Source organism: Rhipicephalus microplus, chromosome 7 (assembly GCF_043290135.1).
Source record: "Rhipicephalus microplus isolate Deutch F79 chromosome 7, USDA_Rmic, whole genome shotgun sequence".
Taxonomy (NCBI): Eukaryota; Metazoa; Arthropoda; class Arachnida; order Ixodida; family Ixodidae; genus Rhipicephalus; species Rhipicephalus microplus.
In genome coordinates this window covers 108,179,732-108,251,820 of record NC_134706.1, presented here as the reverse complement: position 1 = coordinate 108,251,820, position 72,089 = coordinate 108,179,732, and the positions used below count along the sequence as shown (strand labels likewise).

The following is a 72,089-nucleotide window of genomic DNA, read 5'->3' as shown; positions in this document are numbered from 1 at the left end:
GTACTGTTCCATGTGAGTGCACGTTAAAGAACACCAGATGGCCGAAATTCCCGGCGCTTTATACTCAACGCCGTCTCATAATCATGCGCTTTGGGTGACAAAACCCCAGACATTATTATCGTCATTATATGTGTCACTTCGTGCTCCCGCTTCTTGCAGGATTCCCATGATTCCTTGCTTCTACATCCAACTGGAAGTGCGGCAGGTGTGCGTGATAGTGCTCTCCATCTTGGTTTCTTTCTCGTTCGTCGTGGTCCGGCATCACCCGTTGTCCTGGTTAATGCAGGACGCACTGGGCATCACATTCTGCATCTACATGATCAGGACTCTGCGCATGCCTAACCTTCAGGTGACACTGCGCGGCACCTAATGTTTCCGTTTATTTCTCTTTTCCTTTCCCTTGACCTCAGGCGCAGAGCTTCTTAAAATTAACTGGCTCGGACGCTGCGATCGCTCAGCTAACATGGGAATGTTGGGTAGTAGACGGATTTGCCTAGTCTTCGCGCTTGCGGACGTCAAACGTACTTGTGGCTTCATTTATAGCAGTGTTTTGGTTATCTCGCGAATGAAACAACAAACCGTTTTGAACTTCTTGACCCGTTTTGAATTCGTGAGCCTAAAAGGTTACGAAGTGCAGCTGGAGAATATTTGCTTATTCTAGTTTCATGACAAAGCAGCTTCAAGCCACGCCAAGGCAACTGGAGCTGAAAGTACGAAAATTAGACAAATCACGTACTACCCTGAATTCCCACGCTCGCTGAAGCGCCATGCGTTTCAGCTCCCATAGACACTGGCACCAGAGTATATTATGAAGTGTACCATGAAAAGACTCTATGACCTCAGGAAACAGTATTTATAAAGGATTGTGGGGTGTGTACTCCTTCAGGGCATAATGCAGTAAGAATTTCAGTAGGGAAACTTGCTGGGCTTGCTTTGGAATCATGACGGTAGGAACCACGCGAACGCAAAGGACATGGCGAAGAAGAAAGATTTACGACGACACGAGCGCTCGCGTCGTCATCGTCCTTCTTCATCCCGTGCTTTTCGTTTGCGCTGGTCCTACCCTAACTGTAAGAACAAACAAAAAAATGAAGTACGGTAGTTAGCTTCATGGCTTCAGGGATCCGCACGCTTACACACAGCGCGAAGAAAATAATCCGTTGGAATATGGCAAAACGAAACACAAGCGCTATGTTTCGTCGTAGCTTGTTGCACTGTTTTGTTAGTTCCTTCGCGCTGTGCAGAGCGGTGAAGAAGTTGAGGGAACGTTCTTATTCATTATTATGTAGTACACAAAGTTGTGGATATTGAACATGTGTGCCTTATATCAGACAAAATAATAAAGAAGCGCTTTCATAGTTCGCAGTCAAAATCGGCAAGCTCATTCCTGCTTTTATTTTATTTTGCTTCTTATCTTCACTTTTCACAAATGTAATCTGCGCATGTGCATGTTAATTCTGTGTGTGATATAATCCAATGCCGAATATTTCGGACCCGCTACGGTGGCCTAGTGGGAACGGTACTCGATTGCTGGCCTGCAGGTCGCGGTATTTCATCACGGCCGTCTCGACCGCAGTTTCTGGGTAGGCGAAAATGCTGGATGCACATGTACCTACAATTTGGAGCACGTTAAAGAGTCCTAGGGGGTGACTTCATTCGGAGCCTTACAATGAAAACCACTTTGTTCGAATCAACAACTTCAGGACAGGCGCATGTAGGACGATGTTCAACAGCAAACGTTCTTAAGACCAAAAAGCCATGAGAACGTAATATCGAGACAAATTGTGACATGAGTAACGTGTTATGACGCTTGGAGAGTGACAGAAGGCATGAGAAATACAAATGATTCCATCGCAACATCTTCTGACGCAATTACCAGTTATCTTTATTTCACTGCAGATTATCGCCATCTTGTTGGTCTTGCTCTTCTTTTATGACATATTCTTCGTCTTTGTCACGCCATTATTTCTACCGGTAAGCAAGCATCATATATTTGTTATTGTCAATTAATATTTTTAGACTATCTCAGAGCATGAATAAGCCTGTAATTGTCGCATATCTGTGATCAGATGTATTTTATTTTAACAATATATATATATATATATATATATATATATATATATATATATATATATATATATATATATATATATATATATATATATATATATATATATATATATATATATATATATATATATATATATATATATATATATATATATATATATATATAATAGTGCGTCACAAGCGTTGACAAACGACGGACGAACACGCGAAAATGAGTAATAAACGTTTTCGCACATTCATCCGTCGTTTGTCACCGCTTATGTAAAACTATATATAGCTATTACCTAAAAACATCACATCCCTCAGTTCTTAAAGCAAATGTCAACTCACTATCTCCCTTTTTTCGGCCATTGATTGAGGAATCCAGTGACGATACTTTCTTTTTTAATTTTTTTTGTTGCTGTGCCCTCTTGCGTTACAATACCGCTGTCATTCAACATCAAAAGAATTCATTCCCATTTTATAACTATGGTTTAGAATGCGAATGCAGCAGGAATGTCAATTAAGGTGATTTGTTTTTTACGTTCAGTTCATCGAGGAAATTAAGCACAACAATTATTGATTTGTTCAAACAAAATACAATACTCATTTGCATTTCTTATTCTAATCGTTTCTTACATTTTGCGCACCACGTGGTTTTTGTGTTACCAATATTTCGTGCTGTATTCTTTCTGAAAGGTTTCGGCACTGCAGTTTACTTTATATGAAGCTTTACATTGTGTTCTTCCTCTCGTAATACACTCATCTTCGGCATGCACTTGCATTTGAGGGTACTTAGAATAAATAATTGAATTGGCAACTCTATTTCTTCCTCAAATTGATCGATTCTACACACATACCAGAGGCTTTTGAATGCCTGACTTTTGGATGGTCTTCGATATTTATCTTTACGACACGAGTAACTTGATGTGTTTTTGTCCGCATGATTATGGTGTCGTGGAGCACCGTGATTTATAGTGTGTAACACGCTGTCTCGAACTACATAGGGCGAGGGATCACAAGAAAACCATCCCTATCCATATCATACTCACATGCTTACATTGTTGGTTGTGCGAAATTTTAATTGAGCAAATTTATTCATTTTGGCTTGTACGGTATTTGTTTCGCGCACGACTGTTTTATTCATGAGTGTTTCTTACCACAATACCAGGTCGTATGCCCGACATAGCTTCGGCAATAAGTCTGCCATTCGGTCATCTGCCATTCGGTCAAAAGATTTTTAGCTAAGGAAGTTTAAAAAGTAAATAGGCATATCAGAGTAACATGGAATCATAACTGTGTGCGATGCAACAAAAATGAATGTCGTAAATCTATTCGAAGAGAAGATCTGAGATGTTGAACATTTGCGAGTGAAATCCATGTTTAATACGGGCTCACTCTCAAATGGACAACGTGCGATATGTCTGCTTTTATACAGTTGCATTTTTTCCTCCACAGAAATCAAGCCCTCACAATGCCACCAACAGCTTCGCCAAGTCATCGGGGGTAAGTCACCATCTTTAAAACATGCTTTTTTTGATAGCTTCAGGTGTTTAGTAGATTTCTAGTTACAGTTCTGAAACCGAGCTCTTCGCTCAAGTACGATCGGCACTTAATCACGTGCATTTCACGCGACAGCGCTATTCCTATAGTGACGCCTACACTTCCCTTCTTCATACTGAACAGCGGATGTCAATGCACTATTCCGACAATTTTAGCGCGCAAGACACATCGGGGGACAATGCTGCCGTGTTCAGCGCAGGACTCAATGGTGGAATTACCTCGCTCACAATCACGAGAATATCTCTTGAATGTTTTCAGCGTGATAGGGTTCGTAGAGGTCTGACCCAACATAATGTGAACTGACAATAATCCCAAGACGACTTCAGATTCTTTTCAAAATGGTAAACGTACCTATTCTGCTACGCAATATGAACAGCCAATGGCGGTTATACTTAAGACAAACAGCCTGTTCGCGCTGACGTGGAAAATATGGAGTCGGCTGTCTTGATATAAACAATCACAGTAGATAAGCCATCGGCGAGTGCGAGACCATCACTCAGGTAACTCTGAGTGATGGTCTCGTACTGGCAGACTCGATAAGTTAGCATACGAAGGATTATCTGCCAGCTGCCATCTCTTAAAGAGATCCCGTGCTACGTGATGCCTGCAAACAGAAAAAAAAACAGTGTTCCACGCTCAGTGTACTGGCTGCATTCGGCAATAACTCACAAATTTGAATGCACGTGCACACCCCATTAAGTGCATGAGGGGAATGACTACCCCAGTGGCTCTGGTGCTGGAGCACCGGATGCGTTATTTGTAGATCGCAGGCTCTGTCGCTGCAATCGGCAGAATGTATTTTGGTCCCCGTTCTTTCTTCACACGTATACTACAATTGCTACAATTGCAATCCTCTATACTTTCCTTTGTCATTATTGCCTGCTCTCATTATTGCTGTAACTAAGAAAAGCAAGCCTTTAAAATTGCACCTGTCTCTTTCCTATACGTATAAGCATTGTTTCGAGCTCAGCGACGACTCACTGTATTGGGCCAACTGAAAGTGCGCTCAGTGCCTGCAACCGTCCAGACAAAAAAGAGGCTTGAGTTGCATATTGAAAACAATTCAAGTGAATCAACAATTAGACTAGGAAAAGCATAGATGGCATAAATTGAAGTCTTTAAATGTAGTTCGCCTAATTATTGTCACGTAAATTAAAATTACTCCATGTAGACAAAAATCGACCTCCTTGTCGGTGAGATTTCAAGCAACGAACACAATAAGTCAAGTGCGATACAATTATGTGGGACATGATTGTTAATTTTTAAAATACCGATTTAATTTTAATAAAAGTAGGTGAATTTGTGTATATCTTGTGCACCCATGTCTCATGACCAAATATATTTCTTACAATGCTTAGAGTGTAAAATACAAAATACTACATCTGCCGTTCGGTCAATATATTTTTTAGCTAAGGAAGTTTAAAAAGTAAATAGGCATTATATAATAATATGGAATCATATCTGTGTGCGATGCAACAAAAATAAATGTTGTAAACCTATTAGAAGAGAAGATCTGACATGTTGAACATTTGCAAGTGAAATCCCCGTTTGATACGGGCTCACTCTCAAACGGACAACGTGTGATAACTTTCGTTTAAATAGAATTAGGGCATCCATTTTTTTGCAGCACTGCCTATATTTTTAATTTTAAACTGTTTATATAAGCGCATTTACCGTGTAGCTCTCCTAGTTGAGAAAAATAGAAATCTTGTTTATCAAAAGGGAAATAAAAATACTTTTTATTTTAAAACGTAGTTACCGTACTCAATATATACTGTGAGATTTCAAACAGGCACACTCGTGCACCTGAGCACACGGAGGTTTAAAAATATAATCAAGAAATAAAAATTATTTTTTTAGAGTAATGTGTCCCATTAAAGATGATAAATTCCCATCTTCTATGCTTTTGCTGGCCTAACTGTCAGATAGACTCCTCTGGTTGTCTCTAACAAGTCTAAATGGACCTCTATTCTGCTTGCATGGATTGTATTTCAAAAGTAATATACCTCCCGCTGGGCGCAGAAAGGCGACAGTATCATGGTGGAAGTAGCCCGAGGCGGTGGCACCGACGAGCTCATACCAATGGTGTTTCGAGTTCCTCGGCTCGGCGACCACGACCTGGCCGCTTGCTTCGGGGAGTGGACGCTCCTTGGACTCGGTGATATCCTCATTCCTGGTGGGTGCGAAACTGGTATATGCGCATTACGTCACTAAACGTCACTAACGACTTGTGACGTTAGCGACCTATAGTTACACTTCTTCCCTTTATTCATAGCGAGAATCTTGTTCTGGCGCACTTGATGTTCTCAGGTAGTATCTGAGAAATTATTGCTCGTAATAACATTACGTGCTATGTGACACCAACAGACAAGAATAAGAGTGTGCCACATTCGCCGTAACGGCTACTGGCGGCGCTGACTGACATTCCCACGTTTAAAGCCATTGTATACCTCGGAGTGGCCGGGGGGTAGACGCCATGGTAGCTGCGTTGTCGAGCATCGGACGCGTTCTTGGAAAGGTCACAGGTCAAGCCACCGCCAGCGGCATGTTATATATTTTCATCTACCCTTCTTTTTCTCATTTACATTATCATTACTTCAAGCGGCGCCCCCTATACATTCTTTGGCATCATTTTCTGTCTCAGTAAATGCGTACAAGAACAACATGGAACAAACTAGCGCTTGAACTGACTGTTCCTCACTGTTCTTTCCTTCATTGCCGACTTGTAGAACATTTTAGATGATCGCATGCACCCTGGCTGCCCTGTATGACATACCTTCGCTTCTCCTGAAAAAAAAATGTGGGCTATGTTCAATCATTGTGGAAACGTTACTGTAATTGAAAACGTTTGTGTTCAAAAGTCAGCAGCCGCAATCTTTACGTTGGTTATTTTAGGCGACGGAACAACAATAATTCACGATGCATTTCAGCCAGTCCGAGTTACACACCTGTTGGTTCTTTGAGTGAATCAATCGTGAATGCCATATATAGATCAAGTACGTGAGCTCTAGCACATTCTGAAGCCACATCTTGAAAATTTGTGGTATTGTCATGTGGTACACCATTTCACTTTTTAAATGATACGCATTTCGTAGCTCGTCAATGCTTGTAGGGGGACAAATATAGTTAACCCTTAGGTAACTTTCAGGACTTGTACAACTAACCAATTCTCTGCATCGATCATTCTGAAGCGGACATCTTGAATTTCCTCCTTGTTGCTCACAGGATTCTTGGTTGCATATGTACACGGTTTCGACCTCATTGCGTCTCAACGCCGCTTCTATTATACAGTGACAGTGATCGGTAAGTGCGTTCATCCTCACTCATGGACAAACTGTTGAGCATTTTTCTCCCCATTAGGTTTGTTAGCACAGTATTCACAATTCACAACAGTTTTTGATGAATAGTGACGTATATCGATGCAACTTTCGACTTTTTACTTCAGTAGCCTATATATTCTTACGTACACGTCTAGAACAGCCCCTATTTCGCTATGACATGGTCCTAAAAAAGAGTATCCCTATGTTGAAAATTTAAAATAGTCGCAGCCAATAAAATTCTTTGAATGTGAATTAAGTTTTTTTGAGTCGTGCAATTAGGTCATATAAAACATGATTTCTCAAAACGTGGTTTGCAGGGCTGTCCCCGGTTCTGCGCCAGACACTGATCAATTTTACCTGGTTCCACACTTACCGAATAGCTTAGATAGCATGCCCATGGCGTGATCCATCTAAGAAACCTCTTGATACTCACACCCGAACGTTCATGAAGCGTCTCCTAGGGCTTAGCGGAAGTTCGTGAGTTGCGAGTTAAATCCCGCATGCAGTGTGTAGCCAGCTAGACATCGAAAGCAAGCCGCGTGGTTATGCTGTTGAACTGAAATCTCGGACGCCTTACATTACCCCCATGTTCACATCTGCTGCTTGTCGATAGATCACAAATAAAAAAGTGGGCATGCTGTAGCCATTCACATAAAAAAATCTGCATGAGCAGAACTTTTGGACACAAGCCTATTTAAAGAATAAGCACAAGAATTGGCTGAACTTCGCAGCCGAATTGCGGCTGGCACGGAGTGCTACAGAGCGTCGCATTGGATTGTTAGTGCAGTGGAAGCGAGTTCAGCGGCGAGTTTGTCAACAAACTTTTTAAATACTTTTTTTTAAATTTGAAGTGTGTACCAAATGAAAAATGGTTGCGTAAAATCTGGGGAGGGGATGAGGAAGGGGGTCAGCTTTCTTGGTATTTATCGGAGCTTAGCCAACTTTCCTGTCATCAACATGCTTTATAACCACTGTCATGGACATATCATTTGTGAAATCCTAATGTTGCGCACAACCACCACGGTGTATCTCGGTGCCTCATTTCACAAGTGACCTTGAAGTTCGAGGTCAGAGCACCTAGACAAGGGACTATTAACCCACAAACTATATTCAAAGCAGGCTCGGTTCCAGGCTTCAATTCTTTCAATTCATATTTTATTTAAAATAAAACTAGACAATACTATTATCTTGCTCTCGCAGAGAAAAACTTTTCTTCCCGTGGTTCCACGTTGAAGAGCCTGGCGTTGTACGACGTGTTTAGCAGCGTAAGGTTTCCGTGCGCGTTCGGCTGAATACCTCTGTTTGAGTTTCTAAGAAAGCGCTTCGGTGTAATGACACGGAGCAAATGGCACGCTCCCTCACAATATCAATTTAATTAGTTTTTTTTGTAGCGAGAGATACATTGGTCCTGTTCTTGCCGTTTGGCTGTGACCTGTGGCCCCACCATGAGCCGAGCCGTTGACCAGTAACCACCGCAGCAAGCAGTGGCGCTCACGGCACTATCTGGTATGACCTCAGAGGAGGAGCCGGTGAAACCGCGTTACAACAAAGGAGGAGCCGGCGTTGCGACAACTCCGTTGTATCCGTGAGCAGATATAGAAAAGAAGTGGCAGGGACTGAAAACCAGGCTTCGTCGTCAGAACGTAGCCAAGAGGAGGCAGCGAGCCGAGGAGACGGGGAAACACTCAGACATACGAAGCTAATAATAAAAATTGTTGCGGTTTGTCGTCCCAAATACGCCATGTGACTATGAGAGACGCCTTAGTGGAGGGCTCTGGAAATTTCGACTACCTGGGCTTTTTTTCCGTGTACCCAAATCTGAGCACACGGGCCTCAAGCATTTTCGCCTTCATCGAAAGTGTGGCCGCAGTGGTCTAAATTCAATCCCACGACCTGCGGGTCAGCAGCCGAGTGCTTCTACCACTAGACCATGCACCGTGCAGGGTACGGTGCATGGATAAAGCCAAAGGATAAAGATGTAACCATGTAGAGAACCAAGCTAAGCAATAACATTAACCGTGCCTCACGCTATGCACACAAAGGTATAACTGAGATAAGACACAGCCAATTCTTTTTTCCTTCATATGTTTGTTTGTTTGTCTTTTTTGTTGTTGCAGGATACGGCGTGGGCCTTGTAGTGACCTTCTTGGCGCTGTTCCTCATGAAAACCGCGCAGCCCGCGCTGCTCTACCTGGTGCCTGCAACGCTGATCCCCGTGGTGGCGATCGCCCGGTGTCGGGGAGAGTTGAATGACATTTGGTATGGATTCAAGGCAAGTTGTGCGCACCGACTTTGTATGCTCTTTACGCTTTGTATGTTTTGTACTACGCTGGCCTACAAAGCCTATACTGATAAGCCAGTGTAGACTCTCTTTGCTAGGGATGTCCTGTCTATACTGAACACGTACAGACTGTGGGTCTCTATCTCCAATAGGAGTCTTCTGTCCTTCATTAGCCCACTAGAAGCGAATGTCGTGCTGCAGTGGCGAATACCGGTCCCTAACTGCGTGCTTTGAGCCTCAGCAGGTGCCTTCCCTGCGTACATCGCGATAAGCGCTAGCGTCAGCACCACTTCCAGTGTAGGCTGGAGCGCCTACTGCTTCGCATCTGCACATGGTTCCCTTTAGTGGGAGATGGTGTAAGTTATTTCTTTGTTCGGGTAGCCACTCGCTTATTTGAAAGATTCTTCTTGGTTACAGCCCGTGACGCCTCCCCCATCGGAGGAAGCCGAGCCGCCTGCAGTCGTCCAAGGGAAGGAGCCGCGGACGGACTCGCGGCGCAAGTCCCTCGACAAGTCCGAGGAGACCACTTCGACCGCACAATCCGGCTCCGCTGTCGGAGACTCTCCGGCCACTCGTTCGCCTGCGCAGCCGCAACGTGTCGTGAGGCCCACGATCGCTTCGCCCGCCGGAGCTGCCTCTTCAGTACAGCCGCCCGCTCTGCTGAGCACCATGTTTACCTTGGGAATGCGCTAGGCGTAGAAAGTTGTTCTCAAAAAAAGACGAGCTTATCAACTCTTTTTGAAGATTCTAGCTTTTATTTAGCAGTTCATCACGCATGTTGACTTATATGGCATTCACTATGTGGCAACGAGCTAGAGATCCACGTAATTTAGCTGTGAATTACGTACGGTGATTTTGACACTCTTGCGGTAAATTGATAGCACATTCCTGTCCAGAACGGAATTTTTTTGATGTTTACTATGACGTATTCAATTCATGACGTATCATAGGGTACATCAAGAGAGCGACCCCATGGGAACCTTAGTGCGTTCAACTTCAATATGGTAGCAATTGTTTCCTAATAAGAAAATATTCATAAGTAAATTATCTGGCCAGTTTCTTGTTTGCATCTGTAACTAGAAATAAAATATTTACTATCATGCGAGATAGTTTAGGATCTTTTCTGGATATTTTAGCTATTTTGTGTGAAGACAAAAAAATTGAAAAGACAAGGTATCGCACCTCGAACGTCTCCCTCAATCTCTGAATGACAGCTAACGAGCATAGGAGTTTTTTTTTTCCTGCACTAAAGAAGACTTTGCACTTTGCCCCTCTCTTCTACAATTGTGCGATTATACAAACCTGTATAGTGTAATTCAGATGTATTCATGCGTGACATTACCTAAGCGGAAGATATAAAAAGACGTATGAAGTAATATATGTGTGTCATATAAGTGCAAGTGTTTGGCGTTTATTGGTATACTGACACATATATAAAAAGACGAAAATCTTTCTTGTTTTGGTTCACCGAGCATAAAAAAAACTGTTCACAAGTGTCTCGTCACAAACTTTAGTCTTTGACGCTCGTCTGCCCGGACATTTTCTTTTGTGGTCGTTCTGAGTATTGTTAATGTAAATAAAAACTTGAACAATGCTTAAGCTTCGCCTTCAAGAGTAAAACGTGATAGCGTAATCGGGCCTTTTTCCCATATATTATTCTCTAGGCAGGCTGCGTTTCTCAGTGGCAGTCTCCACCGCAATGCCAAGCGAAGATCTGCGCAGATTTATTATTGACTCTCGTAAAATGCATGCACACTACAAATACATTCGCGAAGCGAGGACTGTACGCATCTTTTTTTTTTTTTCGAACTGTCTTAGTACCCACTTTTGTCCAGCTGCCTACTTTGTTGGTGATACTGCCGATAATGATGATAAATCGGAGCTAAGCCCTTTGAAATGAGTAGGCACGTCTTGAGCGCCTGCTGAAAACATATACAGGCTGGGTTAGATGATGTTCCTGCAGGTGGTACTGCTAGTATTTCAATTGCTACCCTTTCTCCGACGATGCTACTTCATGTATTACGCAATTTACAAAATTTATTTATGCCTAGTACAAAACGTGACCAAGATAGCAGGCAGACTACTATCAATCAGTTTGTGTTCAATTGGGCTAATGTGACAGCAGCCACACTGAAACGTGCACCATATACAAACCGTTGTTCCGTGGCAATGCGACACAGCAAATTGTTTGAATGTACATGTGGCACATCGCCAACGTTGTCATTCATACTGCTCTTAAGAAACACCAGCTGATTTCTCTTGGGCCTTCACGATATGACCCCTCGAGGGACCATTATCACCATGATGTTTATCGTTAGCGTGACAGCTCGATGATAGTGATCTCATATGAATGGCGCTCACCCACTAAAGGGGATGGGCCAAGAACCACGAGGCGGGATACTTAAAGTAATGAAGCAAAAAGCGATCTAAACATTAGTTCTAGACAAAAATGCAAATGAATAAAAACGCTTGCCGAGCGATTGGTGACAGAAATAACTACGAATTTTAAACTAAAAATTTGAAAAATTAAGGGTAGACTTACAGGGTAACATTTTTGTTGCCTTGAGATAGTCAAACACAGTAGAGCATGAATTCCCGTGGCAGAAGCCTAATGAAGTGCCGCCAAGTGATAAAAGTACGGTAACAATTACATCAATTCCCAACTTCTGCAATGAGGCACTTAAATATCTTTTTTCTGATAAAGATAATGACGACGGAATAGAAAGATATGTTCAGTTGTTTCAATTTCGTTGCAAAAAAGCGCAACGGGGGCACCTCCAGTCCAACTTTGTTTAAGTAATAAATTAGTTGTAGAACTGCACAGTGCCATCTGGTATATTTAACTTCTAACTGTCGGGATACACACCACTAAGGTTCGCACAACGTGTAGGTTAATGTCACGGCATGAACTTTTAGTCATATTTATGGTAATCAGTACACACTAATTTCTTTTATCAACTGCCTTGCTGAATTCATGTTCTACATGCACACTAGGGTTCCCGCTTCGGACAGAAAAAAAAAGCTCTACCGCGCCTAACTTCGCACAACTTTGCCTTTATCCTGCTGGAGTGGTACACAACACTCACATAGACTAGCACACACAGCCCAGCTTAGTGCTGTAAATGACCCCACCCCCTTCTTATGCGTTTATTCTCTCCTAACTTCTCGTTTGACAATGACAATGCTCGTTTTGACAATGTTGGCTTCAAAGTCTCCGCAATACCGGCGTTTTGCTTGTTTCGAGTTGTAGCAACACTACTTTGACGTTTCCTTTCAACTTATCAGTTCCGCGCTCCTGTTTCGCGAACTAATCACGATTAACTTTATGCATCCACCACATAAGTAATATTTGGACATTGAAAAACCGTGATAAATATTGGCATAGTCGTGAGACTCCGTGGAGAGCACTCCTGTAGCGTAGTCGCACATTCCATCTGCAGCTCATTTATTATTTTTTTCATAATGCCTTACAGAGCCCATAAAGTATTGAGTAAAGGGGGTGGGATACAAAATAAACGGACAAAACCACGTCAGCAAAGACAAAAAAACAAGTAATGAGAAATCATGGTGCAATTGATTAAGTTAGAAAAAAGATTATTACCGGCAAAAAGACGCAGACAAACAAAAGAAACAACGTAAGTATATACCGAGCAAAAACAGTTAACTTCATCTGCGTGAAAACTCTGTACTTGGTCTTTCAAACCAATAAATTATTGGCTAGTGCGCCTAGGAATAAGACGATGCAAAAAATATGGCCAGATTTCACCTTCCCTTCGGTCAATGCCCTCCAAAGAGTGTGTCATGTGCGAGGCCTCGAAAAAAAAAGCTCTGAATGATTTATCATCAACTTCTTCCCCATATAATAACCTCCGGTTTCATGGGTGATCCTCCGTAGTGAGTAGGTGCCAAAAGTCAAGGCACAAGCAAGCAACCGATATAATCAGTGGGTAGGCGCTAGAAATGTGTGAGAATTGTCATGCTGGATCATCATGAATCATCAGTAAAACGAGGCACTTGATGTGAGCCGGTTAGAAGTGCCACAAAAGGTGCTTAGGTTTTCAGATCTCCACGGGCCATGGCACAAGCACGTAGTAGCCACTTTCTTCCGCATATATTAACCAACGGTTTCCTGGGCAGTCGCCTGTAGTCGGTAGGTGCCAAAAGGTAATGCACAAGTAAGAAAACAACTAGTTTTATCAGTGGGTGTGTGCCAGAAATGTGAAGGAAACATCGTCATTATCATCATTATCATCGTCATCATCATCATCATCATCAGTGGAACGAGGCACCGGAAGTCAGCTGGCTGAAAGTGCAACGAATGGTGTTTCCGTTCTCAGATCGCCACGGGCCATGGCACAAGCATGCAGTCAAACACGATGGCAGCGCCGTAGCTGAAACATACAGCGTCGCCTGGAACTGTCACGTTCCAAACTCGAGGTCGTCGTGCCTAGTGAGTCACACTTGCAGCCAAGCCTCGAAGAAACAGCAGCACGCATAGTTTTTTGGATGCAGGCGCAGCTTCACCCGACCGCGACGTAGTACTTCCTGAGGCTGTGAGCGCAGCGACAGGACGCACAGGGTTCGCCTGTCACAAATATGACGTTGATAGTACCTCCAAGAAAAGCCAGCGTCAGTGCTGTGAGCTTAGTCGCAGCCATCGTCTCGGTTTTCGTCTCTTCGACGGTAAGTGCTAGGAGATGGACCTGATTCATGGCTTATTTGCTTGCGCTTCTTGCTTACAATACACCGTATTGTTCGTTCTTCTAAATTTTTTGACGCTCCTGCAGTGCGCCCACGACTGCTGATGGGATCATTGAGAGAAAATAATTTAATACACAGGGTTGTCAGAAACACCACCAGGCAAGAAGCGTCAGCGTAATAAATGTTGCATTTGGCACCCTTTTAAACGAGTGGCAACGGCAAGACCAAACAGTAAACCACTGTAGGTGTAATAACGTATGCTATGAATGCATGCTACGTTTATAACTGCGTCTTTTGAGTTTTAACTTGGCCTATATTGGAGTCCAGAAACCACGATCAAAGAATGACGTTTCAGCATGCGAATATAAACTAGGCAAAGGTATTGAAGTGTGCCAGTTAATCAAAGAGGCCCTGCTACACTTTTTAAGCACGGTCAGAAAACGCCAAATTTTCTGGCGCAGTACGTGGCCAGAAACTTAGCACAAAATCTGAAAAGAATTTCCAAATAGCCTTCTCTTCTCCCCACAAATAATGGAAGAAGCTAAAACATCACTTGTCAAAGCTGTTGTATCAGCCATTCGCTGATCATGACGGGGATCATCTCTGCGGCGGGCCGTGACTTGCGTGCGTGATCACACTGGAAAAGCCGCGTACTTCAAAGAAAAAAAGCTCAAAGCCATGAGCAGTGCTTGACGTATTTTCTTCGCCTATGCCATTCCTCCCAGTTTAGCTTCCACTGCTTCGGTCGAGACGAGTCAAGAGAGAATGCGATTGCAGCGTGCTACGAACCTTTGTAACTCCGCTAGTGCTGAACGTATTCTTAAAGCACTAGTGGTGGTGAATTCATGAAGCAATGAACTCATTTTAGTGAATCTATTCTCTGGCTACTTAGAAAAGTGTTGCAAGACCTTTTTTGGTCGATGATGAGTAGGAATGAATTATTCTTCTTCGAAACAGTATCGCTGCGCTATACTCCCACTGCTACACGAAATGCAGAGTGTTCTCTATCCAGGAACCTTATAGGCTTCATTGCCTTCTTTTCCGTGATGATCTGATTTTTACCAAAACGAGGAGCACTCGCGGCTGCCCATACGAGACTACCACTCTTCCCCCCCCCCCCCCGAAAAAAAAGGAATGGGTTGATAAAAATTTCTAATAATAGTGGAGTAGACAGCTTATGTACGCGCTTCTGCAAAAGCAAGCTGCACATATTCAGTTCACAGTATTTTTTATTATATAAAATCATGCTCTTAGTCGTAACCCAGTTCAAAACAACCCATAAAAAGGGACGTTATGCTCAGAAGAACAAGCCAATTCACAATCTTTGTTCAGAGAGAGAGAGAGAAACAACTTTTATTGAAACGGCAAGTGTTAGAGGAGTTGACTCCCCTCCCTTAGATGGCAGCTAGGAGTCCTTGGGCCCTAGCGGCATCTTCGGCTTGCCTGATGACCTGTAGTTGGTCCTCGATGCTTGAGCTTAGCAGCGCGGTCTCCCACTGCTCCGTATTCATGTATGTGTTTGGCCCCTTCACGATGTTGGGGCAAGCCCAAATAATGTGTTTGAGGTCCGCCCGCTGATTGCAGTGTTTACATCTGTCTGAGTAGAGGTCCGGGTAACAATGATTATAAGCGATTGGGTTTGGGAACGTGTTTGTTTGTAATAGGCGCCACGCTGTCGCCTGCTGCTTATTTAATGAGGAGTGTGGTGGCGGGTAATGCTGCCTCCCTAATCTGTAGTGCTTGGTAATTTCGTTGTAACTGAACATGCGGTCTCTCTCCACACGCGGGCTCCGCGTCATTCCTGCCCCTGCTCGGCTCGCTAACTCTCGAGCTAGGGTGTGTGCGGTTTCATTGCCCGGGAGGGAGGAGTGGGCGGGCGTCCATATAACATAAACGTCGCGCTCTCCGCGAAAGTTATTTAAGATTCTTAACGCCTCTTTCGAGACCCTTCCGTTAGCGAAGTTATGAATCGCGGTTTTAGAATCACTGATTACGACGCTGGCCCTTGTGAACGCAAGCGTCAGCGCTATGGCCGTTTCTTCAGCGATTTCCGCATTTCCTGTTTTAATGGTGCCGCTAGCAAGCAGGTGGCCCGCTTGATTTGAAGCGACTATTGCCATGTGTCGACCGTCTGTATATTCGGCTGCATCTACATATACCACGTCCGCGTCATGTTGAAACTTCTTGTGCAGTGCTCTCGCTCTTGCATTCCTCCGCTCCCGGTGATGTTCGGGGTGCATGTTTCTGGGTAACGGAGGTATTATGATGCGCTCTCTGGTTTCTTTTGGGATATCGTATTTATTGCCGCTTTGGCCAGCGTACGTTATTGCAAGTTTGTGCAGGATGTGTCTTCCCGTGTTGCTTTGCGCGAGTCGTTCATATTGCGCTATCATATGAGCCTCAATAAGTTCGTCTAGCGTGTTATGCATTCCTAACGCTTCGAACTTTTCGTTAGACGTGGTGATCGGTAATCCGAAAGCTTGCTTATATGCTTTTTTAATTATGCATTCTATCTTTTGTTTTTCCGCCACTTGCAACTTGAGGTATGGGGTCACATACACTATGCGGCTGACGACGAAGGCTTGGATGAGCTGCACTAAGTTGTGTTCTTTCACGCCGTAGTTTTTGTTGGCGATTCTTCGAATCATTCGAATGGTTTGTTGGGTGTTGTTATCCAGGAACTTTATTGCTTCCCCGTTATGTCCGTTCTCGGATATTCGGAGTCCCAGAACTCTTATGTGTTGTACCTGAGGTATTGGGTAACCTCCTGCTAAGATTGTGATGTTGTGTCGTTCGTGAATGCGCTTGCGACCTCTGCTTGTAGGTCTGTAGAGTAATAACTCCGATTTTTGAGGAGAGCATTTTAGGCCATTGTTCTCCACGTATCGCTCTACCGTATTTACTGCTTGTTGTAAAATCTCTTCTATGTGACCGTCGCTCCCGCCCGTCACCCATAGGGTGATGTCATCCGCATAGATACTGTGCTGAAGCCCTTCGACGCGTTCCAGCTCTGAGGGTAAACCAAGCATCGCCACGTTGAATAGGAAAGGGGAAAGCACCGAACCTTGTGGTGTTCCCTTGTTGCCTAGAACGAATTCTTCGGATTCCGCTTCCCCGGCCATGATTGTAGCTTTACGGTTGGTGAGAAAATCTTTTGTGTAATCGTACACTCTCCGACCTACGTGTAGGTTTTGCAAGTTGCGCAATATGGCCTCGTGGGTGACGTTATCAAATGCCTTCTGCAGGTCAAGGCCCAGAATGGCTTTTGTATCCAGGGTGTGCGTTTCGGCGTCTATGATTTGATTCTTTAGCTGCAACATGACGTCTTGCGTCGAGAGTCTTGGTCGAAAGCCGATCATGGTGTGTGGGTATAGCTCGTTGTCGTCCATGTATCTGACGAGACGCGTTAAAATTACTTTTTCCATGAGCTTTCCAATGCAGGACGTCAATGAAATGGGCCTGAGATTTCCGATGAGCGGCTTTTTGCCCGGCTTGGGTATTAATATGATTTTGGCGGTTTTCCATTGCTGGGGTATGGCGCCCTTCTCCCAGCATTCGTTTATGTACTTTGTGAGAGCAGTGACGGATTCGTCATCTAAGTAGCGAAGTGTTTTATTTGTAATACCGTCGGGACCCGGGGCGGACTTGGGATTGAGTCGTCCGAGTTCGTATCGAATCTCTGCCTCTGTTATGGAGGCGTCGAGGTCGACGTTATCCTTCCCTTCGTACTCTGGGAGTCGCGCCTTTGTGGCATCTCCTACGTATGTCTGGCGTAGCTCGCGTAAGAGCTCTGCTTCTGTACCTGCGTAGCTGTGTAGTATCTGTTGCAGGTTTTGTCTTTGTGTTGTTTTCGTGCCTTCTGGATCAAGGAGGCCTCGGAGAATGTTCCAAGTTTTGGACATTCCGAACTGCCTGTTCATTAAAGTGCACATGCCTGCCCACTGCTGCTGGGACAGCCTATTTGCGTAGTCTTCTATGTCTCTGTCGAGCGCGACGATTCTCTTTCTTAGACGCCGGTTGTGCTTTTGACCTTTCCAGCGCTCTTGCAGGCTGCGTTTTGCCTCCCACATGTGTAAGAGCTTGCTGTCCATTTCTTCCATTCCTGCCTCTTCGGGAACATGTTTGGTGGCTTTCTGCACGCTACGCTGGAGTGTGTCTGTCCACTTCTGTATATCTTCGATGGTCTCTATAGCATCGTCCTCTCTTATCTTACGAAAGGTGTCTCACTCGGTTAACATTATTTTTCTACCTTTCTTTTTACGCGGACCTGCTTGTAAAATTGTGCATACAATGTAGTGATCGCTGCCTAGATTTACGTTAGTGTTGGTCCAATGAGGGTTGGATATATTCTTTATGAATGTAAGGTCCGGAGTGGTGTCTCTACTGACGCTGTTCCCCATTCTGGTAGGGTCTTGTGGGTTAGTTATTAGCGTGAGCTCCTCGTGCTGCGCGTTGTTCCACAGGTTGCGGCCTTTAACGTTTTCGATGCTGTAACCCCAGGCGGCGTGTGGTGCGTTAAAGTCGCCCACGACGATCAGTGCTTGTCTGCCCGCTACGTTTAGCACTTTGCGGAAAAGCGAGCCAAACTTTACCTTTTGTCGTGGTGGACTGTACACGTTCAGCACAAGCAAGCTTCCCTCCTTTTTTCGAGACGGGAGAATTTCTAGTAGGACGTGGTCTATGTTGCGTACGCCAGTATCGTGTTCTACAGCCGTTATATTACGATGTATCAGTGTGGTTACTGTTGCTTTTTCAGCTAAAGTGCTATATGATTTGTATCCTGATAATTTTGCGGTCCCCCCAGTTTCCTGGAGGGCGATTACATCTGGTGCTTGCTTGGTTTTTACGAATTGCTGCAGGTTACCCCGCTTACGACGAAACCCACGACAATTCCACTGCCAAATCGTGTATTCATTAGGCGGCGCCATGTTGGCTACTCGAGTTTTCTATGCAGCTGTTCTCAGCCGCAGGTGGTCTGCTGTACGGCTTGCTCTTGACCGGCCTCGCTCCTGCGGGTCGGGCGTCTTTCGAGACGTTTTCCAGCTGCCCTACCCTACCCTCGAGGGTGTCGAACCTCTGAGACATTTCATCTCGCATCTGCGTTATCTGCTGTTGTAGGTCCGCGCGCATCTGCATGAATTGCTGCTGTAAACCTACGAACATTTCCTGAAACATGCCTTTTACTTCTCCGAGTGTAGAGTCGCTTTGCTCATCGGCGTTTTCCTTTGCCCTTCGTTTATGCGGTGGCGTTTCTCCACTCATCGACGCGGGAACGGGCGTCGCCGGAGCTCGAAGAGGTGTCGACGCCCTAATGGGTGTTGGCGTGGTATGGGTCATCTCTGAGTGTTTTGGGTTCTTAAGCTTAGCGTTTTCTACTTTAAGCATTTTTACCTCTTCCCTTAGCGTCGCGTTTTCTCGCTTTATTTGCTCTAACAACTGTCTGATCTGTGTTATTTCCTGTTCTAAGGCGGACCCCGCGCGTGTAGGTGTAACAGCAGTGCCAGAGACCGCGTCTGCAAAGCTCACCTGTGCCTGAGTTTCTACCGCTCCTCGGCTGGATTGCAATCTTGACGTTGCCCTGGATCTCGATCGGGTTCTCGATCGGGTTCTCGAACGGGTTCTGGACCGGGTCCTCGACCTTGGTCTGCGACCGGGCTGCTTCCGACTGTCCCCCTCGTATGGTCCCGGGGGTGAGCCTTCTGTGCGATGGCCTTCTGATCCCTGGGTGTTCTCGCTCGTTGCTTTGCCAGCTCGTTTGTTGTAGTCGTTGATGCCGTATGGTGTTTCAGCCTCCGCTTCTTCTCTTCTTCGTCGCTCCCAGCGTCTTCGCCGGACCAAATACGGTATCTTGTACTTTGCCTTGCAGCGTCTGTCTCCCGTAAAGTGAGCTTGCCCGCATAGCTGACATCTTGCTTCACACTGGTGTTCTTGCGGCGGGTTGGCCACGCCGCATCCTCTGCATATTTGTTCAGTTAATAATTTTTCCTAAATTTCTCTGCGCAACACAGGTGCTAGTGATTACAAGAACGTGGCTGATCCCCCATTCTGAGAATCGGTATATCACGAAAGCAAGACGTGTCTTCAAAGAAGTAATTGAGCGTTTATTGTGCATTCTTTGAGCAACAGCGACAAATGGCCACCTAAAGCAGAAAGCACGCACGGAATTAGCGTGCATAGGATGATTCAATGACTTATTGATGTGTGGAGTTTAACGTACCAAAACCTTCATATGATTATAAGAGACGACGTAGTGGAAGACTCCGAGAACTTGAACCACCTGGGTTTTTTTTTAACGTGCACCAAAATCTGAGCACACGGGCCTGAAATATTTTTGTCTCCTTCGAAAATGCACCCGCCGAAGCCGGAATTCATTCCCGCGACCTCTGGGTCAGTAGCAGAGTACCTTAGCTACTAGAACACTCGACCGAGGCCATACATAGGACGAGCCTGTAATAGGAACAGTCACAGCTCGACACCTTAAGCACGCTGCTAAAAAAGAAAGACGCATGAAACGAGCGCACATGTGTACACAGGACAAGTTCATCAACTGTCAATATTCTTGCTTCATGGTATTTCAGCAGCACTCTCCTTTTGTAAACGCGGCCACGACAGCGAGTTAAATGACCTTCGTCTTCTCCCTAATTACGAGTCTGATAAGTCAGCGCGCGAAGGGATCACGCTCCGCGGAGGCGGCGCTCTGTTGAGGCGACGACTTTTAGAACGCGCCCAACGGGAGCCCGTCGCACCATCTCGCTACTGATAATGAAAACAGGCTAAAGTTTCAGGGCTGTAGGGACCACAAAACGATGTATGCTGTATACTAAAGGCTTGCCGTTAGCGTGCTCGGCGATGTACGCCCTATATGGCATAGCACTTGGCGCTGCGAATTGAGATACGGCCAGTTCGACGCCGCACGGCGGCATCTTTCCTTCCCCGTTTTGAATGCGAAGCATTTCTTAGCGAACTTCGGCGACTTTGAGCGTATCTATCTATCTATCTATCTATCTATCTATCTATCTATCTATCTATCTATCTATCTATCTATCTATCTATCTATCTATCTATCTATCTATCTATCTATCTATCTATCTATCTATCTATCTATCTATCTATCTATCTATCTATCTATCTATCTATCTATCTATCTATCTATCTATCTATTTATCTATCTATCTATCTATCTATCTGTCTGTCTGTCTGTCTGTCTATCTGTCTATCTAAATACGACACTTAGCTCTCCTGGCCGTTTCGATAATGGTATTGATACCGAACTTGGTATGCCATAACATGACTGCGTGAAGAATATATTCGACTAGTAATAACGTGAAAATCATGAAGTATGTCATGAATGTCATGACTTACATTTCATGGTCCTGCAGCTCTTGTGGTGGTTTCGTTCACATGGAATGTTGCAAAACTGGTATGGCATGGCATGATTGCATGGTTACCACAAGTGACAGACAGACACTAACATGAAAATAACGACACGCGTGCCATGTAACAACGTGACTACATTCCATGCTCATGATGCGCTCGCGGCCATTTCGCTAGTCTCACGTATATCAAATTTGGTATTATGATACGTGAATGGATGACGAAGGTATGTGACTGGTGCAAACATGATAATCATGAAATGCGTGTCATTTGAGAACATCACTACATGCTACAATGAAGGCGCCAATACATTTCGACATGACGCGGTGCGCGTGTTCGCCGGCGTTCATTTCGTCGAGTCAGGCCGGCATTGCGTTGCCTTGACGCATGTGCGTTGCAGCACGTCTGTCATCCCTCTGTCACGAAAAAAGGGAGACTAAGTGTTATCTGGGTAACGCATAGGCGCGAAATTCAGCATGTCGCATTTCGCGCCTGTTGGCGTTGGGCAGCGCCGACGCACGCTGGTCGCACCTGGCGTCAAATTATAAGTGCTCGCGTTTCGCTAACATAACGTCGCTGTTCCCAGCATGTGCGTGCGTCAACGCTGCATTGGAGTATAGGCACCCGGCATTGCCGTTTACGAGATCTAACAGTAGCGCGAGAGCACACAGCCTAGCGAGTAGGCACAGCAAAACCGAGTCTTTCAATGCGTAGCCTAGCGAGTAGACGCAGCAAAACCAGACTTTCACGTGTATAGCATTTTCTTTCTTAGTTGTGAGCAGGGGGGTCACGGCTGCTTATGTAAGCGCTCAGGAAGCATCCTTTGAAAACGTGCCAAAAAGGGAATTGACACTTCAGCGTGTCACTGTGTTCAGCGAGCGTTTCATTTTCTTAGTATCCCTGGCGGTCGGTACCAACAATGCTTAAGCGGCCCTATAAGCTCTGTCACGCCCTCTGGTCCACTGTTGGGTGCCTATATTGGGTCCTTTGAAATGCGCTCGCGGCCGTTTCGCTAGCTCCTCATATTCCGAATTTGGTGTTACGTGACGTCAATATATGACAAAATATATCACTGGTGCAAACATGATAATCCTGACACGCGTGTCTTGCAAGAACATGTCAACCTACCACGCTCACAGCGTGCTCGCGGCAGTTTCGCTAGTTCCACATATACTAAATTTGGTATCACATGATGTGGATTATTACAGGTTGATTAGCTTGTTCTCTGTAGTATACAAGCTATTTACAAAGGTAATTGCTAACAGAGTAAAGAAAACATTAGAATTGAATCAACCAAACGAACAAGCAGGATTTCGAACAGGCTACTCAACAAAAGACCACATTCATAATATCAATCAGGTCATAGAGAAATGCTCAGAATATAACCAACCACTATACATAGCCTTCATAGATTACAAGAAGGCGTTTGATTCAGTAGAAATATCAGCCGTCATGCAGGCACTGTGGAATCAGGGCGTCGATGTAATCATCCTAGAAGAAATCTACAGCGGATCAACTGCTACCATAGTGCTTCATAAAGAAAGCAACAGAATACCGATCATGAAGGGTGTCAGGCAAGGGGACACAATCTTCCAATGCTATTTACCGCGTGCTTACAGGAGGTTTAGAGAAGCCTAGAATGGGAACAGTTAGGGATAAGAGGTAATGGAGAGTACCTTAGTGACCTGCGCTTCGCCGATGACATTGCATTGCTGAGTAACTCAGGGGACGAATTGCAACTCATGATTACGGAGTTAGACAAGGAGAGCAGAAAGGTGGGTCTTAAAAGGAATCTGCAGAAAACGAAAGTAATGTAAAACAACCTCGGAAAAGAGCAGCACTTCGAGATAGGTAATAGTGCACTTCAAGTTGTAAAAGACTATGTCTACTTAGGGCAGGCAATAACCGCGGAGCCGAACCACGAGGTTGAAGTAACTAGAAGAATAAGAATGGGGTGGAGCTCATTTGGCGAGCATTCTCAAATTATGACAGGTAGATTGCCACTATCCTTCAATAGGAAGGTATATAACAGCTGTATCTTGCCGGTATTTAGGTATACCGAGCAGAAACCTGAAGACTTACAAAGAGGGTTCAGCTTAAATTGAGGACGACGCAACGAGCAATGGAAAGAAAAATGGTAGGTGTAACCTTAAAAGACAAGAAGAGAGCAGAGTGGATTAGGGAACAAACGAGGGTTAAGGATATCATAGCTGAAATCAAGAAGAAGAAATGGACATGGGCAGGGCATATAGCGCGTAGACAGGATAACCGCTGGTCGTTAAGGGTAACTAACTGGATTCCCAGAGAAGGCAAGAGGGTTAGGGGGAGACAGAAGGTTAGGTGGGCAGATGAGATTAAGAAGTTTGCAGGTATAAATTGGCAGCAGCAAGCACAGGACCGGGTTAGCTGGCGGAACATGAGAGAGGTCTTTATCCTGCAATGGACGTAGTAAGGCTGATGGTGATGATGATGATGATGATGTAGATAGATGACGAAGGTAAACGACACATTCAAACAAGATAATAATGACGCGGAAGTCATGTACGGCACAATTTACCGCCACTTCGAAACGTTGTGCTGATTTTAAAGTGACATATCAACATTTCTCATTCGTTCTTCGCATGTCACCGATTCTTAGTGTACGTAGGATCTGCCATTTTTTTTCTCTTTGCAATCTGTTAGTATACATTTCAGGGCGTCATATTCATGACGTAAAATGTAATAGAAGCCGTGGTGGACCCCGCCATAAAACCCTTCCGTGTTGAAAATGCACCTAGTATACTGAACATGTAATGTTTCCTTTGCGATGTTCAGGAAAATAAGGCAGTTTAGCTTTTTGATGAAAAGATCAGCAAAGAGATGGCACGTGTCCGCTCTACTTTCTAAATCTATCTATCTATCTATCTATCTATCTATCTATCTATCTATCTATCTATCTATCTATCTATCTATCTATCTATCTATCTATCTATCTATCTATCTATCTATCTATCTATCTATCTATCTATCCGCCTATACTTTCAGCTCACCTGGCTGTTTCAATAAAGGTATTGATACCAAAATTGGTATGACGTAACATGACTGTATGACGAGCATAAGTAAGTAGTCACAACACAAAAATCATGACTTGTATGTCTTGAATGTCGTGATTTACAAGTCTTGTTCTTGCTATTCTCTGGTGGTTTCGTTCACATGACATGTTGCAAAACTGGTACGGTATAACATGACTCCTTGATGGTCGCTTCGCTAGCTTCGCACACACCAAGTTTGTTATCACGGGACGTGAATAGATGACGAAGTTATACGACTGGTGAAAACATAATAATCGTGAGATCGTGTCGTGCAACAACATGACTACATGCCACGCTCAAGATGCGCTTGCGGCCGCTTTGCTAGCATCACATATACCAAATTTGGTGTTACGTAACACGCACGAATGACGAAGGCAAATGGCATGTCCAAACATGAAAATCATGACATGCATGTCATGTAAGGCTACATGCTACGATCATAGTGCACTCGTGGTAGTTTTGGTAGCTTCACATATATCAACTTTGGTGTTATGTGACGTCCATAAATGACGAAGGTATATGACTGGTGCAAACATGATAATCATGACATGCGTATGATGTAAGAACATGACAACATACCACGCTCATGGTGTGCTTGTGCCCGTTTCGCTAGCTTCACATGAACCAAATTTGGTATTACGTGACGTGAATGAACGACAAAAGTAAATGACACGTCTCAACATGACAATCATGCCTTGAGTGTAATGTAAAACATGACTACATACCGCACCCATAGCGCGCTCGCGGCCGTTTCGCTAGCTTCACATATTCTAAATTTGGTATCAGGTGACGTGAATAAAGAACGAAACTAACACGTGAAAATATGGTAAGCACTATATGCGTGGCATGTAAAACATGATTACTCGCTACACTCATAGCATGCTCGCGGGCGTTTCGCTAGCTCCAACTGTACGAAGTTTGGTATCACGTGACGTGAATAGACGACGAAGTTAAATGACACGTCCAGACATGATAATCATGACGTGGAAGTCATGCAGGCCATAATTTACACACTTTTTGTAACGTTGTGCTGATTTTAAATTGACATATCAACCTTTCTTATTCGTGCTTCGCATATCATAGGTTTCTACTGTACGGGGAATCTGCCAATTTTTAACCATGATGAGTCAAAGTATTCTTGTATTATATTTCACGCCGCTTGAAGACTGTTCAAAATGGTTCAACTTTGTCTTTTTTTTCCACAGTCCTTGCAATGCCCTATACGTCCGCCCTCTGCTTAAAAATAATTTTGCAGTCACGACTTTCCAACACGCATTTCACTTTAACAAAACAAGTGCTCTGGCTTGTTATTGAAACACTCTCGCTGAAGATATTGCAGAATCACATTAGGCGAGAACAAGAGGAAGAAGCACTTGAAGAGGATGGGCGTTGCACCTGTACAACGCCCGTCTTGTTCATTTGCGTCTCTGTCTTCTGCTCCTATAATGGAGCGCAACAATAGTTTGAGTGAACTTCACTGTGTTGCATCGAAACAATGGACGGATAAAAAGGAAAGTCGCAACGTCTGATCTCTATAGCTTACGAGGCCCCTAGAATTAGTTTATCTAAGAAGCAGAAGTGATTAACATCAGTAATAGCATCTTTGCGGTTGGTCTGCGGTAAAAAAAAAAATATGGCCCCGTAACTGCATGTGTCCCTGCAAATGTCGTCGAAAGACAATAGTCTTACGTCTGGAGAGAGTGAACAAAACGTTTATTTGATATTCTGCGTGAGAAAATCAGTGAATTGTACTCTGGAGGCGCTGCGTTAAACAGTCTCGATCCGTGCAGTGAAGGCGAAAAAGCGCATCGAGGTACATCAGACACGAGTGCTATCTAACAAAATGAAGTAAGGCGTGCGGTCGCCCGTCTCCGAGGCGATAAGGTGTGGAACTCAAGGCGACCGGCAGGTGCCACCACCGTGTCGTGTTAGCAAAGCGTTGGAAACACTTGCCTTTTTGAGCATCGCATTGCAATGTCGGCGCAGGGTGGTAGACGCTACAGTCCTTGGAGTTACTTTTGTTTGCCTTCTCTAGTATAAAGACACACATACAAAATATTGTCTTGTTGTAATGATGCCTCACATATGTGCAATAATTGCTTTTTAATTGTGAATGGCGCAAGTACGAACTTGAGCAATATGTGTGGACGCAGCGGATGGGGTTTGCCGTCTGGGGCATGATTTGGCGCCGTCTTTGGGGTATGATTACGGTGGACAAACAGACAAGTGTACAGACTGACTGACAGACAGACAGACAGACAGACAGACAGACAAAAATTTTTGCTCCGAAGTACGCCAAGGAAGGCTATCGTCTTTAAAAATGCTGGTTTCCCAGGATGCCCGACAAGAGATCGCCGTGACAACCCTGCTTATGCCGAACGGCCGTTCTCTGCCTTTGTGCATGTGGTACTACCCAGACTTCAAACCACTGCCGCAAGGTCCGGACGCTGCGGTGAGTATTTCAGCAGTCTCTTTGTTTGCCATTGCAAATTAATATTGTCGTTAGTTATTTTCTACGTTAACTGTGGCGGTTTGGTCATAAAATAGTGTCACGTGGTAATTACGTTGACGAAGGCAGCAGTCAGCGTGTTTACCGTGAAACTTTTTATTCGGGCAGGCTTGTGGCCGGCAAGCGGAAACTAAGACTGCGGCAAGCATTGCGCGCTGCACATTGATATCGATGTACCGGGCGTCAGATGTCAATAAAATGATAAATGGTCAAGAGCATCGACATTTGTACTTGTATCATTGAAGATTCCGACGTTATGGTAAACATTAAAGGTAGTTCCATAACTTACTCAAGCGTTCGCATTGCGCAAGGGATCTCATGGGAACGTTCAAACATTACTTACAATTTTTTCGGTCATTTGAGTATGCTTGACGCAAGACAGCAATTACAATGTAATGAGGCGATAACATGGAAATAGAAATAAAGCAGCATGACTAGGTGACAGGGCGTGGAGCGTAATGATACCTGACGCTGTCGCTGAATCTGTGAATGAAGTCAAGTCGAATATAAGCAAGACAAGTGGACAGCTAGTTGAAGTAGTTGACGATATGAATAACAGAATGAGGAGGAACAACCTTATCATCAAAGGCCTTCCTGAGCGTGATCACGAAGGATACACAGAGACAGAGCAAATCGTCAGGGATTTATTCACTGACCACCTTAAGATTACAGCCGGAGATATCGAAAGGGCACACCGCTTTGGCCAACGTCGTCCCGGCTTTCACCGTCCAATTATTGTCAAGTTTCTCAACTTTAAATCTAAAATAGATGCCCTGCGCAACTCGTACAAGCTTAAAAACCTGGAGACACCAAAAGTTTGGCTCGAAGAAGATTTCTCGCCGAGTGTTCAATTCGCAAGAAAAAAACTTCGGGACTTCGCCAAGAGCAACCGCACTGACAACGCCCGCTTTTCAGTGCGTTTTAACAAACTTCACCTACAAGGCAAGGTTTACCAGTTTGACCCAGCCAGTGGCTCGGTGGTTCAGGCGTCCTCAGATCCCGAACGATCTGCTAAATGATGTTTAGCGTCACATAATCAGCGCCCTTCACCTATTGACTCATTTTCGATGCTTTTGGCTAACTTCCGTAGCCTATACCATAAGACTGACATCTTAAAAGCCATCATGCACACGTGCTCTGCAGAAATCATTATCGGTACCGAAACGTGGCTGTCTGAGGACGTCACAAGCAGCGAACTTTCGTTACCATCGTCATTCGTCATCTTCCGCAAAGATAGAACCGGCTCCCGAGGTGGTGGTGTGGTTGTTGCGATAAACGAATTATACCACCCCTCTCCAATTTCAGTGGACTCACCTCTCGAAATAGTCTGGGCATCATGTCACATTGTTCATGTTGCTTGCGTCATTGGCGCTTGTTATCGACCCCCCGACAGCGATTCAGAGTTTTCAGAACTTCTTGGTGATGCCATTGAACAAGTTACACAGAAATTTCCTAATTCACTTTTATTCTTAGGTGGTGACTTTAATTATCCAGAATTAGATTGGTCCACTCTGTCTGCCCTTCATGTCAATAATCGATCTGAATGTATTCGATTTCTTCAGCTGCTCCTTTATCACAATTTAACACAACTTGTACATAAGCCTACGCGGAAGGATCGAATTTTAGACTTGGTCCTAACTAACAGCCCCGAAATCTGTAGCACACGCGTGCTAGAAGAAATCAGTGATCACAGGGTTGTCCATTGCTTGGTTTCACTTCCTACTGCAAGGAAATCAAAAATTAAAAAACAGTTGCTGAACTATGCGCGTACCGACATCACAAAAATGAGCAGTATGCTACACACTTTCGCAGCGGAATTTTACGAATACTTTGACGACCGCTCAACTAATGAAAACTGGTGTTTGTTCCGGGATAAACTTAAAGAAATTGAAGCTACCTGTGTTCCTAAACTAACAATAAGTTCTAGATCAGATGATCCATGGTTCACGCGAGACGTAAAACGCGCCCTGAACAAGAAGAAAAGGGTTTACAGAAAAGCAAGTCGCTCGAACTGTCCCCAAGATTGGGAAGCTTACGAAAACATTTCAGCGGAAACACACAGCATCATTTTTCAAGCGAAAGATAAATTCTTTAACGAAACGCTACCTAACCTCATGAATACGGACCCTAAAAAATTTTGGAATATCGTGAACCCCAAAAGCACCCACTCAACAGCAGTATTAATGAGGGAAGACGGCAGCACCTTATCGGTAGAACACTCCGCTGAAAAATTCAACAAACACTTCACTACGGTATTCACTGACGAACTTCCACTGAATGGTTCTCTTTCACTGTCACAACTGCCCATTGAATACCCTTTTCCAGCAATCCTAATAACAGAGCACGGTGTAGCTAACGCTATCAGTCGACTTCCCCTTAAAACCAGTCCTGGCCCCGATGGCATCAGCGCCAAACTACTTAAATTAACCTGTCAACATTCAGCTAAGTTGCTTGCATTCATTTTCCAGCAATCCCTTGACTCTGGTTGTATACCAGATGACTGGAAATTGGCTAATGTGGTACCCATCTTTAAGTCCGGTAACAGCAATCACCCCAACAACTATAGGCCGATTTCACTCACGTCCATTTCGTGTAAGTTACTAGAGCACATCATACACTCCCAGGTCATGCGTCACCTCAGCCGTAACAATTTACTTCTTCAAACCCAACATGGTTTTCGAGAAAAATTATCATGTCAGACTCAACTTTTCGAACTCGTGACAGACCTGCACACAGCTCTTCATATGTCCATCTGCATCGACGCGCTTTTCATAGACTTTTCCAAGGCTTTTGATCGTGTCCCCCATAACCGGCTAATGTTAAAAATACGTCACATCAGCCTCGACCAGAAAACGACTGCATGGATACAAGAATTTCTAAACAACAGGTCTCAGTCAGTTAAACTTAACAACTACATATCTCATCCTACCCGAGTAACATCTGGTGTGCCACAAGGCAGTGTGCTGGGTCCTCTTCTCTTTTTAGTATACATTAATGACATTGCATCAAACATAAGTTCATCAATTCGTCTTTTCGCGGACGATTGCGTTGTTTATAGGAAAATAACTTGCACAGATGACGTTGCAGAACTACAACAGGATCTTACCAGGTTAGGGGAATGGTGCAGCAAATGGCAAATGGAAATTAATGTCGAAAAAACCAAGCACCTAATGTTTACTAATATCACTTCTGCATGCTATAGCTCTTATAAAATAAACGATTCGATAATAGAAAAAGTCACGTCATTTAAGTATCTGGGCGTAATACTCACTTCAGATCTAAGCTGGACTGCTCACATAGAGTATACTACTAATAAGGCTCTCAAGAAACTCGGCCTCCTTAAACGTCGCTTGCATTTCACCAATAAGGACACAAGACTGCGTGCTTGCAATTCATTGATTCGGCCATCCCTAGAATACGCTTCAATCATATGGCATCCTCACCAAATCGGTCTTACTAACATGCTCGAAATGGTACAGAATAAAGCTGCTCGGTTCATCTCATCATCCTACTCGCGTTACATAAGTGTTTCTTTACTAAAATCGGACCTTAGCCTTACCACACTTGCCATGCGCAGGCGACATACACGACTATCGTTCTTTCACTCACTTTATCACAGCAACTCATCCTTCGCCCAATCTCATATCTTTCCAGCCCCTCATACTTCATCCCGCCTCGATCATGCGCACAAGGTGGCCCCCATTTTTGCTAGGACCAAGAAGTTTCAAAATTCGCCATTATCATTATGCATAATCGAGTGGAATTCTCTTCCACCTAACATCGCCGAAATAACAGATCCTTCCATATTTAACTCCATGCTTCAGGGCTATTTGCATAGTGAAAAACATGGCTGACCTGTGTGTGATTGCCCTCGTTTTGTCTGCCGTTTTTGCTCCCGATACTTATTCAGTGTTCTTCGATGTAATTTTCTTAAGTGTTTTCATTATTATCGTACTAATGAATATGTACTCGATTAATGTTAGTGAACGTACTTGACTTGATGCTGTGATTTGATTTACTCGCTGTTTCCTTTTTATTGTTACTTTTTGGTATTCTGTTTTCTGTTCATGTTGCTCGAAATGTATGTATTCACTTAAATCCCCCCCTATGTAATGCCCAATTGGGCCTTTAGGGTATTGAAATAAATAAATAAATAAAAGTGCCGTGGTATCACTGCACCCTGCATGCGCGCCACCTTGAACTGGGCTCACTTATCTTTGCATTTTGTGTACATTGTTGTCTCGCAATCGCTACTGTTTAAAGAACGCATGGATTTGCTTTTTGGTCATGACAGCCGCATTCGCGTACATACAAATTCCAGAAGCACGTCGTATACACATACTGGGTAGTTAGGGGTCGCAACCGAAGATGGCCAATCCAGAATTCGCCATGCTGTTTGCACCAGCGTAGCTAGCTTCTGACGTCATCTCTTTAGTCTCGTAACTTTGTTACACTAAAATACGACAGAAGGCGCTGCTTTGCATTCCTGTCGCAAGATGGCTTGAACACCCGTGCTTTCCCGATGTTAGCGTTGCGTGTCAACGTACACCCAAGAACTCAAAGCTGATTTTCTATAGTGGTGGCTAGGTGTCACAATAGAAACTGGGCCGTCCAGAATCCGCCACGCTATTCGCAACGGCTAGCTAGAGTTTGACGTCGTCTGTTTATCCTCATAACTTTGTTACAAGTGAGACACAGCCGGAGGCGCGTTCACATTTCTGTCGCAAGACATATTACACGCCCTTTTTCGATGTCTGCGTCAGACCATCGCAACCCAAGCGCACAAGACCACCTTGAGTAAAGCACTTTATGGCATGACATGGGGTTCCTAAAAACACCTCGGTTCCTAACTCTAAAAGACTCCAATATTATTTAGAGCGCAACTTTATTCCGATATATTTCTTCATCAGAGCTAGTTTTACTTAGGATCAATGTGCAACAAATGTTCAATTTTTTATTTTATTTAAAAATTTTTACTTGCTGATTTCAAATTTTTACGCCCTCCGTTTTGCCCCGGAAGTTTGCAGAACATGTTCCCCCATTTTTTCCAGGACGTTCTCAACGTCATAAGCTTTAGGAGTCAGAGCAGCTGTGAAAAGCCGTATGGAATCAATTTCAAGGATAAAGTGGTTCTCATTCAGGACTCCGGCAACTGCACTCTGCGAAAAGCCATGCAAATTTACAAGGACGCTGGAGCTTACGGCATTATAATTGCGCTGGATACCAATAAGGTCGTAAGTATCATGGCACACCAAGGTATATTCGACAGGTTTGACGTACGTTACATACAACATTCATTTTTTCTCTACATACAATACTTTTTCAACTAGTTGGCGTGACGTAATATTAGGGCCGTTTAAATTTAGCGATGTGAGTGGGCACCTTCATTAGTAATAATACATGCAGGGTTTTACGACTATGAAACTAGGAGTGCTTGTTAGTTACATATTTGCTCAGCGCAAGAGTACGAGTAGTTACTGCGTAACTACAGAGGAAGAGACAAACTAGCGCTCTTTTCTGTCCTTGTCTCTTCTACCGTAGTTATGCCGTAACTACTCGTAGTCTTCGATGTGGAACTATGTTGATTACAAATCACCAATTAGCCGAAGCATCTCTTTCATCAAGTTACATTGCTAGTTACACCTTGCGGGAGCGATGTCACTTACCTTGCATAAGTGAGGTGGCGACCTTTGCGTTTGCGTTTGCAAGTAGTGGAAATGTGTATGTTGACAGTGACATATGTGGCTGGCATTATTCTCTTCTTGCAGCACCTCTGCAGTTTGAGGTGCTGTGCTGGCGTATAGGACTAGCCTTCGCGTTCGTGCCAGCAACCGCTCTACACGCTCAAAAGTGTATATTTATCTCTTTTGTCGATTGCGGTTCGATTGACCACCTGCCTTCTGCGAACCGCCTGGACATTACCGGCTCCATTCATCTAGAAGTTTATTAAAACTATCGATTCTTTGTCACTACGAGGAATAGCTACTGCAAGAACGCAAGCTTTTTTCTTATGTCCTATGCAGGAGGACATTATTGTCGAGAGTACGGCCTCGTCTGTGACGGACCTGGTGATCATAATAGCAGGAAACAGAACGGCCGCATTTCTTGAGGTATGCAATGAGGTTCTTGTGGAAAAAAGTTTTTTCCGCCGGTCCTTTCTTTGAGCTAAGCCGCCGAGGTGGCACAATGGTTGAAGTTGATGTCTTCTGGAGTCAAACCTGGAAGACGCGTGTTTGACTGCCGCCACGAGTATTGCATTTTAATTAAGGTAAGACACAAGAAGGAGGTATGCAAACTGTGCGATGCCACTGCCTGTGAAATAACCCCAGGCGAACATAACTATACGCATCCCTGCACTAGGGCGTACTAATGCGTAGGTTTTGGCAAGGTAAACCCCAGAATATTCATATTTTGTAGGCCAAAGAGATATTACTGACGGCACTGAGGACACGAAATGGGTTAGGCCACAGCATCATTTTCATATAAGTAATAACATTAATTCTTGCGTTTCAGCGTGGTTGAAACATAGCTTGAGAAGTATCAGTAAACTAAGCAGCAGGACAAAGCCATAATTTTTGTGGTAGGATCTATATCTGAACATGGTTACTCCGACTTGACAAAACCAAAATATAACAAAACTACATAGACTTTTTGCCACCTACACAGGTGGCTTTATAGGTATACACTGCAGCTAAATAAGCAGATATAGTCCAGTCCACTACTAGTAACCTTGTACCCGCGAACATCGAGTAGGGGAGTCGTAGGTAATGCGAGCCCACTTGTCGCGACGAAGGAACCAAGATTCGACGAGTTTTCTTTTCCCCCACCTTCGTTCCGCAGCCAGCGTCGTCCCATTACAGAAGTGGAAGCGATGCCCTGTCCCTCAGTAGTGTTCCACGAGTTCTGTCCTAATCAAAATGCGATGCGCAGTAGACTTTAGCGACGCCACCTTTTGAAAGCAGTGGCGACTTTAAGAAAACCGCAGAAATAAAATTTTCATTGAATAAGAAAGAACAGAAACTTAATCAACTTATAATTTCTTTTACGAACAGCACGCTGCCTTGAAACACAAAACGCAATAGTCCGCCTCGGTGAACCACTGGCTACGGTTTTCTGCAACTAACACAAAAGTCACCGGTTCGATCCCGGCATCTGCGGTCACATTTTGGTCGAGGCGAAATTGTTGAAGGCCGTGTGTTGTGTGGTGTCATTGCACGTTAAAGAACACCAGATTGTCAAAATTTTGGACCCCTCCACTATGGCACCTCTCCTAATCATATCGTGGCTTTTTAGACGTAAATCCTTAGATAATAATAATAATAATAATAATAATAATAATAATAATAATAATAATAATAATAATAATAATAATAATAATAATAATAATAATAATAATAATAATAATAATAATAATAATAATAATAATAATAATAATAATAATAATAATAATAATAATAATAATAATTTAGTAATAATGGTAATAATATTACTTTTATTACAAAACACACCACATATGGCGTGCAGCAATGATGGCGCAGAACGTAGCCTTCGCGCAATATTTTTTCATTGTTTGCCACAATGAATCTGTGTGGCATAAAAAGAAACAGGGTCCAGTGTTGATTTTCATTTTCAGAAATACATGATACCGAAGCAGCCACACCCGGCGAAAGTTTTCACGAAGGACCTGGAATTCGAGCCTGGCCTCACAGTGATTTGGCTCCTGGCCGTCTTCTCTGTGGGGGTTGGTTCATACTGGTCGGGAAACGTCCGGCAGCAGGTGTGAGTAGGCCCTCCCCTTTCCTACAAATTTACGATAGGTTCGAAGAGAATATCTATCACACGCACACCCGTCTTCGCAAAGTCGACCCTGAAATTCGGTTCGCAAGCAAGTCGCTAGGAACATTTGCGCTCTTTCGGTTCACTTTGTTATTTCTATCTTTTGTTCATCCGATCAAAAGTGGACCGATTCCCACCCACAAGTGATGCAGCAGCTCGTGTTCTTTAACTCGTTATCTTAGAAATGGTAGAAAATAATAAATAAGAAAGAAAAAAAACCCACACAAGGTACTACTTATTCAGTTAAAATGACTCGAAGGGGAATGCCTCCTTCTTGTTCTTCCCAATCATTGCATTCATCATGCCACAGAACCCTACAGATTATCTCTGCACCTAACGTGGTTTCGCATGGCTTCCAAGATTTGAGGTTACGGGTTTTGCATTGCCTCCGTGACTTAAATAAACACCTCTGAGCGAATCACGCGCTCGCAGCATCACGTGATGAACCACATACGTGATCATGAATTCGCTATCACGTCACTAAATTCAGTGATCTGTGACGTCATCACGACGTCATTCACCACGTGACGTGACACCACGTGACACGTTGTACTGCTTTTCAAGTTAGTTGGCTGCTTGGTTAGTTATTATAAGTTTACCGATTGCTTAATTAGTAGTAACTTTTGGCTGGTAGTTTGTCAGTTTTGCAGTTAGTTGTTTAAATCGTTAGTTAACTTAGCTCGTGGTTAGTTTAGCTATTTACATAAGCAGTTGGTACGTTAGCTATTTTAACATGTGGCATGCACAATAACGTCTGCTGTATGGCTAGCTGGTGCGTAGCTGGTACAAAATTTATAGGCATAGAACGAGAACGAAGAACGAATATTATAAGTGGGTTTGTGCGTACTACGTCATCGTTCTGCGCCTACGAATCCCATCCAAGCTGTGGCATGCACTTGTGATAACTGCGGGCGTGTAGATCATTCTTGCATACAGAGGCTGTCTGCTGTGGAACGCGCTGCATGCGCTGCATGCACGCGCGCTGCATGCAGATACGAGTGCGAGTTGCACAGCCGTCAAATGCGCCGTCGGCGGCTCTCGAGCAGCAGCGCCGCCAGCCAGGGAGCTCCCAGCCGGCCGCAAGGCATGAACGTCATCGAGGAAGATAGCTCGCTCGACATCTCCCCGATCTGGGTGCTGTCGTTCGTCGTATTCATGGCCACCATGCTCGTCGTCCTCTATTTCTTCATCAGATACCTCGGTATGTTTCGCCTCTAGTATTCATTCGAATCACTCTACAATTTCACAGCACTGGGTGCACAGTATTCTAAAGAGTAAATGCATCGGTATCAAATAGCGAAGCTTTGAACAAGAGACGAAAAATGCACCCACTTCTCCGGAAGGAATTGCGGGGAAATGCGAATGCATTTCTTGCGCCGAAAGAGAGCACCATTGCCGTCAGACACTCGCCTTCACGGACTTCTGCCATCGCCTTGAGAGGGGACGAGCCAGCCAACGTTCGATAGTGAGGAGCAAGCGGACGAAGGAGTAGGGCGCCAGCATTCTCGGGTCTGCGTTGGCGTTCTACAGCGGCGTCTCGAGCGCCCTTTTTCAGATGTTCTTGAGAGGCGCCCAGCCAGCGAACGGTTTCAGAGTGAGGTGTGAGTGGGCGGGACAGTGGGGTGCAAGGAGGATGGAGAGTGAATGGCGAGAGACGGAGCAATGAAGCACTGCACCTACCTTCTTCTACACTCTCTTGCACTACAAGTTCCGGTTTCTAGGGGTGAGGATATATGCGTGCCTAAGGCTGTCACAATGGGAGAGAGAGAGAGAGAGCTGACAGGCAACATCTGCCGGCACACGGCCGTCGGCGGATGCCTGACATAGCCCGACCAACCTCCGTACTGATAAATGCTTCCTGGCTTGAACTTGACTTCAAACTGCCTTCAATTCAGTGTGTTCGAAACGCGTGTCTGCTGCTTTGAAGTAGGTGGCAAGCCAAGTTCAAGTCAAGGAGCGTTTCTGAAAATGGGGGTAAGAAGTGCATTCGCATTTAAAAAGAAACACTGACATACAGGACAGGTACTATTCGCAACAAAGCCATAACAGCCGTGAAGGACGTTGGCATTACATAATGAAAGGAGAATAAAAACAGTGCTTCAATGAATGGCGCAGAGAAGGAACGACATACAGTGCCTATTGACTGTAGTTCTACACATTGTTCTTTTTTTTTAATTCAGCGGCCATGGTTGCTCATTCTCTGTCCTCATCATTTAGGAACTGTTTCTTTTTTTTTTGGTAAACGTTATTGGACAGATTTATTTAACCATTCGCTGCTGCCGTACGGACTCAGCCTCCCGTTGCGAACGGTTGGTTAATAGGGGCCCAACTTAATCTATCTATTGTTAGTTTTTTCTCAATATACACATGGTCACACAAGTATGCGGAAGTGTCTAAGACGGTCTATTTCAGCCATACCGCAAGTCATCATGCATGGAATATCTCAAACAGAACTGCATTTTCTCTCTTGTAGTTTTAAAATGCACCACACAATAAAGGCCAGGCCTGCGCGGAAGGCGCAGCACAGTCACAGCGGAAGCTAGAGGATCGGCCTTTCAGAGCCTATTCAAAACATTCATTCGGTAACTACTTCAAGCACACTTGCTTGATACACACTAGAACATTAATAATAAACTTTTGGGGAGGGGGCCGGATTCGCAGTGCTAGTTTTCGACATTCTTTTGAGAAGCGTGGTATCCACTAAACACTTGCAAGGAACTTCGTGCCAATTGTTCATGCCGATAATGAGGAATTATGGCTGAAGCGGGTATGTGCCACAGTTAATAGGGGAACAAGAACAAGCTTTTGTAATGGTTTGGAGCCTTGGATGGCCTAATTGTTACGCCTATCGCATTGTGCGACGACTGGTTGTTCTTCCGCTGTTTTAAAACGCTTTATAAGTCATATTAACGCGATTGCTTTCCCGACATCAAGCCTGCCTAAGGCAAGTTTGCCAACAATAACAAGCACCAGCGTAACTCAGATTTCTCGTATCGTCATCAAATGTGCAAGGACCAATACAGGGGTATTTAAAGGAAGTTGTTTCGTCTTTGCACTTTTTGTCAGTGAGATTTTGTTAGAGTATGTGGCTGAAGTACCCCGTGAAAAAATGGATAAAAACCTTGTCGATGTTTTACTGCCTGTACCGTTGTACCATCAGCTACATTGTGCAGGGCCAGGACAGGATGTTCTGAAACGAGTTGAATGCTTGTAGCGCCAGGTGTCCAAACTTTTTTCTTTAAGTTACATACTGGTACTTTACCAGTTAAACCGTGGTTGCAGGATAGGGGAATATTCGTGCCATGGAGCACACAATGCCACTTGTGTAGTAAACAGGAAACAATCGAACACGTGCTCATAGATTGCTGGAGAAGGGTCTTTATCTGGGACATATTGCATAGAACCTATAAAAAAGAATTACCGGTAACTCCACATGGCATCCGTTTTCTTTCGATTAAAAACGAGGCAGGTGTACCTTATGATATAATCATGCTTCTGGGCCGGCGCAGTAACTGGAAAACCCGATGTGCCTTTGAAAACGCGGATGTAGAAGTGCTATTTGTGCGCCAATATTTTTCAAATCTGTGTGTCATTTTCTTGAAATGCTGAAGGGCCAAGAGGATGTACCAGACTAGATTGGTCGCTTTGAGCAATTGTTCCGTATTCCAAAGTATTGATTAATAGTCAGCCAAGAGCTGAAGGTACCTCAATGAGTTGTGTGGGTGTATTTTGTGACGCACTTGTATTTTGAACAATATCTAAAAATGTAAATTGTGAACAGTCTTAATATGCAAGGCAATAAAATAAAAAAAACCAGCATAGCTCAGTAGTAGAATACTGGGCTGGCACCCAGCGGACCCAGGTTCGAGCCCCCACTGTGTCCTTTGCGCTAGGTTTGCCAACAAGTCAGAAGCAGTGGCTTAGCTCAGTGGTAACATACTGGGCTGGCACCCAGCAGACCCTGGTTTCGAGCCCCACTGTGTCTTGAATGCTAGGTGTTTTGGTTTCTAAATTCGCGCGATGTGGTTACGGACACCGGCGGCGGCGGTGGTGGACAACTGCGCGTGACCCGAGTTGTGATCTCATAACAGCTTTTGTTGAAAAAAAAAATGCCACCCGCATCTTCTCACGAGGGTAATTCGAGCAAGTCTGTCGCAGAATGGTGGGGCATCACGTATAAGTTGTGTAATTCGGTATGGTTTGGAAATGCCTAATTGTTATTTCGTATTTGTTGTTCTTACGTATTGAATAAAGGAAAGGCGTTTTCTTTCACGAGTGGTGGGACGTTGATGTGCGATCCAGTGCCTACACTTACAAGGTCACCAGTGAATGGTTGTGCAGCACGAGCAGTCGGTTTTTATTAGCAGACGCTGCCTGCGTCGCCCTTGCGGGACGGGAGAGGATGGGCAGCAAACAGTTGACACGATATACAAGCATGCGGCCTGATACGCGAGGCGCGAGCATGCGCAGTAAGGGTGTAGACAACGCCGACGCACGAAGCGTGACATCGTGCAACTAAGAAATGCTCAGCATTTAAAGCGGTAAATGATTTAGAGTACTTGATACAGTACTATGAGAGAGCTGAAGGCCGTCCTTTGGGCGAAACATTTGATGAGGCCGCATCAACTAAAATGCCACTCGAGCCGGGCCTGGGCTGGTGTTTACAAGCAGAAACGCCCGCTGTGTTTAGGAAAAGCGGTTAACAATTTAGAGCACTTAGTACTCTACTATGAGAGAGCTGAAAGCCGTCCCAAGAAAATAAGGCTTGATCAATAGACAGCTGCTTGCGTTTAAGAACGTGGATAACAATTTCAAGCACTTCGTACTCGACTATGGGAGTGCCTAAAGCCGTCCCGTCCGAAGACTCCACTGTAACGATCCTTCTTAAGGCACTAGAAAGGATAACCAAATGTATAATATGAAAATGAACGAACTGGCCAAGCAACAAATTTTCCTAAATAAGCACAGGCCATTATATTATGCACAAGTCCAGACGGAAGGCTCGTGTTCTTTCTCTGTACAATAGAAATAAATTCTTGGTGATCGTCAAAAGCATGAATGCCTCATTATGTGTGACATTATTCTTTATTACAATCTTCTGTTCCCGGTTGCTCTGATCGTCGATAGCATACACTCTCTATCACACTTAGTTACTATGATAGCGCCTCATAACACTATACGGTTATGTGGCATGTAGTGCCACAGCCGGACTAGAAACGCGCGTTCTCTGTATTAGAAGTGTGGCAGCTGGGGCTAGTTGGTATGGCATGACGATAGTTAGAGCGCGAGAACAAAACGACGACACAGAGACAAGAAGGTCTCGTGTCTTTCGTGTCCTTCTTGTCTCTGTGTCGTCGTTTTGTTCTCGCGCTATAACTATCGTCGTTCTGTGTACGTTCGCGTGCCTTTCCAGTCCGGCCGTGGTAGTGAAAAGCCTGAATTTTTTTTCTGACAGTTTACTTCATTCACGGTATGTTCGTGTTGTCCGCATCCGTCGCCGTTCTCGGCGTTCTGGAGCCGCTGGCTTACAAGATGCCCTGCGGCACTGGCAGGTAGGCAGTCTCTTACACGTACAGAGAGAATCCAAATTGATAAGATTGGTGCGCGCAGATTCATTGCTTAATATGAATCGGACGCCTTCGTAATGATTTTCCTCGTTTGCAGCAAGCTACGAATAGACATTTTAGATCTCCAGGTCAATAGTTCAACCTTCAAATATATAAAACTTCAACTGACTGAATGTGTGACGTAAAGTTATTCAATAACTTATTAGCTAACTTATTTGACGTCATAAAAACACTGAAGGGTCCGACTGTAAGAGAGGGCAGAAGGCCATAACTAACAGTTGTTTCCTGTACGAATACAACCGGATAGCAAAGCTTCCTAAGAAATGGGGCGCATACGAATATGTTTGTGATATCGCTGCTGGCGTTCATGATGGCGGTAAGTTGGGGATTGGGTAGGGAGAGCGTCTCCTGCGCTCGGTGGCGGGAATAACGACTGAACGAGCGAGTGTGCGGTGCGAGCGAGCCACCTGCCAACATGCCTGCAGTGTGCAGCACAGCGGGAGTGCACCTGTCGTTTTTTCCGGCGCGCTTGTGCGGCGATGGAAGCTTCGCTGGTGACGACGGTGACAGCGACAGCAAAGTGCGGGTGTAAGGAGCTTCGCTGCTAAAAGAAAAATGAAATAGCTCCTGATTTGACCACCCAGGTTATTTACCATAAGCTTTTCTTCGTTCTACTCAACAGCCTGTCTTCTGCTCAACGCACCCACTGTAGTTGACCGACACGTGCAGGCTTCCGGATGGCGCCGTACCCTGCTTCCACGGTTCGCTCGAGGTGCGGCAGGCACTCGTGCTTCTCGCCGCCATGGCGGTGCCCGCTTTCTGGATCTACATCAGGCACCACCCGCTCTCCTGGATTATGCAGGACTTGCTGGGCGTCTGCTTCAGCGTGTACATCCTGCGCGTGGTTCGAATGCCAAACCTTAAGGTAGATCCGAAGGACGGCGGTACGGGGAAGTTGGAAGGTTGCGATGAAAAAATCTTTAAACATGGGTTGTGTGATCGAGATGACGTTTAGACATGTAAACTTTTCGAAGAAGACAAGTCCACTTACGAAATGTCTGCGCAAGCAAGCAGCATGTGTTTAGAAATTTTTAGCATCGTAGCCTTAATGTAGGTATAACGTACCCTAAGTGCGTCAGTGGAGACGGATGAGCGCGTTCAAAGACGTATATATCCCCCCCCCCTTTTTTTGCGTTCCATTGAGGAAGTTACGGTCGCTAAGTCCCTGTGTCATTTCTTCTCCTTTTTCTTAAGCCCCCGCCCCCCCCCCACAAAAAAAAAATTCTGTCCCCAATCAAGCCAAAGATCTATAGTGAGCACCCCGACGATATAACGATTTTGCCACATGTGTTTTATACGTGTTGTCACGTGTTCTGTACGTGCTGTACCTTAGCTTTTTGACAGGATGTTATTGTGTATCAGTTTGATTGGAAAAACCACGGCAGGTGCGTGCATGTAAGTTTATATTCAGCCATTCACTGACAACTTTGAAGTTACTTAACGAGTGTCATGTGAAGACAAAGCTTTCTTCATTGCTAATTTCATATTTTTAAGCACATGCATAATGTTATACTATTCATTATTGAGATCCCAACGCCGGCAAACCTGTATCTATGTGATATATAGCCAAGTTCTTGATTCTTCAATTGAGGAGGCTCGCTGAAGGTTTCACATACTAAGTGTGTTTTGTGAATTATGTGCCGCAGATAGCGTTATTGAGTGCGTATTTTATTTTTCAGATATGCACGATGCTTTTGTCGATTCTGTTTTTCTACGATATATTCTTCGTATTTCTTACACCGCATTTCATTCCGGTGAGTCGGGCAGTTTATATTTTTTGCGTGATTTCATATTTCACGAATTTTGTAATGAACACTATATTTGCCTGTATACGTGTCGTCCAATCACCATAAAACGCAGAGAATTACTTTTACGGGCGTTCACAAGCTGATGCCGAGACTTAAAGACCGTCACGAGGGTTCTTGTATTTTACTCCTACAGAAGTACGTTTACATAGTGCGACGCATTATACCAATGTCGCAGCTTCGGTCCCTGAATGTTGAAAGTTATTACATTTTACCTGCACGACTACGGACTGCGCACCCAGACTAAACATAACTTAAAAATAATATCAGACGAATGATTTATTTATTGTCTTAAACAAACAGGCTATTCTCTTTCCTGGGCCATTTTTATTGTTGTGTTTTGGTATATAAGCAAATGTACAATTTAAAATATTGCCGTTTTCCACTCCTGCCAAGCAGTGTCGCTGAAACTCTATTTGTGGATCGGCAGGCGTGATATGTGTACCACTTTCTTTAGAAACAGCATATGTAATAATAATAATAATAATAATAATAATGATAATAATAATAATAATAATAATAATAATAATAATAATAATAATAATAATAATAATAATAATAATAATAATAATAATAATAATAATAATAATAATAATAATAATAATAATAATAATAATAATTGTTATTATTAATATTCACATTGGCATACAGTCAATACAAATACCGTTCTTGGCATTTTGATCTGTTAGTCCAAACAAATAACCTACCTTTGACGTTTACAGCCAGCAATGATGCACAACACAACGACGAGCTTCGTAAACGCCACTGGGGTAAGCGTTTTTCTGTTGTTAGGTATACGTAAGTTATTTGTACGCAGCGCGTTGTCCCGTCACCTGGAGAATGTGCTACGTACCAAGTTTTTTCTACCTGACACTTTCACCGGGTGGGACAATGAAAGTGTTCCAGCAAGTCTGTCAAAGACGCAATTGTTTTATTTGGGCGTTCTTGCGCTCGGCAAACGAAAAGTTGGAGTACAAGCAGCGCCGACTAAATTTCAAGGCCGAAAGGCTGCCGCAGTGACGTCAGAGGTTGGGGGCCCAGTTGCCCAACTGAGCATGCTCAGTAAGACTTTTTTTTTTTCCACATCTTTTATTCGGCCCAATCCAGCCGCAGCAGCTGCGAGAGTGGGAGGGTTGGTTCTCCTAAAACGTAAACAAAACACAGGCTTTCCGCCGCGTTCGCGGCGTAACTGGGCCCCGACCCTCTGACGTCACTGCGGCAGCCTTTCGGCCTTGAAATTTAGTCGGCGTTGGTACAAGCAATGCCTCCTGTACACTGATAGCAGCGAGAAATGTCGTCGGCTGTCGGATGTTCTGAACAGTCCTCAAATGGATCGGCGTTTCATATTTGTGAGATCGAAGTTTCATGCGTCATCGGTAATGGCGAGCTTTGTTCCCGAATAAACTATAGTGTTGGCGTTGCGTGCTAAAGCTTGTCGGAAGGTGCTAAAATAACGGGCTCTCAGACATACGAGCGTAATTTGCTGAAGGCAGTGTAAGGTGCCGGTTACATAAAAATAAGATACGAAATGAAGCATTTGTGAAAATTTGTGTCACCCTTGTGACAATGAGCTGAGACACGCTCTCGTCAACCGATAATCTGATAGGAGAGGGTATACGATCGTAAGCCTAGCTAGCGTGAACACTAACAACGTCCAGCATAAGCGCCTCCTGCATAGCACTGACGATACGGCTGAGCTCTTCACGGTGCGCTTCTTTATTACACCGCGTCGAGATCGCTTCGTGTTACATTCAATATATAAGCCTCACGTGACGACATAGTTCACTTTACTCGCGGTGGTAATTTAGTGGGGACTCCAAAGAGGGAAACGATTTTTTTTTCGTTAGCAGATCACCCACTAACAATTTCAAGATCACTGCGCTCGCCTAAACAGGACGCTTGGTAATCAACAAACTACCTCAAAAAATTTTGGTTGGCAACCCCTTGAATTTATTGCACCAAAGGTCATGATGTCCTAAATTTTCATGGTATTTACTAAGGCCTACAGAGCTATTAAACAATAAATACGAAGTACAATGTCTTCTAATGTAGCCGAGACTTAACGCACTAAATTTAGAGAAATTTCGTCGATTTAGTGCGGCTGAAATGCCACAATTTCACTTTGAATTTCAAGACTTAACAAGCTCAAATTTCGAAGCGAAATTTGAGAGTGGTAGTTTGATCTTGACTTCCTCTTCTTATATTGAACTTATAGTTCTGAGACTAACGACAAAAGAGTTTTAAAGAACACTATCAATCTAAACCAATTCATTGTCTTTAGCAGCTATTGTTACGCTGATAGGCCCGACAATATGGTGATTCTTTCAATGAATGATGGTAGAGGGGAAGGTAAAACTTCATTTAGCTAACAGAAAAGCTGCAAGGGAAACCAGCCTGGAACGCAAAAACTACTTTGTACTAGAAGATTGAGGCACACGCTGAGAAACCTCGAGCGGCCAGATCTAATTCAGATTACCACAGACGTATTACGACTACGATCATCGCATCTAGGCTGTGGCGCAGGCCATGGTCCAACTTCTTAATTTGAACCTTGTTAACTTTTTCATTGATTGTAGCTGAGAATGGGTTTCATGCACCCGCCATGATAGCTAGCTCGCTTTACGCTGCTAAACTAAAAGACGTGGGTTCGATTCTCGGTCAGGGCTGCCTCATTTCGATGGGAGCCAAGTGCAAAGCTTATGTGAACTCTAAAGCATCCCGAGTAGTTTAAATAGATACGGAGTCCCTTCTTAAGGCGTACCTCATTATCACATCTTGGTTGTGGCGCGTTAAACCTGAACATTGATTATTATTAATATTATTAAATGCGAAGCATTTCCTAGCGAACTTTGGCGACTTTCAGCGTATCTATCTATCTATCTATCTATCTATCTATCTATCTATCTATCTATCTATCTATCTATCTATCTATCTATCTATCTATCTATCTATCTATCTATCTATCTATCTATCTATCTATCTATCTATCTATCTATCTATCTATCTATCTATCTATCTATCTATCTATCTATCTATCTATCTATCTATCGAGCCGCTTACGTTCGGGTGCTCTCGTTGTCACCCCCTTAACTTGACATGATTAGCACGGCAGGGTAAGATGATTTGACGAGTATGACGCGCTGGTCAAGACATAAATAATGTCACAATCCTGTCGCGTACATCGTCAAACACTTCCTGCCAGACAGTGGCACATACCCACAGGTGGGTATGTGCCACTGGTATGCGGCTATGTGTCACAGGTGATTCACACTTAGTATCTATTCATAAACGACAAGAACTTACAGGGACAAGAAATACGCGACATCGGTAGCGTCAATCCGAAGAATGTGAGGAATAAATGTCAGGGTCTCAGCTGGAATTGAACCCAAGCATTCTACGTGGCAATGTAGAATTTTACCACACAGCTACGCCAAGTATCAGAACTACTTTTCAAATAGACGCTAATCTTCGTGAAACGTCAATAGTGCATGCTGCTGCCTACCCAATTTTAGAAACATTACATATGTAGTCCTTTGATACAGACGTAGGCCGGGCTAACGTCCTTTGTGGTTAGTTGCCATGCGCTGAAGCTGATTTATGTAGCGGTGCCTAGGGTCAGCATCCTCGCGAGCATCAGCGCTTCATATCATTTTATGGTGTTGCTTATAGGCATGTTACAGTTGGGATCGGTGCGCAAGTGCAAACAACTGGTTATATAAGTACCTGAAACTCTTCAACATATCTCTGTGCGTGTAGCATTAGTGCATATATTTAGCGTCATTTCATGACGTGTCGCTCAGTAAAAAAATTGCAGCACGGTCACCTTCCCTCCGCATGCTTCACATAACGTTGATTCTCAGGTACGTGGGATCTGCCGCATTTTATGATTGAAATCTACGTTATTTGGACAATGTATTACTGAACCCGTGGAGACAGCGTAACGGTGATTGCCTCCTGCTGACACTGATCGGCAAACTCACTCGTGAGTCAATCAGACTTACTAGGACTGGTATGAAGTGGTGAGTCTGGTTGCGGAAGAGTTTGGTGGGTCTAAGTCCGAGTCAGCTGTAAGCGCAAATTACATTTCTTGAGTGAGTACCAGTGAGCTCCACGTTATAGGTGCCGAAATACGGTGATAACTACTCCATTTCAGCATTACTATCAGCCCGGCGCCCGCTCTAGAATGTACACACTTCTCAAACATGTTTCGATGTAGTAGCGTTTATAGGCCTGGTAAATATTCATTGATCAGCCCGGCGCCCGCTCTAGAATGTACACACTTCTCAAACATGTTTCGATGTAGTAGCGTTTATAGGCCTGGTAAATATTCATTGAACAGGGTTGCAAGTTACGGGGGGTAAGCGAGAGTGTGCTTTGGTGTTCCACTCGCAGAACTTGTTAAATTCTCGGTAAAAAATCTCCTGAGTGATCTCCCCCATAAATACACTCTTACCAAATTGACACCATTAATTAGACCTACGAGAACGAAAAAGTGTTAAGTAGAGCACTGAATATGCGAGGCATTACTGTTGACGAGCATCGAAGCCATGGTCAGAAAACGATAGTCTTACCCAGAACTAGAGTGGGCCGAGTCGATTCACCCAGACCTAGAGTGGGTCGTGATTCTGAGTCTAAGTGAGTCCGGTTGAGAACAATTTCAACGATTGTGAGTTCAAGTAAGTTCATGAGGAAAGTTTTGGTGAGTCAGAGTCCGAGTGGGTCTTACCGGTAAAATAAATTTTATGAGAGCCCCAGTGAGCTCCGCAATTTGGGCTGACCTTTACGTGCTGACGAGCACTGGGTTCGATTGCCGTATCACATAACATTTCTGCGGGGTGCAATAACTTCTGGACCCCATATCAAGAATGTCAAGTAAGAGGAAAGTCAAGAGGACCAAGAAGATTTGAAGGGATGAGAAGTCGTCCTTCGCCAAGTCCTTGCCTCCGCTTGGTGAATAGTGCGCGAACAATTCAGTAAACGGCGCGGCTACCGCTAAACGGTGCATGGGATATAGATAGCATGACGATGTTCTTTTGTACTGGCCGTGACTATGCGTTCAAGTTTTCTTGCATGTTCTTCTAATTGAGATGCAATCAATTGTCTCATTTGATAGCGATACGAGTAATTAGGCTCTCATGTGAACGGTAGCAAACCTACTCCTCCTAGAGTTTCGTACTCTACACTTGTCTGGCCTCCCTTAAATGTTTGTATAAACGTTTCAACATATACATATCTTCAAAAGTCTGCCCTTGAACATAGTAATAGAAATGGTAATTAAAGCCTAACTTTTTTTTTCTTTTAGCACAACGTACTTTATTATTATCATCGAAGCAGCTACCTATATTTTGAGGATGTCCAGGCTGTTTAGGCCTGTTTTAGTTTTCGTTTTTTTGTCATTGTTAGATAAATTTGTTGTAAACTTTGGGATTACCAACGTTAATTTCCACAAGAAGGTTCTTGCTTTAGCCGGCTCATTCATTTGTGCACGCTTATTTTTCATTTCAAGTAAGCTTGAAAGTCCCTTAGTACAGCTTATCCCTTCGCTTTTAGACATGCTCTTTATTGCGATAAATATAACGTATGAATTATTTGCCCGCAGAAAGGCGACAGCATTATGGTTGAAGTTGCCCGTGGTGGTGGCTCCAAGGAGCAGATACCGATGTTGATGCGAGTCCCGCGGTACGGAAACCAGGATATATCTCCATGCCTGAACCCGTACTCGCTTCTCGGTTTCGGCGATATACTCGTACCAGGTAAGCAACGGCTCTCTGCCAATAGAGGAAAGTTGTCTAATAGAATACGCTAACTTAGCTGGCGTTGTGGGCGTAGCGTTTGCATATGGGCGCCATATGAGTTCTCGAATAGCGTTTGTCCCCCAGAGACACTTAGCATGGTGAGGAAGAGCAAATGGGCTATGCGGGCCGCATTTAAAATTTTCTGCGGGCGGACCGCAAACGCTCATGGTCATTAGCGGTATTAGGCACGCGCAGTGGCAGCGACTACAATTAAAAGCGTAGGTAACGCTTTACGTACGCCATTCGGAAACTCCCCCATGACCACAAGCAGTCACTGTATGAATGGTTCCTTCGAGAGTATATAGTCCTATTACCGTTCGAAAAGCCCTCATTTGAGTGACCTGCCTAATTCTGCTCTCTAAAGAGACAAGAACAAAGCCTTAGTGGGTCACAGAACAAATCAGGGTTAAAAACTTCTTAGTCAAAATCCACATGAACAAATGGCCATGGACATGTGCATAAAGGCAAAACAACCTCCTTGGTCATAATAAAAAACAGTTTTTCTAAACTGGTCATAACCGACTCTATTCCGAAACAAAGCAAGCATTGGCAGTGAGATAGGTGGGCGTAAATTTATGGGTATAACGTACATGGCTGAAGCAAGCACAGGATGGGCTTGACAGGACTTAGTCTTGCAGTGGGCATAGTTAGACCTATTGTGATAATGATGATGATGATGGTTGAAGGCGGACAGCTGAAAAAGCGATTGGCAGATGGAGTGTTCGAGCAGCCTATCATAAATAAAAATAATTTCATGTTGTATTGGCGAAGTGTATGGAACATAGAGGCTACAAGGAGGTGCGGGTAAGCAGCACTTTTTGTTTAAACAAAGCCAATATATAGCTAGACGATCTTGGTAACGCTTGGGCGCGCACACAGTGGACAGGCAAACAAAAGGTGAAAAGGAAACAAACCAACTTGCCCAACTTTCCATCCTCTTGCACTGACAAGGGTTCATTGTAGGTTTATACTAAGCATTAAAGGAGATAGTCGGCGCATGTTCCTTTGCCGCAGTACTCGTACAGCAGCTGCGTATGTTGTAGAACAAGAAGTCGTGCACGAGTGTAAACTTGCAAATGAATACAAAAAACGAGTGTTTGAATGAAATATTACTCAAAATTTCCGAAATTGTCCACCATTGGAATAATGAATTCGACTCTCCGGTTAAGCGCTATGCTTACGTGGACGTAAGCATTTGTAGGGCTTGCATTGTATGCGTCAAGATCGCAGGAAATTTTGGTAGGCCGCGTGAATTTGGTCTCAGCGAGAGTATCGAGGCTAGAAAGTTGAGTCGCAGTCATTTATGTCGTGTCCACCGCACTGCCAAGAAAACTTGGGTCAAAGTTGCACAATGAAAGCGTGCCGAAATTTAATGCTGTGCTGACCCTTTACGCAGGACTGCTGGTCGCATTTCTGCGTGGCTTTGACCTCATCTCTGTTGGCGGCTGTCTGTACTTCCCGGTGGCCTTAATATGTAAGCATCTTCTAGAACTTTGTGTCTCGCTCAATTAATATATTGTTTCTTAATATACAGCAATATAGAGGGAGGGAAAAAATTGGCGGATCCGATGTACAGTAGGAATCGATGATATGCGAAGCACAAAAAAGAAAGGTCGATATGTCACTTTAAAATCAACCCAACGTTACGACGCGGTAATAAATTATGCCATACATGACTTCCATGCCATTATTATTATGTTTGGACATGTCATTTTCTTTCGTCGTCTATTCACGTCACGTGATACCAAATTTGGTATATATGTGGAGCTAGTGAAAGGGCCGCGAGCAGGCTATGAGCGTAGCATGCAGCCACCATATTTTAATGACACGCGTATGATGATTATTATATATACCTTCGCCATCCAATGACATCACGTAACGCCCAACTTTGTATATGTGAAACGAGCGAAATGACCGCAAGGGCACTATGAGCGTAGCACGTACTCATGTTTTACATGAAACGCATGTCATGATTATCAAGCTTGGACGTGTCAGTATATGTAAAAATAGAAAAACAGCCTCAAGCGAATTATGAGCGTGGCATGTAGTCATGTTCTTACATCTCACTCATCTTATGATTATCATGTTAGCAGCAGTCATACACCTTGCTCGTCCATTCACGTCACGTAATATGGAATTCCGTTTATGTGAAGCTAGCGAAACAATTGTGAGGGCACCATGATCGTGTCATGTAGTCATAACTTACATGACATGCATGTCATAATTTTCACGCTAGGGTTTGTCACTTATGTTCGCCATGCCATCATGTCATATATTAGCAGTTTTGCAATATTGCCGCGAACCATGCATTGGATATGTTTATTTGTGTTTTGTTTTTTCGGCCTGGCTACGCCGGCTTGTGCTATCGCCGTGTTCACAGCGTTTCGAACAAACGCTACCGCAGCGTTTCGAACAAACGCTATCGAACAACGCTTCAGGCGTTGTTCGATAGAAACAACGATTCAAGCGTTGTTTGTTAGAAACGCTGTTCGAACGAACAGCGTTTCTAACAAACGCTATCACGGCATTTCCCGATACAATTCGACTATTCGAGAAACCCTCGCGCCGAGGGATATAAATTCCCGCACAGCCGATGCCGCGTCATTCGATCGCCGACGCTCACTAGCGTGCCCGTCGTTTTGCTGGCCGCTGCTTCGCCGCCTGTGTATTTTTTTCAGTTGTTAGGGGAGCACAGGTTCGCTCCAATAAATTTGTTTTCCTCATAGACAACTGCGTCGTCCTTTGCTGCGTGACATCTGGTGGAGGTGCGGGGTACATGAACCCTAAGCAATTGCCAAGCCGACAAGCACGCCCAACTCTTGTCAGCCGCCGACAGCAAGGCCTTCAGCCAGAGTTTGGACTACTCCGGGATTAAAAAAGGAAAGAAGACGTAAAAATCACGATGATCAACGCAGGCACCATGACCAGCGCTACCAACCCTCCCGTCGTTCTGCAACAACCTCGTGAGCCCCCATCATTCCGAGGATCTCCTGGTGAAGACCCGGAAGAGTGGCTGGAGAAGCTGGAGCGCATCCGCATCTTTAACAGGTGGGATGACGAAGAAACTTTTCGTCATGTCTTCTTCTATTTGGAGGATGCAGCTCGAACGTGGTTTGAGAACCATGAAGGCTCCCTAACCGACTGGACTGTCTTTAAGAGCGAATTTCTCAAAACATTCCCTACGGTTGTGCGGAATGAACGAGCCGCCCTTTTGTTGGAGACGCGAATGCAACACCCTAACGATGGTGTTGTACTGTTCGCTGAGGAGATGAAGATGCTGTTCCGGAGAGCTGACCCCGAAATGGCAGAAGAGAAGAAGGTGCGCTTTCTGATGCGGGGAGTTAAACAAGAGTTCTTCGCTGGACTCATCCGCAACCCCCCTAAGACCGTCGCTGAGTTCGTCACCGAGGCTTCGATGATCGAGAGGACCTTGGATATGCGTTCGTGGTAATACGATAGACCACTCAACACCCTTTCGGTGAACCCGGTAAACGCCCCTGGATTGGCGACAGAAGACTTGCGGGAGACCATCCGCGCCGTCGTTCACGAGGAACTGAGGAAATTGTTCCCAGCAACGCCGCAGCCCCAAGTCGCCTCCCTCACTGACGTCGTCCGCGAGGAGGTTCAGCAAGCACTGGGAAATTCCACGCCGTCGGAAGCATCTTGCGAACCACAAGCGATGACCTACTCCGCTGCTGCTCGTCGACCCCGACCCGTCCCAACCAGTTATCAAGAGGCCCCGCCGTACCGCCGCCCAATGTCGCCCGCCCGACCCCCTGTAACCCGAAACCAGGCGCCCAAGAAGACCGAGGTGTGGCGAACGCCAGATAATCGTCCGCTGTGCTACCACTGCGGAGAGGCCGACCACGTCTACCGCCGCTGCCCGTACAAGAGGCTGGGTTTGCGTGGGTTCTCCGTCGACGCGCCCCACCCGCGAGCCGCCCAGCACCCATTTGAGATCGAAGAATACTTGTCGAACACCAGCCGTGGACCATCCCGTTTCAACCGTCTGCCGTCGCCCTACCCGTACCAATCCCCCAACTGTCGTAGCCATGCTGACTTCGCCCGTGGAAGGTCCCCCAGCCCACGAGGAGGAAACTAAAAGCAGCAACTTCTGGAGGTGAAGTTGCACAACGGCGAGAAAATGAAAACCCTTCAACGACGCAAGACCGTGATTCACGACATGCCCTCATCCCGACGACCCGACGACACCCTGACGAGACGCCCGAAAACGATGACAGCTACGCTGCGCGACGCGTACCCGAAATGACGAAGCCTGCCGCTGAGAAGACGACGATGACGACGCATAGTGCCCGACCATCAACACGTGCAAGCTGCGATACGACGCCCCGACGCATCCGAAATTCGAGGAAAGCGGCATCCGACGTCCAGTTGTCCATCGACGGCCTTGACGTAGTCGCCCTCATCGACACGGGAGCCGACTATTCGGTCATGAGCGGGCCATTCGCGTCCAAGCTAATGAAAGTTATGACTAGATGGGACGGTCTGCACATACGCACAGCAGGAGGCCACCTCGTGACCCCAAGTGGAATGTGCACATCGCGCGTCACCATAGACGGCACTACCTACCCTTCGGAGTTCGTCATTTTGCCTAACTGCTCCCGCGACGTAATTCTCGGAATGGACTTTTTGACAGACAATGGCGCAATAATTGATCTGCAGACCAGGTCGATAACGTTTTCTTCCGATCACTGACGACGCCGCAGCCGAACCTCGGACACCGTGCTGCTGTAAGGATCGCCGACGATCACGTCACCCTGCCACCCCGCGCAAGCTTGATGATCGCCGTCTATTGTGAAGGTGCTGCTCTTGACGTCGATGCTATCGTGGAGACTGACCAAAGGTTGCTTCTAGACCGCGGTGTGTCTGTCGCAAGAGGCATTGCGCGGTTTAAGCAACGCAGATCCCACGTTTTGGTCACCAAATTCACCGAGGAGTACCAGCTTCTAAACAAGGGCGCTGCAATCGCGTTCCTCGAAGAAACACAAGAAGCGAGTCAAGTGATTGCGGTCGCCACCTTTGAACGCGCACGCGCAGATGCTTCCAGGCTGCCACGTCCTTTTGACCTGAACCCGGCGCTGTCGCAAGAAAATCGGGACAGATTACTGGAGTTGCTCCGTCGCTACAGCGAGTGTTTTTCTTCGAACTCGAAGTTACGTCAGACACCTTTGGCGAAGCACCGGATAATAACCGAAGATGGAGCCCGACCAACCAGACAGTCACCGTACCGCGTTTCTTCACACGAGCGCGAAGCCATCCGGACTCAAGTTGATGACATGCTCAGCGACGACATAATACAGCCATCAAAAAGTCCGTGGGCTGCGCCGGTTGTACTCGTGAAGAAAAAAGATGGCACTTTAAGATTCTGCGTTGACTACCGGAGACTAAACAAAATCACCAAAAAGGACGTGTACCCCCTGCCACGAATCGACGACGCCCTCGACCACCTCTGCCACGCCAAGTACTTCTCATCCATGGATCTGAAGACCGGCTACTGGCAAATTGAAGTGGACGAGAGAGACCGAGAAAAGACTGCATTTATAACCCCGGACGGTCTATACGAGTTCAATGTGATGCCGTTTGGGCTGTGCACGGCGCCCGCAACGTTTCAGAGAGTCATGGACACTGTGCTAGCAGGCTTGAAGTGGCACACTTGCCTCGTATACCTCTACGACGTTGTCGTATTCGCCCGGACTTTCGATGAACAACTCACAAGGTTGGAATCTGTACTCGAGGCCATTCGTACGTCGGGGTTAACGCTGAAGCCTGAGAAGTGCCGTTTCGCGTACGAGGAACTCAAGTTCTTGGGTCACGTCGTGAACGCCGCGAGAGTCCTACCTGACCCAGCAAAAACATCAGCCATTGCGAACTTCCCAAGGCCGAAAGATAAGAAGGGTGTGCGAAGGTTTCTCGGACTGTGTGCATACTACCGGCGCTTCGCCGCAAACTTCGCACGCATTGCAAAGCCACTCACGCGCCTGACGAAAGAAAGCACCCCTTTCAGCTGGGAAAACGACCAAGAAAAGGCATTCTGCGAGCTGCAACAACGCCTGCAAAACCCGCCCGTGCTCGCTCATTTCGACGAAAACGCCGAAACGAAAATGCACACGGACGCCAGTGATATCGGTTTGGGTGCCGTCCTCGTCCAAAAGCAAAGCGGTTACGAAAAGGTAATCGCCCATGCAAGCCGTGGTCTGTCGAAGGAGGAGAGAAACTACTCGGCCTCCGAGAAAGATTGCCTGGATATCATATGGGACATTTCAAAATTTCGCCCATACGTCTAAGGTAGACCATTTAAGGTTGTGACAGATCATCATGCGCTGTGTTGGCTCGCCAATTTGAAGGACCCCTCTGGCCGTCTTGGGCGATGGAGCTTGCGCCTGCAAGAGTTTGACGTTACAATATTCTACAAATCCGGCAGGAAACACTCCGACGCCGACTGCCTGTCCCGCGTCCCCGTCGACCCACCACCACAGGACTCCGATGAAGACAGCGCGTTCTTCGGAGTCGTGACTGAGAGCGACCTAGCCGCTCAGCAGCGTGCCGACCCTGACCTCCGCGCCATGATCGACTACCTCAAAGGACGCAACGTCGCCGTGCCTAGGGCGTTCAAGCGCAACTTACCAGCAAGCCTCAAAAACTCCCTCTTAGAGAAGAAGAATTTCAACCCCGGTACGAGAACGAATTATCTACTTGTCATCCCCGCAGACCTTCGTGACGAAATTTCGGAAGCGTGCCACGACGACCCGTCTTCCGGACATCTCGGAACAGCTCGCACGATTACAAAAATCAAGGCGAAATACTTCTGGCCCCACCTTACATCCGATGTCACCCACTACGTCCGGTGCTGCCGTGACTGCCAGCGACGAAAAACACCACCGACGAGACCAGCCGGACTTCTGCAGCCGATCGCCGTCCCAACGAGGCCCTTCCAACAGATCGGAATGGACCTTCTGGGCCCGTTCCCTACATCTCGATCCACGAACAAATGGATCGTCGTAGCGACAGACTACATGACACGCTACGCAGAGACCACCGCTCTTCCTAGGGGAACTGCGCAAGAAGTTGCAAAGTTCTTTATTAACCAAATTGTGCTGCGACATGGAGCCCCTGAGGTCCTAATCACTCACCGCGGAACGACCTTCACTGCGGAGCTCATGCAAGGAATCTTACGCTACAGCAACACAGATCACCGAAGAACGATGGCGTACCACCCCCAAACGAACGGACTAACGGAATGGCTCAATAAGACAATCGCGGATATGCTGTCTATGTACGTCGACGTTGAACATAAGACGTGGGACGAAGTCCTCCCGTACATCACGTTTGCGTACAACACGGCTATTCAAGAAACCACGCAGATGACACCGTTCGAGCTCGTCTACGGAAGACGGTCGACTACGATGCTCGACGCCATGCTTCCGCACGTAGAAGACGACGACCTCAACGCCGACGTCCAAGGATACCTCCAACGTGCGGAGGAGGCCCGCCAGCTCGCTCGAGCTCGTATAACGGACCAGCAACTGGTGGATGCCGGACGCTACAATCTCCGACGCCGAGACGCCGAGTACCATCCTAGACATCGTGTGTGGGTTTGGACTCTCATTCGACGACGTGGACTGAGTGAGAAACTTCTACGACGCTATTTCGAACCCTACCAGATTCCACGACGTGTTGGCGAACTAACGTACGAAGTGATCCCCGATGGGGACTCCCGTACATCACGACGACGCACGCGGCTCGAAGTCGTCCATGTGGTTCGCTTAAAACCTTTCTACGGACGATAGAACTTTTAATTTGTGTGGACTGTCCCTTATGTTAGCATCGGGTCGATGCACTCTTAGAAGGGGGGGGGGGTAATGCCGCGAACCATGCATTGGGTTTGTTTATTTGTGTTTTGTTTTTTCGGCCTGGCTACGCCGGCCAGTGCTATCACCGTTTTCACAGCGTTTCGAACAAACGCTACCACAGCGTTTCGAACAAACGCTATCGAACAACGCTTCAAGCGTTGTTTGTTATCGAACGAACAGCGTTTCTAACAAACGTTATCACGGCTATCCCGATACAATTCGACTATTCGAGAAACCCTCGCGCCGAGGGATATAAATTCCCGCACAGCCGACACCGCGTCATTCGATCGCTGACGCTCACTAGCGTGCCCGTCGTTTTGCTGGCCGCTGCTTCGCCGCCTGTGTATTTTTTTTCAGTTGTTAGGGGAACACAGGTCCGCTCCAATAAATTTGTTTTCCTTATAGACAACTGCGTCGTCTTTTGCTGCGTGACAATATGGCATGTGAGCGAAACCAACGCAAGAGGAGCAAGGCCATGAAAAGCAAATCATGAAAATTACGACAAAGATATCATGACTTTCATGTTATGACTAGTCACTAATGCTCGTCATACAGTCATGTGTTGCCATGCCATTTTAGGTGTCGATACCATTATCAAAACCGTCAGGAGAGCTAAAAGTCATGGGTGGCCAGATAGATAAGTGATAGATAGATAGATAGATAGATAGATAGATAGATAGATAGATAGATAGATAGATAGATAGATGCACTCAAAGTCGGCAAAGTTCGCGAAGAAGTACTTCGCATTTTATAGGAAACGTCTAATTAGCATATAGGTATAAATTAAAGGTAACCATGTGGTCCTTTAGATGAGGTTTATTTTTTGCTCTTCAGAAAATCAGAAAATTGCCGTAAATGTCTTCTCAGGGGTTCTTAATAGAAAGACAGAGTCGTTGAACGCCTCCAATTGTGCCCTGTCAGTACAGTGCCACATTACGTGCAATGCTTTAAAAAAATAGTCTTTAGTGCTGTTTGTTTCCCATTCCAAGATGATTCACTTAAACCGTGTATATAACAACCACTATTTTTCAGCCTGGAAGCAGTCGTGATACATTAGTGAATGATCGGTCCTTTTTTCGCTGAAGATACACGTGACATTGCCGCGAATATATATATATATATATATATATATATATATATATGTGTGTGTGTGTGTGTGTGTGTGTGTGTGTGTGTGTGTGTGTGTGTGTGTGTGTGTGTGTGTGTGTGTGTGTGTGTGTGTGTGTGTTACGGTGTCTGGTTCCCCACCAACACTTAGCGGCAATGTTTCACGTTTTGCAGGCTATGGTTTAGGCCTTATGATGACGTTCGTCGGCCTCTACCTGATGCGCACGGCCCAGCCCGCACTTTTGTACCTTGTACCGTTCACAGTAATACCTACGCTGGTGATTGCACAGTGCAGAGGCGAGCTCCACGACTTATGGAACGGAAAGATGGCAAGTGTTTCAAGTTGTTTGTGTGCGTCTCGTTTCCGTATGGTGATGTGTTAATCTCGAACAATAGAAATGGCTAAAAAGAGCACTGACAGAGCCTAGTCCGCCTTTTCGTCCATTTCTTTAGTTCCGTGTCAGCTTAGCACTACTTCATGACTACGACTTCCTCGCCCGACAGACTGTTCTTGAATACAATATACGAAAAAGAAAATTATAAGCTGGACCAAAGCCGAAAGATCGGAAGTGGAAGTTATGGATAGCGTTTGCACTCAAGGTTTTTGGACGACGCTACATACCGAAGCGTCCTGTTAGTCTCACACAAAAGGCTAGCATTACTAGTGACAGTGACTGTGGCTACGCAGTCGTGTCATTTGGTAAGTATTCGGTGTTGCGACATGATTATTCAATGAGCACTGAGCGTTCCTTAGGCTTTACCAACACTGTAAACCAGTGCGTACTACTATAGTGGTTTCAAGCAAGCAAAGCTCTCTTTTGAGTAACAATAATTGAGAAGTTAGGGTGTAAGGAAGTTTTTTTCTCCACAAATAGCTTTTAAAATGGATGTTTTATAACAATGATGTGTGGGTTTTATATACCAAAACTGGATTATAATAACGAGAGATGTCGTAGTGGGGGCCTCGGGAAATTTCGAGCATGTGGCATTATTTACCATGCCATGAGATCCCAATTTACATGGTCTTCTGCCATTGCGCCTCCATATAAGTGCGACCGCCCCGGCCGGAATCAAACGCGTGACCTATGGACCAGCAGCGAAACACCATATCCCCTGATCTGCCGAGACGGACTTGATGTTTCAACAAAATCCCTCTTTAGAAGGTAAGGGCGTTATGCGTTATCCAAACACCCGGGGTCTATATGGCGGCGTGCCAGGAAACAACCAAGAATTGCCGATTACAGAATTGCGGAATATTGGGCGAGTTTAGATTAAAAGATTTCTGTATTTATACGCCAGTTCTTTATATGTAATGCCAATTTACATGAAACGAAAATATCCCCACTGTCAATGATTAGCGGGTTAAGGTACTTACCTATAGATATACCGGATGCTTGGTGTAAGACATGAAAGCGCAAACGCTTTGCTAAATAACTTTTTATAGGAGGGATTTCAGCAGACGTTGTAACTCTATAAGGAATTACTATTATGGCTGTATAGCAGTTATTTCGCTGAAAAAAAATATTGGCAGAAATAACCAAGACGAATTATCTCTGATGTGCAGCCTCCAACATTCAGAACTGGTTGGGCTTCTCAGGTTAGAAACACTCATGCACATACCTGGGTATTTATTTTGTATCCTGAGAGCCCATGCCTGGCTGTAATATCTGTTGATTATTTCTTGGTTTAAATGAAATAAAACCTGTAAATAAAGAAAAAAAAGTGCAAGAGCCTAACGTATTTTACAATATGCTTTGTTGTGTGTGTGTGCGTGTGGCTGGGTGCGTACGTGCACTTATGATGATGTCTTCTGTTACTGCATGCTCCCTGACTGGTAAGCTTTGTATTTCACGGTTTCTTTAGTAATAAGGGTGTTTGTGGCATTGGTGCCAGGCCATGATGACGGCGCTGGCCCGTTGGCAAGACTTCATGGTATGGGTGTTTTGATCCGTGAAAATGCATTTTTGCTGAGGTGTGAAGTTGCTAATCATAGACGCGGCGAAACCACCTGACTTAGTCTGTGGGATGAACGTAAACAGCCTAATTATCCATTTCGTTTAGACCATAGTATTCACTAATGCTGGTGTGCGAGCCTCGGTATTACACTCCGACAGCTCCGACAGCTGTTTAGCAGAGGTGCTGGTGTTTGCACACGCGACCCTCAGGCAAGAATGCTATCGGCCGAACACTGTCTCGCAGGCTGCCAAATTGATTTTACGGATGCAGTGTCCACTTCATTTCGTAATTTGAGCAGCCAAGTGGTCTGCGTATTTCTGAAAATCTAACACTGTCGATACTGTACTGCAAGCAGCGCAACTCTCATAACAGAGCGGTAGGCGTGTTGTGAGCGTGAGAACAAAAAGCAAATATCCACCCTGGCAGAGCTAAGTTATGACGTTAAAAAAACGAGCCTCAATCTTACTGCTAAGTTGATTATCATCATGTCATGTGCTTATTCATTATCTGTGGCGGTATGTGTTGTTAGTTGTCACTAAAAAATTTTGCTTCTAAGTTTTCATTCTTCTAATCGAATTGACTATCAATTCCGATTGACTAAATGCAGAGTATCTGTTTTATGCATACTTTTCTCATTTTTCCACATATTTCTTAACAATAAGCAAGAGTAACGACTGGTGTGACGTAATCATTTCTCGTTGTGTCTTTATTCTAAGTCCTGCCTTTCTTGATCAGATTTATCGTCCAAATTTCTCTGGCATTGTCCTGTTTGCATGACAGTAGCTAAGCGGCATTTCAAAACCTCGATATCTCTGACCTCAAAATGAGTAGCACGCAGATATGTGGCTACATTGAAGCGAATAGACTTGAGGGTATATACACGCGAACAAGTTACATCTAACCACCTCGTACGAGCGTGCAGCGCTTTTGACATCTGACAAATTTATATTTCGTTTCAGTGCCATTGGTGAAGCCCTGAAGATTTCTAGTTTATAAAGAGTGTTTAATGGTGTAAAGCACTTGGTAATCGACCACGGAAGAGCAGAAAGCCGTCCCAGACCAGCCCAGTGCTTAGGAAAAATTGTGAATGCTTTAGGGCACTACACGTAATCTACTATGGGAGAGCCAAAGGCTGTAGCGGCCAAAAAGAATACATTTCGTTAAGAAATAGAAGTTGTGCTGTACAGCTAACATAGACTAACATACTATGTTACTCTATGCACTTAACTTCTCCATACACAAACCAAACATCGAAAACAAGTAAAGACAGTGCATACATCTACAGCTCTTATGTTGCAAAATTGTTGGTTAGCAAACAGCAACAGCTGGATCTAAATTGTATTAAACCGCTAGAGCCTTGCTAGTGCCCATTCATCATTACGGTATTGCGCACAGCTTAGAACACGAACACTGAAGCACACGAACTAATTGATTGATATGTGGGGTTTAACGTCCCAAAACCACTATATGATTATGAGAGACGCCGTAGTGGAGGGCTCCGGAAATTTAGACCACCTGGGGTTCTTTAACGTGCACCCAAATCTGAGCACACGGGCCTACAACATTTCCGCCTCCATCGGAAATGCAGCCGCCGCAGCCGGGATTCGAGCCCGCGCCCTGCGGGTCAGCAGCCGAGTACCTTAGCCACTAGACCACCGCGGCGGGGCAAGCACACGAACTCAAGCCTGAACTTTCGACTGAATATATTGAACTGACATATCATGCTTTTATGCAATCGCGCTTCGTGGTGGCAAAAAAACAAAGGTTGTCATAAGTCATTTACAAAATAATTAGCAAGTTCATACCGATAACCACTCATGCCGGGGAAAGGCACCCCGATTGCATCTCCCTGCTTTGTTTCTGCATTGAGTTGAAACTTTGCGTTTGTGTCCTATGGTTTGGTGGGTCTCCTAAGAGGTGCGCAGTATTAAATAAATAATTATTTCATTAAAGATTAACATATAATAAATAATAATGAATGAAGAAATCGGTCACTGAAACAATCAACCAAAAATTGTTTCTTTACACCATTTGACATATAAGGTGAAAAGAGATAACTGGAGAAAAAACTGAAAGTACTTCAGCTAGACAAACCTCCAGCCACCCCCCCCCCCGCCCCAGTAGACATTATTGAAATTAGTTTCAAAACAATACAACACGGCATGTTAAACTCATCAAGCGTAATTCTTGTCATTATGGCGTAAGAATGAATAGATGACAAACTGGCCTAAGCTGGTATGCCTGAAAGTGTCATTTTTTAACATTCATTCCTATCACTTCATCGCAGCCGGAAGAGCCCAGCCTTTTGGAGGGCGACGTTTCAGGCACGGAGCAACCCTCAAAACCCATCGACGCCTAGAGCAACCTGATGGCTCAGCTCGTGCAGATGGTGTTCTAGGCTGCAGTATCATACAGAATCACATTAGCGGGCGGCGCCATGCAGTGTTTCTTTACTCACGAAAAGTTGCTCCAGCGATCACGCCTACGTACCGCGTGAACAATTGTTTGGTCATTTCTATGACTTATCATATGCATATTTGAAGAACGATGCGTAACATTCAAAATTTCTTTATCATAACTTCGTCATGCACCTCTACCACTCTGCTGACACTAGAGTTTGTATAAATATGAATCCCTGCAAAATACCTTCGTAAGACCATAAATACAGTGCGACAATCCACGCAATTGACCATAAATACAATCGAAAGGTACAATAAAAATTAATCATATTTAGTGTTCATTGTAACCATTATCACGCAGTCATTAGGGCTCCTACAGGACGCAAATCTGACAACTTTGGAATGCGGAGATGCGATGCTTTCGTCTCTCAAAATACTCTACATACATATAATTGCACATTAAACAATGTAGCGAGCTAAACACGTTGATATCCTTCTTTCACATTGATAGAATATTCGTGCCGAAAACTTATCCAAACAGTCACTTTTTTTGTGGTACTACCCAGAAACCGCACGCATCGTCTGAAAACAATGTACTTGAGATCAGCACCATATTATCATTCATGTGGGCTCTCGCTAATCGATGACATGATGGGCTTCCCACACTACCCATGACTTCCACACATCGTGCAATAATAAAAAAGGACTAATAAAGACACTCTCCTTTTCATGGCTGGAGCATGCCAGTGTATGAACATCCTAGTCAATATTATTGATTTAAATTGGCGATACTTGTATTTGCGATCTCTGTATTTTCTCGCCGTTATTTTCACCCGTAGTGAGTGTACGTTTTACTGAATATCATTGTCTCCTGTGTTCGCTTGCTATAAACATAATTCAGCACGGATTCTGGATTTGTTTCAATTTGTTTTTACGAATTCTTCGACATCTTTATTTTTGTAACCCCCTTCTGACCGTGACTTGTAAAACAAGTTTGCAGTATAAAATAAATAAATAAATAAATAAATAAATAGATTATAAAGAATGCTGTTTTATGTAGGATAGACGACTAAAAAGAAGTATGCATGCCGAAAGGTCATTTTAACAATACCCTTGTTCGGGCGAGTTGGCCCATACTGCAAGAAAATTTGACGACGCAAATCACCGGTGGTGCCACGCTCTCGTACACTTTCTTATGAAAAGACCAAAATTGAGTTTTTACCGTAAGCTCAGCGCACAGGAGCTTTTAGCCTTTTCCAGAACTGTAGGCAACTGAGCAGAAGAGAAAGAGCATGAGCGTGCCACCAGTGAGGTTGTTGACACACTCTGATTTGCGTGGTCTGATATTCTTGCTGCCGTTTTAACGTTCCGATGGAGAAGGCCGGCCAACATAGTAATATTTTAATAATAATAATAATAATAATAATATAAAATAATAATAATAATAATAATAATAATAATAATAATAATAATAATAATAATAATAATAATAATAATAATAATAATAATAATAATAATAATAATAATATAATATAACATTATTATTATTATTATCATTAATATACTTGTTCTTGTTTTGTTGTTGTTGTCTCGCTTTTAATTACATACTGCAGCACAATGTCATCACCAATTTCTGTAGTAACGTCTTAGATCTGTGTATTTCTAATAATCAACCTAACAAAGTATCACTCTTTCACATCTCTCTCGCTCGTCCTGACAAATTACAGCTACCACTCAAACTAACACTGTGCTTCACCAGAAAATTCAAGCTTTCCCTCAAAAATTGACAAAACGCCCAGATTCGCCCCCAAGCGAGTTCTCTACGTTGGCTTGTACAATGAGTTGTCCACCACCGATTGGTCACATGTAACTGACAAACCCAATGTTGTTGATCAAGTCGATCAATTCACGGAACTTATCTTGACCAGCATGCGCAAGTTCCTTCCCCAGTATACACCTAGTCATTGTAAATGTCCCTCCTGGTGCTCATCAGAACTTATGAGGGCACGCACAAAGTATAAACGTTCTCCATCAACTCATTTGAAGGAAGAACTCTGTCGTTTTTGTACTCCTTGTAACGTCTTTATAAAAGGGATCACAGTCTATATGCTTCATTTTTAGAAGAAAGCACGTCTGACCGGCCGGCTGAGTTTTGGAAGTATGTGGGCAAACGATCGAGCAAAAGTGGCGAGTCCTTCAGGATAGTGGACCCAAATGAAGTACAAGTTCAAGCCGTTGCTGATTATTTTGCCATGCATTTCTCATCTGTTTATAAGTTTCCAGCCTATGTTGCTAGTAACGGTGAACAGGTTAAAGCAGTTGGCACAGCTGATGCTGTGTCACTAGATTAAGCTATGAAGATTCTATTTCAGAATTCATTAAGCTCTTTAAACGATCCTTTCAGCTGGCCCACATGGCATAACCTCTGCTATACTAAAAGCCTATGGCAGTACACTTGTGCCTGTATTGACTATTATACTTAATAGGTTTCAACTTTTCCTAGCATGCAGAAAACTGTTCATGTTTTCCCAGGGTGTAGGTCTCGCTGCAAAAGCAACGTTTCGAACCACCGCCCTGTTTCCCTTCTTTGTGCCGCATCAAAAATTTTTGACCTTGCTCTTTATAAAATATTGTCTTTTGATGTAAAAAAAGTTCATTAATTGGGAATCAGCATGAATTTCTCGCTGGCCGCACAAGTGTCAATAATCTTGCCGATTTCATGATGTTAATCTCCACGCCGATTTTCCAGAGAGGACAGGGTGACGCTATTTACAGTGACTTTAGCAAAGCTTTTGATGTTGTCAGCCATTTTCTGCTTGCGGATAAGCTTGCACACTTTGTTGTTAATTCTTCAATTGTGAATCTCCACCATAGCTATCTTCTTGGTAGATCATGTTATGTTGCCGTTAAATGCCAAATGTTCTCTTTGTATAAAGCTTCTAGTGGTGTTCCTCAAAGGTTGGTACTGGGCCCACTACTCTTTTTAATTTATGGTAATGATAAGTCTTTTGTCATTCGGAATTCTTCTTTCCCTTTGTATGCCGATGGCATAACAATAAGGAAATTTGCTCAGTTATGGATTGTCGCTTGATGCAATCTGATATGCATGCAACCCAGCCGGGACGCATGTTCGCTGTGCTCCTGCCAGTTTTTCGGTAAGCAACAGTTTTTAAAAACGATAATCTTTCTTGAGGACCTTCGACGGAAAAAGTTTGGTCTGTCTGTACATTTGTCTGTTTGTCTTCCCTAACGATACCTCAAACGGCACCAAACGGCTAACCCCATCTGCAGCGCCCTCCAATATTGCTGGAGGTTTAGCGTTCATCGTTGTGTGATTTCCAATTAAAGAGCAATTATTGCGCATATCTGAAGCGCCACAACAACGCTTCGATGTTTTCTATGTGTACCTTTATACTAGAAGAGGCGCACCCAAGTAAATCTAAGGTATGCAGCGTTTAATCGCGCTGCGCTGACAGTGCGACGCGATGCTCAAAAAGGTGTTTCTAACGCTTTGCTATGACGTCACGGTGGTAGCACCTGCCCGTCGCTTTGCGTTCTACACCTTATCACCACCGAGACTGGTGCGAATCTTTCTCCGCGGGCTGCACGCCTTGGTTTTCGAAGATAACGGCCAGATGGCGCTCGTGCCTAACATGCCTAGATGCGCTTGTTCGCCTCCGCTACACCCTCGAGGCACTCCAACGCAGCGCCTTCAGAATACCATTCACGAATTTTCTTGCGCGGAACATCAAATAAACGTTTTCTTCACTCTCTCGTGACGCAAGACTATCGTCTTTCGACGACATTTACAGTGTAACGTGTAGATTCGGGCCAATTTTTTTTCGCCGGGATAGTTGCTCCAAGCGTGTTCATGCGAAGTGTGTAACCTGGTCTGATGAAGAACTGCAACTTCTGAAGTCTCGGTCTCGCTCCTTTTGCTGCAATATGTGTGACCCGAGCCTTGCTGATGCTAAGCCTTGCGAAGACGACTCTGCGGCTTGCGGCCGTCAGGAATGTAGCTCAGAAACCGGTTCCCTCGCCCGGTGTGCCACGGCGGGTGGCGATCTCGCTGGTCTGTGCGGTTTCCTCCTGGACGCTTTGGGGGGAATGTCGTTCCTCAGTGACGAGGTATCCCAACTACGCGAGGAAAACAAGCGCCTGCGTGAGGATCAGTCCCGGAGCGCGGAAGGGCAAGCCCGCATCATCACCTTTCTTGGGGAGAGCTTCGCCTCCTGCGTGGGGTGATGACGAACTGCACGCCCACTGTGCCTGTGAAGGCAGCTGTGGCCCTGCCAGCGCTGGATAACGGTGATCAATCTGCATTTTATGAGCGGCCTGCGTACTCTGGACAACCTCCTTCAAATATACTTTCTTAGTCGAATTTGCCGCATCGTGATTCCTGCGACAGCCTCTTCTGCAGCTATTTTTCCACTTGAAGGCCACAGAAAGAAGAAACCTGCTTCGTTTGGCACAATGACCACTTCGGCTCTTTCTGTTGTGCAACGGTCTCATCGGCAGCAGCGGCTTCATGATATTTTTGCGTCTAAGCTGAGCCCGGACACCACCGCTGCTGACAAAAAAAAAAACAACATATTTCGATGGATCTGTCTTTCATCTCTCGCCGGCGTCTTCAAACCAAATTTCAGACCTACTCTTCTATTCACATGAAGGTTGACAAAGTAACTCTGCAGCGCTTGATCGAACCTTCGATGTTGCCTCAGGGATGCCTTTTCAAGCCCTTCCGTGGGGTGCTGCACGACCACATGCTGCATCCTTCTGAGCTAGTGCGAAGTTGAATGTGCAGCGCTTTGTGGACGTTCTCTACCGGAATGGCCGTGGTCTACGTCCCAAGCGAAACGAGTTTTTTGATAACGTGCTTTTGTCTTCTTTTACATTAATCACCATCTCTGGAACCTATCTGGGTCATAAAATTCCCTCATCTGACTCCCCCTCCCCCCCGACATTCACCACCTTCCGCAGCGACAGAGATTTCAGTGCAAACAAATATATAGGCGGTGGCGTGCTGATTGCCATTGACAGTTCTCTGAAAGCTGTTAGACAGAAAGACCTGGAAGCTTTCGCAGAATTTACCTCGTTAGATATTAGCCTTAAGCGGCAAAAAAAAAATCCTTCATTGGATGTTTCTATTTAACACCCAGCATTTACCCTGCCCTGTTATATGATGTCACGTCTTCCATTGAACGTGTGATTTCGTCTCATAGTGGGCACAAGATTATTCTGGGTGACTTCACTGTGTATGGAATTGACTGCAGCACGCTTACGTTTTCTTACTATAACCACTTCATTGAGAAAAAATGCAGCCTGCTCTTGAGTTTTCTGGCGTTTATTAATTCTCTACTGCAACACATCGTAGTCGTCAATTGTGAAAACAACGTTCTGGACCTCGGTGTGTCAAACGATCAACCCGTTCAAGTTGCACGCTCCGACATCTCTCTTGTTCTTCGTTGGAAATTTTACCTACCACTTCATGTAACGTCATCTGTATGTGCCGGAAATACGAGCTACAGTAGTCATTTTAACCAATCTCCAAGAGCTGCTTTTGAGAGAGCTAACTACACGGGCTTTTATTACTACTTGTGAGCCGTTGATTGGTACCAGGTTACTAACAAACCAAGTGTTGATGAACACATTGAGCAGTTTACGGAGCTTGTATTAAACAGCATGCATAAGTTTATGCCACAATGTACGTCTAAACATCGTAAATAGCCCCGCTGGTTGGCGCACAAGAAGGCTAAATGTTCTCCATTGAGCAAGTGGACGCAAGCGCTCAGCTTTTTCCGAACTCTATCGAAACGCCTATGTAAACGGAACGGCAATTCATATATTGCATTATTAGAAAAAAAATCTTTTTGACAGGCCAGCCAAGTTTTGGAAATATGTAAGCAAACGGTCTGACAAAAGTGCGGAGTCGGTCAGGCCATTTGACTCGGACGGTGTCGAAGTGAATGCCGTTGCTGACTGTTTTATCACGCATTTTTCATCCATTTGTAAGGCCTCAAACTTTTTAGTACAACAGCCTAAGGCATTTGGCACATCTAGTGGTCTATCGCTGGATGAAAAGCTCATCTGCTCATGAATTAGGGGCTTAAAACAGTCCTTAGCGTGTGGCCCAGATGGCATTTCTTCGCCCTACTAGAAGCTTAAGGTAGTATATTTGCCCCAGTACTGACTATCATACTTAGCAACTGCCTGAGCACTTGCACATTTCTGAGCATGTGGAAAACTGCGCGTCTTTTTCCAGTGTTAAAGTCAGATTGCAAAACTGATGTTTCAAATTATCGCCCTATTTATTTATTGTGTGCCGCATCGGAAATCTTTGAGCTGGCTTTTCACACCATTTTGTATGTTAGCGTGAATAATTCAATAATTCGTAATCAACACGGGTTTCTCTCTGGCCGCTCAACTACCTCAAATCTTGCTAGTTTCGTGACCCAAAAAGACGATGAAGAACAAGCGCGTTCCTGCCCACACATTCGCTTTGTGCCATCCCGTCTAAGCACATGGAAGGTATTCGCTACACGTCATGACGATGATGATGACGCTCATAAAGATGAAGAACAAACGCGTTTCAGGCCACACATATTCTTTCTGCCATCACGAGTAAGCGCATGCTCTCTACACCATGTATAGCGCTCCTACTATACGCCAAGACAATGACACTGTTAACGAACAAAAATGACGAAGATGACGATCACAGACAACGACGGGCTCGTGTAGCAGATGAAGTCTCGATATGATCTACGATGCACTTCGTATGACTGGAAATGACCAACAATCAACAAGGGGCCACGAGCCCAGACTGCGTCTTTGCCAACTTCAGAATAGATCCGATGCTACAAACCAGTAATAAATAAGACTAAACTAAGTTTACAACTGAACATACCAGTTGCAAGCAATAAACATTGTGTATAACTGTACACCGCTTCGCACTCGTTTACATGCGTGAGTAGTCAATCTATTGGGTGATTCATGGTAAGAGCAAACGATGTCACTGCTTATCCCACTCATCATCACTCACTTTGTGCATTAACCACATTTTTTCATAGTTTTATTCATGTTGCTTTCTGGTGACAGACCAAATATTAAGCGTGATGCTGTGCTTTTAGTGCAGAACTGAAGGCTGAGCCAATTAACGAACGTGAACATCACTGTGGTTTGTCTCTCCTTTGTTTTGGTGCACGTCGCGATTGTGCTGAGTTTCTGCATCTTCAAAGATGCAGTACTGTAACAGATTATCTTGATCGCTTTCAGATCATGTCCTATATCGAAGACGTTCTAGATGCGTTTTGAAAGCCATGCGCTTGATTTACCCCCCCCCTCCCCCCCCCAAAAAAAAACTGGATAACTTCACGCGAACGCATGTAACAGTACCAATGGCGTGGAGCAACAGCGTAGCAATTTCTGCAGCTGTGGCTAGAACCCAGGCGCTCTTCTTTTAGGGGTTGTATTCTGTCACATTTATTTTCGATGACAATGCCACTTCTTGTGTCACGGAACCTTGCGTGTCTAATGATTGATACGGTTATAATTTCCCGCTTTTCCGCCACCACTCAATAAGCTCAGCACGCGCTGAAAGCGACATGTACCAAATGAGATCACTTCGTAATATGATCCCAGATGTATGTCCACGTTGACCCTTTTCTGGTTCATGACTTTCATAAGAGTTCGCTCGTGGAGTGCGTGGCACCTCTTCAGTGATATTAGGGGTTGCCAAGCCTATCCCGTACCTTGACGCAGTCGAACATGCCTCGTCATTGCTCAACGTGAAGTATGACCACGCGCGTTAGTTGACAATAATGGCGTTTGTAGTAGTAGTGATTAGTTCCTAAATAAAATTACAAATGCACCCTAATTCTTTGTGCCTGATTTGTGACATGGTGCAGTGCCTTTTATGATGGATGGCGGATCATTGGCGGACCGGTTCTGTCTCGCCGCAGTTAAAGCAGTGATTATTGGAAATGACGTCTCACCGTTACAGTCTCTGACGAGTTGGAAATGCATTCCACCGCTGTAGCCAATCAAATTCTCTAACGACTTTCGTACTGCTCCCTCAAGTATTCAGAGAAATGCAGGAGATGAGCATCTACTCCTCCCTGTGCACATCATCAATAATTAGTTCAGCAGCCCTGCCTTCTTCTGACCTCGCCATTGAGTCTCACGTACCTTCGTTTCAGTTTCTTCTCGTCTTTTTTGTGTTATTCTGGTAATATACACGCAAACAAGTTTTTTATCATCGTCAGGTGCCATCGCTATGCCTTAATTTCATGCACGAGGGGTTTGACAATTGCGGGAAACCAACCAAATATACTAACCACCTCGCCACTTCGGCGTCTCGGTGCGTGACTGACTGTAGTCTTGTAATAAGGCGAAAACTCCTTGGGGGACGCCGCGTCGACAGAAGGACGCATCCCAACATTCAACGTAACGATCGTTTATTAACATAGCAGCAGCATAGGGGTGTCACAGAACGAGCGCTAAAAAAGAGCACGCCGCCAAATCCTTGCGACAACGGGCGGCAGAAACGCCGCGAGGTAAAAAAGAAAAAAAAAGAAAGCAAACATCCAGGGCTCCCGGGCGCGCGCTCTCCCCGCAGAAGCACGGCTTCGCAGACGATCCTCCTCACCCCACATCGGCGGCCCAGCAAGGCCGCGATTTTTCTAGAACGAAGGAGGCGGGGTCAGACCGAGTGAATCATCCTCCGGAGAGGGCAGTCGAACCGTCTCGTGCCTCTCCCCAGCCTTCGCTGCGCATCGCGCCGACGAAAGGAGGAGAACGTTCTGGAAGGTGGCGCGGAAAGTATTTAATCGAGCGGCCGAGACGAGAAATCAGGAGAAGACGGAAAGTTAGCGCCGGAGCGCGTAGGAATTCCGCCGTGTAGTCGGCGAAGGTTCTGCCCGTAGTGACAGAACAGGAGGAGACGGAAGTGAGCGCCAGAGTGCGTAGAGATTCCGCCGTGTAGACGGCGAAGTTTTTGGTCCGTAGGGACGGCTCGAGCTACAGGCAAGAGCGTGGGTTTACCGCTATCGAGCGAAGACGCGGGCAACAGCTGCGTGTGTGAAGCCGACGGATTTCCGGCGAAGAAGTTTGAAGCTTGGAGAGTGGCCATTTGAGGACGCGAGGTTTCCTGGAAGAGAAACTTCGAGAACTACGGAACGACACAACGCTGGACTTTGAGTGAGTTATTCTCGGAAGAGTATCATTCAGACTTTTGTTCCAAGGACTTTGGACTGAATAGGTTTTCTATCTCTTTAGTCCTTAAGTGTCTTGGTTGTTCAATGCATGCGACTGCATTGTAGTGCGTATTGTTGTCTGTGTCCGTTGTTTTGAGTGTGGCTGATTGTACTGTGTAGTACGTTGTCTGATTGGTGACGTATTGTATGTAACTATTGTGGAGTGTGCATTCTTGTGTATTGTTATCGATCTGCCATTTTTGAGAATATAATATTTGCTTTGTTTATCAACTCTCGACTCTGACTTGTTCTTTGGGCCACAGCCGGCGTCCGCTGGCGCACCAATAAGGACCACTTCTAAATTGTCCACGCTTTCGTGGTGCGGTTCGGGGGGCCGATACTTCGGCTCTTGGAACTAGCCCGGCGATCGCCTCCCTAATAAACGGGACAGGTGTGACAATTAATCTGGCGTCCGCGATACAGGACCTTTTGGTGCACAGTGTGTCCAAAGTAGTGAGAAAGAGCCTCGAGTTGTTGATAGTGCTATCGGAACGATTTTGTGTGTTGTTCAGTGTTCTCGTTAACGAGTGCAGGGGAGTGTTCCGATAGACTGATTTAGGCAGATACTTTTTGCACGCGGCTAGGTTTTATTTGAGAGTTGCGAGACACCATGGATCTCGAAAAGTTAGTTGCTCTTGGTGAAAAGATGGGTCTTTCTGGCGCCGAACTACGGAAGTGGGTCATCCAGAAGGAAAAAGAAGAAAAAGAGAGAGCCAAAGAAGAAAAAGCAGCCGAGCTGGAAAGAGAGAGGTTGGCGGCAGAGAGGGCCAAAGAAGAAAAGGCAGCTGAGTTGGAGAGAGAAAGGCTGGCCGCTGAAATGGCGAGAGAAGAAAGAGAAGCAAAGGAGCGACAGCTGAAAGAAGAAAGAGAGGCAAAGGAGCGACAGCTGAAAGAAGAAAGAGAGCAGCAATTGAAGTTGGAGTTGGAGAGAGAAAAGTTGGCAGCCGAAAGGGCGAGAGAAGAAAGAGAGCAGCAATTGAAGTTGGAGCTGGAGAGAGAAAAACTGGCAGCTGAGAGGGCGAAAGAAGAAAGAGAGGAAAGGGAACGGCAGCGACAGCACGAGATAGAACTCGAGCGACTCCGTTTGCAACAGCGAAGTGAAACTCCCGTCCAACCTAGAGTTGAAAGCAGTGAACGGGAAGATCATGGCTTCCGCTTGAACCCAAGCAAGCTGCTCGTGGCGTTTGATGAAAGGAAGGACGACCTTGACGCGTACCTTCACCGATTTGAGACGATTGCGAAGAGCCAGAATTGGCCGGAACATCAATGGGCAACTGCTTTGAGTACTTGCTTGAGTGGTGAAGCGCTCAGTGTGTACAGTAGGCTGACGACGACCGATGCAGCCAACTACGCAAAGGTGAAAGCTGCTTTGCTGAAGCGATTTAGATTTACCGTGGAAGGATTCCGGGACAGATTTAGGACAGGAAAGCCAGCTGATGGTGAGACGGCTACACAGTATGCCGCCCGACTTTGCCATTATTTCGACCGATGGATTGAACTTTCAGGGACAGCACAGGAGTACGATGAGCTTAGAGAGCTGCTAATTAAAGAACAATTTCTTACTAGTTGCCACC

The 72,089-nt window shown here is 45.0% G+C and overlaps 2 protein-coding genes across 2 annotated transcripts in view; both read left to right on the top strand.

Annotated features, from left to right (window-relative positions):
- Nucleotides 1-9,906, top strand: part of LOC119179114 (signal peptide peptidase-like 2B) — a 19,361-nt gene extending 9,455 nt beyond the window's left edge. The window contains exons 7-13 of the mRNA XM_075870073.1: nt 160-349; nt 1,900-1,974; nt 3,508-3,555; nt 5,635-5,788; nt 6,838-6,915; nt 9,050-9,204; nt 9,631-9,906. Coding sequence (XP_075726188.1) covers nt 160-349; nt 1,900-1,974; nt 3,508-3,555; nt 5,635-5,788; nt 6,838-6,915; nt 9,050-9,204; nt 9,631-9,906 — 976 coding nt within the window. The remainder of the gene's footprint in view (nt 1-159; nt 350-1,899; nt 1,975-3,507; nt 3,556-5,634; nt 5,789-6,837; nt 6,916-9,049; nt 9,205-9,630) is intronic.
- Nucleotides 9,907-13,509: 3,603 nt separating this feature from the next.
- On the top strand, nt 13,510-61,224 carry LOC119179115 (signal peptide peptidase-like 2B). The gene is made up of 15 exons (XM_075870072.1): nt 13,510-13,663; nt 13,726-13,896; nt 26,695-26,811; nt 31,920-32,102; nt 32,892-32,978; nt 34,502-34,647; nt 35,697-35,905; nt 40,160-40,256; nt 41,001-41,196; nt 42,011-42,085; nt 42,859-42,906; nt 47,736-47,889; nt 49,328-49,405; nt 57,084-57,238; nt 61,153-61,224. The coding sequence occupies exons 2-15, from the start codon at nt 13,810-13,812 to the stop codon at nt 61,222-61,224; spliced, it is 1,704 nt and encodes a 567-aa protein (XP_075726187.1). The 5' UTR covers nt 13,510-13,663; nt 13,726-13,809.
- Nucleotides 61,225-72,089: the final 10,865 nt, after the last annotated feature.

Bases quoted from the DNA above. Each gene is read 5' to 3' on its own strand.
- LOC119179115 (XM_075870072.1), top strand. From the start codon at position 13,810: ATGACGTTGATAGTACCTCCAAGAAAAGCCAGCGTCAGTGCTGTGAGC. The intron at 26,812-31,919 runs GTGAGTATTTCA...CATTTTTTCCAG, and splicing joins CGCAAGGTCCGGACGCTGCG to GACGTTCTCAACGTCATAAG. The intron at 49,406-57,083 runs GTAAGCATCTTC...CACGTTTTGCAG, and splicing joins CTTCCCGGTGGCCTTAATAT to GCTATGGTTTAGGCCTTATG.